The sequence below is a fragment of the Mesoplodon densirostris genome, chromosome 6 (genome assembly GCF_025265405.1).
Source record: "Mesoplodon densirostris isolate mMesDen1 chromosome 6, mMesDen1 primary haplotype, whole genome shotgun sequence".
Taxonomy (NCBI): domain Eukaryota; kingdom Metazoa; phylum Chordata; class Mammalia; order Artiodactyla; family Ziphiidae; genus Mesoplodon; species Mesoplodon densirostris.
This window is the reverse complement of record NC_082666.1, coordinates 64547880-64619968: the sequence shown is the minus strand read 5'-3', so window position 1 is coordinate 64619968 and position 72089 is coordinate 64547880. Positions and strand designations below refer to the sequence as shown.

At 38.0% G+C, this 72089-nt stretch overlaps 1 protein-coding gene across 1 annotated transcript; it reads left to right on the top strand.

Annotated features, from left to right (window-relative positions):
• Nucleotides 1-15975: 15975 nt before the first annotated feature.
• Nucleotides 15976-64269, top strand: LURAP1L (leucine rich adaptor protein 1 like). The gene is made up of 2 exons (XM_060101161.1): nt 15976-17008; nt 63528-64269. Exons 1-2 carry the CDS (start codon nt 16694-16696, stop codon nt 63900-63902), a joined length of 690 nt encoding a protein of 229 aa, XP_059957144.1. The 5' UTR covers nt 15976-16693; the 3' UTR covers nt 63903-64269.
• The last annotated feature ends 7820 nt before the right edge of the window (nt 64270-72089 follow it).

The following is a 72089-nucleotide window of genomic DNA, read 5'->3' as shown; positions in this document are numbered from 1 at the left end:
CTCTTGATTCTCCTACTCAAACTGAATGCATAAAAACTCTTCACAAGCTGTGCGTGGTGATAATGTATAATAATCTGCAATGATTTATAAAATGTTTCCTATTCTTCAGTCATATTAATAGGCTCACAAGTACAGAGAAAAGATCTAGTTCACCCACAAATAGCTATTATAGCTGACTACATATGTGCATTATATATTTCTACTGAAACTTCAGAAAAGTATTCCATGAAGCATTTTATGTAGAACAATTGCCTAACAAATGTTTCTAAGAGAAAGGGAACCCATGTAGCTATAAACTATATCCCCTCTTGGAGATTTAAAATGTATTTGACCATATAAAAGGCTCTAAGTGGCTCTGCAGTAAAGAAATCTAATTTTTTTGGCAAAGCTTTTCCTAAATTGATTAGACTACTAACTCTTCTCTTCACATGACACCCATTAACATCGCGAGCCAGTGTATTGCATAGCACATTGTGGGAAACATTCCAGTAGATACTTATCATTTGGGAGGAATATATTCTGCAGCTTTTATAAATCCCCAAATTCATGAACACCACTGCAGCACATAATTTCTATCATAAATTATATGAATGTTGATATTTATTGAAACAGTTTGTTGAATTGTCTTTCCTGTTCCTGTGAGGAATACATGGTAGATTCAATAATGTCATAAATCCCACTACCTTCCACTGAATTAGGCATTTATCTCTGCACTTATCCAAAAATACTTCGGTTAGAAACACCACTTTCTTAACTTCTTTACTTTTTCTTCATTTCCATCATAAGGATTAGCAGAGGATAATTTGGGGAACAATTTCTGTCTCTGCCTTCGCCCCCCACCCCCCACACACATATACACACACATTTTTCATGCTTTTGTTTTGCTTTGTATTTTGTGGAGTAATAAAAAGTAAATTATGGCCCAAGTTCTCAAGGCACTACATGCACATAATCAGAAAAATATATGTAAGCAAATATGTATAATCAGCCTATCCCTTAACCCATAATGACCTACCCACAAAACAGGAATTTGGGTGGAATGTTGGTATCATATCTGAGACGGTTTTGGAGTCAAACAGAACTGGGTGGATTCTAGGTGACACTGAGTAAGTTACTTTATCTCTCTGGGATGTGCTATCCTCATTTGTTAAATAGGATTATAATAGTTATTTGAAGACTAATTGAGATAAGATGTAAATGCCTGGCACCTAGTAACTCATCCAAAGGCAGTAGTAATCATGTAAGAAACAGCCTCATGGCCGAAACGTCATTAAAATCTAAGTCTTTAAAAATTACATGTGTGCCCATGTGTACAGCAATCAAGGCTAAGAGTGTATTTGATTTTCTCAACACCTTTTGCAAGCTAGTTCAGATTTATGCCACATTACAATTCAATAAACATCTATTGGGACACTCTTTTCCAGCCCTACATAGAAAGAACAATATTCTTTGACCCAAATTCTAGAAGCAGATAACCTTCCTGAACCAGTCTTCTTTTCTGAGTAGAGGCAAATAGGACACTAGTTTTACATACATCTCCATATCTTATATTTCTTCAGGAATTAATAATCTTTTTCTTTGCAAAGATACCTGGACACCAACTTTCTACCTACTTCTATTTAGGTCAACACTCAGCAATTTTTTTTTTTAGTAAAAAAAATAAGTATTAGATGAAATTATGAAGAGCAGGTATTTATAGCAATGACTGACATGGAAAGAAAAATAAAATCACACCCATATACCCATTTTCCTAAATACACGTTTTTTTTTTTTTACTTTTCATATCTTCTATTTGACCTCTCAAATACTCTCTATATGACCTGAAACAAAACAATGTGTGAATAAAACATAATAGTAGAAAACCTTCATGTTGACTCTTCTTTTGTTCAACTTCCCTTCATGGCAGTGAAATGGGACAAAAATCTCTCACATGTAACGTCACAGTGGCAGAAATACAATACACAATGCACTGTCATTTCTCTATGTCATACACACACACACACACACACACAAATGGAAACCCATAGCACAGTAGATGGTGTTTTATGTGAGGAAAATTAAACAAAACACAAACAATGGCTGGATTACTATGACAACAGAGTATATGCCATGGTTTCTGAAAACACTTGACAGCTGTTTTCAATTTTAACTGTTTGCTCTGGTACCTTATATCATGTTAGCAGCTCCATGGGCCTTAAAATGTGCGCCTTGGCCATTTTTTAAAAAGTTTCACTCATTCTGTGTGCTTCTAAGCCTACAGAAATAAGGCCACAACAAGTGAGTCATGCTCAAGGCTGAGCCACTTCACAAGACTCACTCAAAGAGAACCCAGAAGGTCTTCTCATTGTCCTGTAGGCTATGGAGAAACTGCAGTAGTGAGACTGCGCTGGTCAAACTTTTTAAAATTACCACAGAATTCTTAATTTCAGGCCATGTGAGTTTTAAGTGCTATCATCTTTTCTCCCATGGAGAAAAAATTCTGATATGAAATAAGAAGTCACCTTTCTTAAACAAGATTGTTAGGTAAAATTAACTTAACCCTCTGAACAATCCTGTGATGTAAGTATTATCGGCTTTATTTTATGAATGATGAAAGTTGAATTCAGAGAAGTAAAGCAATGTGTACCAAACCCATATTTTGAAAGTAGGAAATCCTGGATTAAAACAGTTACTCTGAAATCCTATTCAATTCTTCCCAATTTGGACCTTCCTATGTCTTTTACTGCATTCATGAGCATGGTTCAGGAAATAATGTTTTGGGAACATCTTTGTCTAAGAAATATTTAATGAGGGCAAACAGCCCAACTAAGAATAGTGCTATTGTTGTTAGTCTCCACTAGGTCTGTGTGTATATATGAGAAGGTTAAAAAAAAAAAAAAAAGAAGAAGAAGAAAAGAAAAGAAATTCAGTGAACACTTTTGAAAGTTGATAGATGCATCTAAAAAGCAAATAATTGTCTTCTCTCACAGATACCTCCAAAGAATCTTAACAGAAAATGCGAAGATGTGAGTGTTTTAATCCCAGATCACATTGAGGATCTTTCTAACTTTACTGAAAGATACTGGATAGATTATTTAATCCCCTTACGTATGGGTTTTACCACCTATAAAATCAAAATTATACAACTTGGGTGAGTTGTAGAAAGAATAAGTAACTTGATGGTGATAAACTTAAATTCACAATATTATTGCCTGTATAGTTTAATGCTTATTTACAATCAACTGACAATCCTTTATTGCCCAGATCAGGTCTAGATGCTCTGGGAGATAAAAATAAACATACGAAAACACATGTCCTCCTGGAGGAGCTCACCAGGAAGTCGGTGAGACAGAATTCACAGACATAAAAGAATTAGAATATGCTAGAAGACAATGTACAATCAAATGGTATAAAGCACTTTGCCCCCATCTAGCAGTTATTGTTAGTCACATTTTTTTTCCGCCCAAACCAACTAAAGACCCATTTACCCTGTAAAGTCTTCCCCGAATTTTCTGGCTCATAGCTTCCTTCCTTGATCACTTTTTATTTGAGCCACATTTTAATCATCTTTTGTCAATTATTATATGTATCTTTGAATTTTAAAATTTGTTAATATACAACCTGCTTTCTCTACTAGATCATAAATCTCTTGATCAAAAGCCACATATGCTTCTTTATTATATCTTCAAAGCCAGATGCTTTGTTTTGCACAATGGATGTACTGCTGATTTTTTTCCTGATTATCATGAAAACGATGACAATTACTAGTGAAGTATGAATTCACAGAATGGAGCCACCACAGGAACAACACTTATATGAATGTGGTTACATTTCAGAGACACTGGATTCACTTTACCTTGAGTTCCTTAAGCACGAGGATTGTCTTTTTCACATGTATCTTTTGTTTTTGTCCTAGCGTGATGCCTGACATAATATCAATAGAAATGGAAGGGTCTGACAAAGGAAGGAAAGTAGGAAGGGAAGAAGAGTTGGAAGGAGAGAAGAAAGAGTCTGTTTACTGAAGAATGGACTTAACTATGAAAAAAAGTAGGAAATCCTAGACAAGAAGGACATTATTGGCAAAGGCAGAGTGGTTGAAATTGGCAGTGTGTGAGCGTGTACACATGTGTGAAACTATGTGGAAGGCATTCCAGCTGGAACAAGCAATTTTCTTTGTGAGGGCATGGGACATTGTGTTGAATAGGTAAGATGTTTTTCATGCGTGGAGGTCATACTGTGAAAGTCAGAATGAATAATTTAGAACCGGGGCCAGAGGCAATGGAGCCATTACAGGTTCTTAAGATGATGAAAAGCATTTTTGGGAAAACTACTTAGAAACAGCAGCATACGAAGTAGACAAGAGAGGAAACATTAAAGGAAGAAAATCCGCTTAGATCCGATTGTGGTAATGTAATCATGGGGTGATGAACCTGAACTATAGCAGAGTCACCAAAATAGAAAATCTTTTTATTGAAAAATATCAGTAGGATTTGATGATTAACTGAATATAAGAGTACCAGAGATAAAGACATAGTAAATATTGCCAAACTCCTAAACGATGAAAGAGGTTGAGCTCACAAATTGTGGTGCCATAAATTAAAATAAGGAAGTACAGAAATAGCTGGTTTAAGGAAGATGACAAATTTAATTTTAGACATGATGATTCTATGTAGCATGAGGTAGTAGGAAGGACATGATATTAGAGATAAATTTGCAAAGCCTCTGGCTCTGTGAAGAGCGTAAAGAAGTTACTTATGATGTTGAATTAGTATTTTCATTAAGTCACTTAACATCTCTGGGTATTTACGTTTCCTAAAATATTAAAAGGGCACATACATTCCTGCTATAATTACCACACTGCGAGGATAAAATAAGATGGTGATGGTTAGATTTCTTGGTTATTGTCAGATCTTATGTAAGTTATAAATCAGAGATCCGAGGCAGAGGTACAAGTTGTTGCCTGATCCATATAGAGGCGGTTTATTTGCTCTTTCTAGGATCTTACAGAGGAATGATACTCTCCCATATCTACTTTCAAAGGGATGGAAGATAAAACTGCAGAGAACACAGGATTTATTTTCTAAGAAAACAAATCCTAGGATTGGCCAGGCTTTCTCCTGTCAACCAAGTACCTCTATTTTCCTTACTATAAAGTAAGAACAAGACATCCCCAACCCATTTAACTGATTTGTTCTACAAGCTTCAGCAAACACAAGCACAGGGACATTGGATGGGTGGAAGATGGAGAAAGTGGTGCTGGGTGACAGGGATATATGGCTCTCTGAGTTACAGCAGATCTACAGAAAGCTAGAACCAAGTAGAAGGAAGGGACCTGATCACAGGGGATTTTGATGAAAAGGGGAGAAAGCATTCAATAATGATTAAGCTAAGTGCATGGACTCTGGAATCAGACAGAAGAGTGTTTATCTTGAGATAAAACACAGCTCCGGGCCTCCCTGGTGGCGCAGTGGTTGAGAGTCCGCCTGCCGATGCAGGGGATACGGGTTCGTGCCCCGGTCTGGGAGGATCCCATATGCTGCGGAGCGGCTGGGCCCGTGAGCCATGGCCGCTGGGCCTGCGCGTCCGGAGCCTGTGCTCCGCAACGGGAGAGGCCACAACAGTGAGAGGCCCGCATACCGCAAAAAAAAAAATTAAAAAAATAAAAAAAATTAAAAAAAAACCCACAGCTCCTAGCTGTGTGACCACAGGAAAATTGCTGAAGTTAACTAAGCCACACATTTTAACATGGGCACAGTAAGAGCACCCACCTCCCAGAGTTGTGAAGATTAGATGAAATACGAGTAAGTACTCCATAAATGCTAACATTATTGAAAGGAAACAGTGTTAGATCAACCTGAATCAGCATGAGGACACCACTAATTATTTCTAGTCTTTAAATATAAGGATAAAAAGAGACAGAGAGAAAATGGAAGAAAGGACAGCAAAAGAGAGAGAGAGGAGATAGCAGTCAGGATAGGTAAAGGAGAAATGGGATAAAAATGAGGGAAAACGGGGAGAGAAATTGACAGGGAAGAGCTGAAAAGAGCACTGGCGAAAGGGGACAGGGGGAAGATTCTTAAAGTTAACACTTAACAGTTTGAAATTTCCACATCTTGTTCCTTGGTCATTGAAATAGAAGAGCACGATAAAATATGATTCTGAATGAAACTGGAAAAAAATGTTAATGAAAGACTCATAGGAAAGCTTAGTGGGAAAGCCAAAGTATAAAGGAGGAAAAAGCCTCCGTGTTGTACTTGTGGGAATTGATTAAAAGACAGAGAAAAACAATTTCATCTAATTATTTTCTGTTCTTCTGTTTTACATATTTCTATAGCTACCTAAAAATGCTTGTTTAAATAACGTGCATTGCAAGCCTTCTGAGTCAAGTATGGTTTGGCCTTTATACACTATTTTAAACAAAGTGCACTTATATAATTAGGAAGGGTACCATAATACAAAGCAAAGATATTATATTAGACGAGGAAACAAGTTCTATAAAACAGAGTGTACATTCCAGCAAACTAGCAAATCTTTTTTATAATCCCTATTCATACACAACTCAGAATGATGTAATGCCAGGTTATATATCAACTAAACCATTCTTTCAATGAATCTCTGACCCAAATGCCTAAGGAGTCTGTCTGGAGTTGATGGCCTGTTGAAAAAATGAATAAACCCTGTGGTATGACTATTATGGATTACTCCAGTTCTCACACAAGAACCAAAAATAATTCAATTTACGACGCTCAAATTATGCTTAGGAAATGAAGATTAATAAGTGATGTAAATTCATCGAGTTAGGACGTTTTGCAATTTTCTTGTGAGTTGAGAAATCCTTCATATAGACTGAGATTTACAGATCTAGTGACCAAGAGACTTTGAATGTGTAAGACATGTACATTCAGGGGTGGCCATGGGAAAACTGTGTAGCACATAGCTTCTATTTGATGACCCATCACCTCTCAACCTTCCTTCCCTCCCACACATCCAGATACACGTACCCAGAGACTCATCTATCTCTCCGGACACAGGACACCCAACCAAGTCCCTACACTCTAGTTATGGCTTTGGCCCCTTCCCATAATGTTATCCCATCTCTCAAACCCCCCTACCTAGTTATTTGCTACCCTACATGGCACAAACAAACCAGGAAAGGGTTACTGAACATTCATAGACTGAACTCCTTTCTAGTTAACATATTTGAATGATAATGTTAAATTAAAAAAAAGTTCAGTGGGAGTGCTGTGGGATGATAATTTCGCTAGATCATTTATTAAAAATATAGAGCACCCCTTATTTTATGTCACATATAGTCTGCTTTTGACTATGATATTCCATGTTGTATCAGTTAATAATCCTACTGAATTTCTAGAGTTATTCTTTGCTCCCTACTTAAAAGTGTTATTCCAAAATCATATGCTATTCCAGAGTAGGCAGCCTCCTTCACTAGGGAAAGGTGTAACACAAGTTTGCCATGAGGTAGCCAGAGAGTGATCGTATTATTGGCATTGTACAGTTAGGGTTTTTTTTTTTTTTTTTTTTTTTTTTTTGCTGTACGCGGGCCTCTCACTGCTGTGGCCTCTCCCGTTACGGAGCACAGGCTCCGGACACACAGGCTCCGCGGCCATGGCTCGCGGGCCCAGCCGCTCCGCGGCATGTGGGATCCTCCGGGATCGGGGCACGAACCCGTGTCCCCTGCATCGGCAGGCGGACTCCCAACCACTGCGCCACCAGGGAAGCCCCAGTTAGGGTTTTAATATTCAGTATTAACAAAGGCTATTTAGAAAATCCCCAAAGATTCCCCTTCAAAAATATTCCACTTAATTTCTTTCTTTAGGGTTAAAAAAAACCCACTTGTTTTAAAATGTATGCATAAATATTTAAGAATAAAAGTCACTAAAAATAAATTTTAAAAACAATGTTCTGAGGGTTTTTTAATAATTAATTATAGTTAATAAAAATAGAAAAGCACAGAGATTAAATTAAAACTCCCATCATCTTACCACACAGTGATACTTTGATAAATTGGATAAATTTGCATACACATTTTATATGACCTTTATATACGTCTAATATGTGAATGTATGTATGTGTATATACATATATGCGTGGCAGCTTTTGCTTGCTTGTTTTTGTGTGTGTGTGTGTTTTTTTTTTTTGTCGTACGCAGGCCTCTCACTGCTGTGGCCTCTCCCGCTGTGGAGCACAGGCTCCGGACGCGCAGGCTCAGCGGCCATGGCTCACGGGCCCAGCTGCTCTGTGGCATGTGGGATCCTCCCAGACCGGGGCACGAACCCATGTCCCCTGCATCGGCAGGTGGACTCCCAACCACTGCGCCACCAGGGAAGCCCGGTTGTTTTTCTTTGGGATTTTGTATTGAACATATTTTTAAATAAATCTCTCCACATATTGCTGATTACCGTTTTAGAAATAAATTCCTAGAAAATGAATTGCTGAGTCCATGGTTTGCCTGATTTAAAACCTGAACACCAGCTCACTCAAAATGTTATCAATTTACATGTACATCAACAGTATATTTAATTCATCCCAGATATAGTCACAACTCAAGTGTTTTGAAATTTGAGATGGTAAGTAAACAAACACTTTGCCTTCTGTTTTTCTTGTAAAGCAGTTTTTCTTGTAAAGCAGTAACAACGTGCTTACGAGAAATCAAAACTTGTCTTTTCAGAATCCCGTTATCCCCCTAAATCATCTCTAGCACAAAACCAAATCTGAGAAGATGAGACTGAGAATGAGAGGTGTTTCTGCTCCCAATTTGTACATGGCTGTCTGATGAAAGCAGCTGCTGTTGCAGCAGAGTGACCTTCACTGTCTGCAGGGAACTGTTAGGTTTGCGCTTGTCAGAAGCGCTCTCTGGCTCCCTCTATCTCTCCCCCACCCCCGACACCCATCCTTTTTTCCTCCTCCTCTCCCTCCCTCTCTTTCTTTCTGAGACCATATCTTGTCCTATGGCACCTCAGATATTTATGATCACATTTTTCCACTGACCCCTAAGGATCAGCATTGACGCAAACTCAATTCAGATATGAAGTGTTTCTGGTACAGCATACTGAAATTTACCTATCGATAGAATTGAGCAATGTTCTTAAATCAAACCTTGACGTGTTTGAACTACCAAAGTATAGCCTAAGGTAACACGTCAAAGGTTATGGAACGGAGGGTCAGCTACTGCAAAACCAGCTACAACACGTGGGCTGGGTATAGGAAGAGCACAAAAAGAAGAGATGGAGCAATGGCTGCCTTTCATCTTCTGGAATGGCAGTGCGCCTTGGGCTTTTTCTTTCCCCTGTGAATTTGCCTTGCCCTTGGCATTTGCCGCATCGGACTGGAAAAGAGCAGTCGCCCTGGTCAAAAGGTCATAAAACCTTCTGCACAGTGCTGATTATTGCCCAAGCTTTCCTACAGCACCCTTTCATGATTGCTCTGCTCGTCCCTTTCCATTATTTCTTGTAGAGCTATCTCCCTTTGAATGAAAGGATTAATTCCCACACCTATTCAGATCTGGGCTCCACCGAGTGCTAGATTCGGTCTCAAATACTGGCCCCTTGCTGGAGGAGAGAGTGATAATTCACATGAAACCAAAGGTGGAGAACAGGAACCTCCTCATGTCCCTTAATGATGCATTGTAAATGAATCTCCCATGAATGCACTTATTATTTTTTCATCTATTTCACTTTTTAACTCTACCTCATTTGGAATTTGAGTTTCCCCAATCACATAGGAAGCAACTCACTGTTGACTTCTTAAAAATATATGTGTAGCAGTGGAACCCCTTAACAGTTGTGAAAGAGGGCTAATGCCCATCTTTCAAAGAAATGGAAACAATGGGAGTTTGGGAGTAAACTATAACTTAGGGCAAATCCCAGCTCTTTCACTTACGTTAATGAAACATTAGGTGAGTAGTTTCACCTCTTGGAGCTTCAAATTAATCTTATGAGAGCAGAGTTAATAAAATTTGCTTCTCTGGGTTGTTATGAGGATTAAATGATACAAAATATGTAAAGAATCTGTCATAAAATAATGTTTAATATATAACACCTACCCCTTTAGCCAGTGCTTTTTCAGAGTTTCCTCCACTTTATCACTGTGATTTGTGCTGCTCTGATTTAAAAGTGCTTTTCTACTTCAAAAAATGTTCTTGCTGATTCATCAGATGGGCATTATAACCAGTAACTATCTGCCTGAATATTCTGAGGACATAATTACAGTATTTATCTTTTATATAAGGTGCATATACTCAGTATGTCTCATTATGGTCACAAAAGTCTTCTCATTGAATCATACATACTGAAAGAAAATCACATTCTCTCTCTGACTCTCCATGCAGCAAGCTTACTTAATAGCTTAAGAAGGCTAACTTTCAACTGTTGAGTAATGCTCTTAAGTCCTAAGACTAAGATCTGCAATTCTGCTATGGGGAGTTCTTGAGTTTTCACTCCCAAATAATACTAACTAATTTATGTGTGTCTTTACATATAATCCTTATGATCTTTTCAAAATTAAAAAATGCATAAAACGTTCATTTCTCTTCCTCCCAAGGCTTTTGAAAGGCACTTCTGCTTTTCCTTCTGTACCTATGATGCTAAGAAAAAGGAGAAAGTAGAAGCCTAAAATACAGACAGGAATTGAGATATTCATAGGACATTACCAGAAGTGGGCATTGATCCTGAAGCCATGACATTCAGGTGGGAATTCTACGTCGTGTGTCAAACTTACAGGTCAAAGCTCTTGCGGAAAATCATAGTTCTCTGTAAACTTCTTGGACACCATCCTCTCTGTGAGCATTCACCATTGCTTTTTTCTACCCTGACTGGGGTTCTAGTTCAATATGCTTAGCTTCTGTGTTCCATAAAATCGATACTTCAAAAAAAATCTGTCAAATAATTTTCAAATCAATTCATAAGTTTGCCTCTAAGCTAGGACATAGAAATAGGGTATTTCTTTAGGCCTTTTATTTTTAATGTTTACACTATATAATGTTAGAGCCAACCTCAAATTCAATTCTAGAAACTGTCAAGGTATTTGGTGAAAGATATCAAAAGTGGATTTATGAATTATGTCCAAGATTATGTAACTGGATTTCAAGATAAGGATGTTTCTGTGATCAACATTTTCTAGTCTATAAAAGCATACTTTAAAAAATAAAGCTAATAGCTGTTATTAACTAACTCAGAGGTGATTATTAATAAAGGAATAAATACATTTTTACTGATTAGAAAAGAGACTGTTAACTATTTCTTTTCTGTGGCTTTAAGCCTTCAAGGTTACCTCCATACATCACTGCCAAATATAAAAAAGTACCAAATAAAATGAAGATTCCAGTTCTTTCGTATTATTCACAGCCTCATGTCTGAAGTGGACCTGCAAGACCTACATTATTCCACAGTGTTATGGGTTGAATTGTGTCCCCCAAAAAGATATGTTGAAATCCTAACCCTATCATACCTCACAATGTGACTTTATTTGGGGATGCAGTTGTTGCAGTTTTAATTTGCTAAGTTAAGATATACCGGAATAGGATGGGTCCCTAACCCAAAATAACTGACATCCTTACAAGAAGAAAGAAATTTAGACACAAACACAGAAGGAAGACAGCCATGTGATGATGGAGGCGGAAACTGGAGTTATGCTACCACAAACCAAGGAATGCCTGGGGCTACCAGAAGCTAGAAGAGGTGAGGAAGGATCATTCCCTAAAGTCTCCAGAGGGAGTATGGCCCTGTCAGCACCTTGATTTTGGACTTCTCATCTCCAGAACTGTAAGACAATAAATTTATTTTGTTATAAGCCACTCCATTTGTGTTACTTTGTTATGGCAGCCCCAGGAAACTAACACAAACAGTTTTATGAGACCTCATCTTTCTACTTTGACTTTGGGACTCACTTCCCCAATTATCACTTTACCCAACCTTAGACTTAAAACTGAACTGCTTTCTCTGGCTTTGAGTTTTTATCTCTTTTCTTAACTAGAATTAATGATCATCCCCCAAGATTTTATGAAACAGAGGTAAACTGGAGCCAGCCCACACCAGTTTACAGCAGCCAGTTGTTAAATTTTTAGGAATTTTGTAAGCCAATTGCTAAACACAGCCATTATTTTAAAAATTACATTGTATAAGTTTTAAATTAGGCAGATTACACTAAGACAAATGTAATAAATATCAAAACTCATCACTTCCTAATTGTTTGACTACGTTTTACTATAATCTGTGCCCTTGAGGCTATTTATGTCAAATTTATCTGTTTGGTGGAAACAGTTGGGGAAAAATGTGCTACTGCTCATTTTTTCCCAACTTACATTGGTAGCTTGAAATCAGCCATGGTGGGGATACTTACACCATGAAAACTGCCAAAAGCCACAAGCCAGTTATTTTTATATTTTCAAAGAATTAACTGTAAATTTACCAGCACTCCACCGAAATAACCTTTAACTTCATTCAATAAGCCAAACTAGGATGACTACAGAGGAAAAGCTCGTGGTTAGCTTTATTAAAGATATCTCTTTTCTGGGCCCTGCTATGCACCTCTCAGTAAAAACTCAGAGCTCAGGACAGCAAGTAAAAGGAAATAAAGGACTCTATTACAAACAATGAAGACAGAGATTTGACAGGGATTATGAAGAGGGGATAAGGCAGACTTAGATGCTGGTGACCTATTTTTAGCATTGTCTAGAAAATCTCTCAGGAAAGTGTTTAGCTCTGATTATAAATATTAATTACACTCCAATCAGAGAACTATTTAAAGGATCTGTGCTCCTTAGGGAAAGATATTTCAGATAGATAGATAGATAGATAGATAGATAGATAGATAGATGGATGATATAGGGATATATATGGCATACACATGTATAAGTTGTTCAAGTTGGTAATAAACCAGATGATTTTTCTTAGTAAAACAGACCCAACCAAGCTACAAAATTATAGTTGAATTAAATGACTCTATAGACAGGCAGGGTAAAATCTGCATAGCTTTAGCAGATATATAATTCCACGATGTATGGATGGGATCAACAGTCTTTAGTTTTGCTATGACACCTCCCTTGTTAAACACATCATCAGCTGAACAAAAGTATTTATAGGAACAGCACCTCTACACATTTAAAACAAAGATTTAAACATCCTGATACCCATTACATAGTTACTTCCCAAAATTCTTAAAGGTAACTTGAGGCTGTTAACTGTTGGATATTACTCTGCAATGTGGGGAGCGGAATCTCAGGTTAGAGACTCTGCCCTAGTCCTTGAACTCTGTGCCAGCGAGAGTCGGAATGCTGCAAACTTTCAATCCGTGCCAGAGAGAAGGTAGAAGGCCTTTTTTTTTTTTTTTTTGCTTTTCACCGTAAGGCCAGCCGCAGATTATGGAGTGGCATTACTCACACCATACAAAGTCTTGCTGAGCCTACTTTTGCTCTAAACACTGTCTCCTACCAGGAAGTGTTCTAAGGGTGGAATGTGTGAAGCTTGCATCACATCACTCTGTTTTTGTGACTGAGGCATTCTTTTAAAACCTGTCATCTGAGTCCAACAATGTTCCCACTTCATTAGCTACCAGATTTTTTTTTTTTTTTTAACGATAAATAAGAGTCTCTCTTTCCTTCTTTGTGAACACAACCCAACTGGGGAAGAAACCCAGTCTCTTAAAGTTCTCCATAGCTTAATACCCATTCTTAGATTCCTTAGGCATTCTAAATGGAAAAAAGGCAAATCCAGCTCATACATAAGGCAGTCAGAAAAGGACACATATAATAAGGTAGTCTGGGTCTAGAAAATTATATCAAACACAAATAATAGAGTAACAACTTTTTTGATTTTACTTTTCAGTATATTAGGCTTGGGGAAACATCCTGAGTTTAGGTTGTTGCTGGAAGATGCTATCAATTAAGGAAACAAGAGGTGGCTGGAGAGGGACAAGAAAAGCAGAAGCAGGAAGGGAGCACTGCCGAGAGAGAGGGACCAGATCAATATAAAGAATTGCTCTGCAGAGTTTTTCCCTCCTATTTCTTCTCTGTTGTCTCCATGGGCCCTCTTTTTTGCTGATGACCTCACTTCCTCCCCAGGCCTGCTACTGCAGTTCTTGTCAACTAAACCCTCAAATCAACGTATAATATAGGGCTAACAGTTAGCAATGAGTTAAACCTCTCACACATTCTTTTTCATCATAGAAAAATCTTGAAGACAAACAAAATATTCTCAAGACCCAAAAGTAAAAAAGATCCTTATTTTTGAACATTTTGGGCAAGGAATTTTCTCACATCAGACAACATAAAGCAGTAAAGACAGGGTTAACACAGTCAATTAGAGGCCTAATAAGATTACTGTGATTCTAATATGTTTTGAAAATTATCATTTTGGCATTCAAAACATCTTTATTTTAAACTGAAATGTCATAAAGCATTAAGTTGAGAAATTTTAAAAGGCTTATCATAACTAAGCTTTTCTTAAAAAGCTCACACAAAATATTAATTTACATACAGATCATGTTTTTACTTTCGGAGATGGTTTCTCTGAAGAAATCTAAAATTTAAAAAAAGTTTTCTATTTTTGAATTATCTTCGGTATCAAATACAATTTTACTGTCTATGACTCACAGCAAAGGAGCTGTTCCTTTTTTGTACAGTTCCACTGATAATTTGACAATAAACTACTTTTATGGACGAAGTTCAAGTTAGATACTATGTTTGCATGCTACTCTTCTCAGCCAGCCCTATGCTGAACTTTGTAAGGGCTTTATGACAAAAAACAAAATAAACAAACAACAAAAGCAAAGCAAAAACCTCTTCTTTACTGAAATTCAGGCTTTCCATAATTACATGTTAGAGTGTAATTCTTATCCAATGAGCTTGTGGTTTTCCAAATTTAGGACAGAGCATGTAGTTTTATCAGTGAGTTGAGATTTAGTTTTGTTCTCCTTTGCTTCCATAAATGGTTGTTCCAACTCTAAAATGAGCCACTTAATTTACAACTATTTTCTTCATTTCTTTTTAAGAGAAGAAATAACATACAATTTCTGACATGTTGACAAGAGAACTTTAGCAACTTTCTCCCTGACATGAAATATTTCACTCAGAAGGCCTGTTTCCTATCTATCCTTAGGCTTCCTGGATGAGGCTCACCTAAAAAAGTACTCTGAGATGTATTTGCCCATGTGCTTATAAGTGTAAAACCTGAGTGATGTCTCTAGGAAGGACCAAGAACACAAATACTTATTTGTCCCAGAAAGAGAGAAGTCCCTATTTTGAAATATCTTAATGGAACCCTAAATAGAGCTTACTAGATTGAAAATAGTACCCTCTACTTGAAGATTCTTAACACGAATTCAATGTTGAACCAAACCTATAATCCATATAGCTCATAATAACTTACTTGGTACAAGTATCTCAGATCAATAGATGGCAGGCTTTGGGTTTCTTTCAAATAGTTGAAAAATATAGATGAATTATCAAAGACAACTTTTCACTAGTTTTACCTTAATTATGGAGAAAGAATATTGAGTATAAGTATCTCAGCAACTTTCTCCTTTTAAAATCCACCACTATCCTCAGTAGTCATAAAGATTATTCTGGCTATTTAATTTTTCACATCTGCTTGCTGAGACAATGTAACATTTGGTAAGACAATTAGCTTTGGTTGCACATTCTCACTGAACTTTTGGTGAAATTATTACACTGTATATTAGTACAAAATTACAAGGAAAGGCTTCTAAAGCTAAATTTTTGTCATTTAGGAAGATGGGGGGTAGGGAATGACACTACATTTAAAGTCATTCTTCTGCCTCTATTGTTACCAGACCTAAAAGTTGTAGCTACCCGGCAATTTCGCTGGGAAAACTGAAAATCTAATCCCCGTATTAGGTACTCCCAACTAAAACAGGATGTTGAAACTACTACTGGCAGCAGGGGTAGGAAATTTTCTGTTGCTCTTCTTGCCTGTGCTTTACGGTACAGGGGTTGGCCCTGGTTTGGTCCACCTGCCAGCGGAGCTTAAAGTTTCCGAGGCTTGGGGGAACACAATGACTTGGATCTAACAGCCTAAATGGGAAGAAGGGAATTTGTGCTGCCTCGAGGAAGCCGTTAAACTCCTGCTAAGTGAACTCTCTTTTTTATGCATCTATGCACACGACCGACCTCCTCTATCACTGACTAGAAATAATTTCTGACAATCCAGGATATTCCGAAAGCTTGGAGACATATGGCTGGAAAATGAAACTACCCTGGAGTGTGGCCACATCATTATTTTGTGTCGCATGGTACCAGATGGGCAGGTGGTGAATGGCGCTGGGATGTGAACGGACAGTTTAACAATGTGAATTTTTTCCCCCGTAGAGCTCAGACAGACTTCATTTCCCTCTTGTCTTTCGGTCTCTAGTACTTGGAATTTCCCCCTCTCTGCAATATCAATTAACTCAACTTTGCAGTGGGGTAGCCAAAAAGGAAGAGGATGAAGAGGGCTCTATAATCTTAACAAGTGTCGAGGGAGTCACTGCGCCCCGGGAACCGCGGCGGCGACCCGCCCATCCTGTGCGGATTTCAGGGCTGATACCGCGCGGGCGGTTATGGAGCGGACCGTGAGTTTGATCCGCCGAGGGTAGAGACCTGGGCTCGGTAGTGGTGTGCTGATCTTCAGGCAGACGTGGAGGCCCCTGCTGCCTCTCATCCGTAGCGTTTTATAACCATTTTCATCGTTCTTCAAAAGTCATGGACGACGGCCCGCTGCCCGACCTCCGAGACATCGAGCTGAAGCTAGGGCGCAAAGTGCCCGAGAGCCTAGTGCGCTCGCTCCGTGGGGAGGAGCCGGTGCCCCAGGAAAGGGACAGAGACCCCGCCGGGGGGAGCAGCGGCGGTGGCGGTGGCGGAGTCTGCAGTAGCAGCAGCAGCAGCAGCTGCAGTTTCCCTCTCTCCCTGTCATCCTCCTCTTCGCCCTCCCCAACCTCTGGCTCCCCACAGCCTAGCCATTCCAGAAGCGCCCTGGAGAGGCTGGAAACCAAGCTTCACCTCCTCAGGCAAGACATGGTGAGTGTGGTTCTCCAGCTGTGGGAGCGAGAGCCCGCGCGGAAACACCGGGAGATCGGAAGATGCGGTCGGGGGCAGAGAGGGCGGCCGGGGCGGCCGAGCTGAGCCATGGGTGCGTGGGAAACACGGGGAGGGGAGCGCGCAGCGGGTGCGCATCTGGAGGCCGCAGCCGGGAAGCTTGTTTACCCGAGACTTTTTGCTCGGTCACGGTTTGCTAAGACAGCAGAGCCTGCCCTGCTCTGTGTACTTTCTGACGTCAACTCCCTGCTCCCGGCTCTGACCACTGAGATGCCAGTCCGCAGCCTCCCAGGCACAAGCCCGCCGAGGGGGTCTGCAGTTACTGCACGCATCTGGGGCCTGCCGAGCGCCGTTCACACTTTCAGTTCAAAAGGTGGCTCCGTCCGTGGCACTTACTGCAAAAATGCTTCCTGGTTTGCCGAAAGGTGGCGCGGCGGGGTCCCTGCAGCCCTTCTTCCTGGCTCACTCCTCTTCCACCACTACCGCCCCGCCCCTTGGTGCAGCAGCCGAGCAGTTCCTAGGCCACTGTGGAGCTGATTCTCCACTGCTGGTTCTGAAAACAATGGCCCACTCGTCCTTGATGTCCTTATGAATAGCTTGTCTCATGGTTGATCCAAAAGAGCAGGTGATCCCCCAGGCCCAGGGATTTGCTAATGACCACTTCCTACCCTCCCCCTCAGTCCTCAATCTGCAATTGTTTTCTGTGCTGTTTGCAAATGTTAGCCTAAGAATAGGACAATGGGACTAGGAAGGGTCCGAGAATACTTGTTATTCCGGATGTACTTAGAGGGAGACACTTATTTACTTACCATGAACTCAGGCAAGTCACTTAACTCTGTGGACCTTGGTTTATTCGTACAATGAACTGCTTGGAGGAAATGATTCCTTCCTTAATCCTTTTAGGAAGATGACCACAAAACAACAGCATTTTCCACCAGCTTGGAAAGGAGGAAAGTTACAACAGGGGCCTCAGCCACTTCTACATAAATGACCCTATCTACTGGGGCTTTGCACGAAAAAGAAGTAACCGGTGGTGTTACTTTAGCTTCTCTCTTTTTGCAGTTGGAACACTGGGAGGGAATAAATTCCAAGCATAAAGTAATCTTGGCAAATATACTAGTGCAAAAAGCCATTCTTCAGAGATCATGTCCTATGCTCAGAATTTTTACCACACTATCAACACAAGGGCTCTAAAAACCTCTCTCAAGATCTTTTAAGCTGGTCTACTTAAGAACTTTAGTTTTTAGGTCTCAAGAATCCATTTTCTTCCCAGTTTGAATGCAAATATATAGAGACATACATATATAGGTCTATGTATGTGTGTGTATATATATGTGTGTGTGTATTCATACACCATGTGTAATGCAAATGATTTTATTACTCTATTCATGTTTCACTAAATATACACACACACCACAGGTTATACATGTTAGTTATTCAACAGGTATTGACTAAGCATTGACTATACCTGGTAATTAACTGGGTGCTCAAAATACAAAACAAAAAGTTCAAGGAGCCTATTTAGGGCTCTTAAATCTCTTGCACTCATTTGCCATTTATTATTTGTAGTATATAAAGCCAAGTGTGCTGAAGAATTTTGTAGAGTAAAACAAATCTGGTTATTTTCAACAAAAGACATTTTCCAGCCTTGTCTATTTTTCTTAACGAAAATGTCACAGAGTTAATAAAAATCTGTTTCCCCAAGCCAGTTCTTGTTAATGATTATGGTATGTATATAAATACATTTAAAAAAAGCAAGCAGAAACAACAACAGGAGAGGCAGATTAGTAAACTGACTATTCATTATATTTTCTACGTGAAGCATAGTTATCTATGAACCTAGGAGAATTTATGCCAGAACAGATGTTTTGTGTTCAACTCTGTACTCTAATAAAGGTCTCCTTTACTGAGCAAATGATAACATTGGCTATGGGAGTTTAGAGGGTAAGGATCGAAAACAGGTATATTCCCCTGCCAATGAGACAGTTTTTCCCCATTTTACATAACTCTTACGGGTACTAAAAACCCCAGCTTCAGCATAATTGCAAAGCAACAGATTTGTTTTTATGCAGACTTGGCAGTTTAGTTATAAACATGGAACAGATGCAGTTGTGCAGTTCTTCCCGTCTCCTGGCATCCCCATGTCGAGAAGTTGGGCGATGCCCCTGTGAGTTTTATGTTCTTTTCTGTTCTCTTCTACGAGCATTGAGTCTGCCTCCTTGGTCTAATGCTTGACCACACATTTCATGCTTCTTACTTTGAGTTGTTCACAGATTTTTCTTCTGGATGGTCTGGAATTATCAGGCTTCGTTCGGTCCTGCCCTCAGAACTCCTTTCTAAGAAACACCTTAGCCATGTACAGGATTTTCTAGAGACTTCCAGGAATTAAGCCTTCCTTCTTTTCCTATTAGGATGGATGTACTTACCACTGACACAAGGCACCATAGACTAGGAGGGACGGAGTCTCAAAACTTAAACTTCTTTACATGCACCTGATCTTCTCATTGTTTCTCTCTCATCTCCTTTTATGGTTTTATGAATCATTTCCTTAACTCTTATCTGTAAATATTACAATCAATGCTCTTGAAGTCTGTGAGATGCAGGTGGAAAGGAAGCAAGATGAAAGAGACTGAAGTTGGGGGTGGGCGGGGGACTGTTTCTGTGGCCAAACTTCTTCACCTTGAAACCCTTATTAACAACATAAATAGCACAATACATAATAAAGGGTGTGGGAAGGAAAATATTGGCAAAGAAAATTTGCAGGCATATATTTGATACAGTAGGCCAATTCAAAGTAACCATTCAGGATGTTCTGGAGAGAGAGCACATTTTCCCAATGTGTAAAATATTTTTTATTTTTAATTTAAAGATAAGGAAATTTGACAATAAGCAAATGCAGGGATACACATAGGAAGTTTATAATGAAATCAGAAACAGATGTCAGACTTCTGGTACAAAGTCTGCCCAATTATATTTGTTCACTACTTTTCAATTCACAGTGTTTTACTATCTGCCATATTGTTTGAGCATAAGGTCATACTGGGAAAGAAGTATTTTCATCCACATTTTGAAAATGAGATCACTGTGGCTTAGAGATGGTTGACAAATCAGGCCAAGGTCACATAGCTTAATTAGTCAACAGAATCACAATTTGAACTCATATCATCTGACTCCATGTACTGTGCTTTTCCCCCATTCTCGTCTGCATCCCAATAATTTCTCTTCAAAATACAAAAGAGTTTTTATAAATCTGTGGTAAGTCAGCAATCCCTAGAGTACTAAGGGACCAACAAAAAGAAGCCATCAGGATGCATGTCAAGGATTGTTTCAGATATGGGTTCATTCAATAATCAGCAAATATTTATCGAGTGCCAACAATGTACCAGGCCAGCCTGGAGACCTTGGGAAGATAGTACAAAATGGCTACTTTAAAAAGTCAGTTTTCGGAAGAGGTCCTGTCCTATGTTTGGACTTTTCATTCCACTGTCTATGCAGACTCCTTTTGCAAAATTTTCTTAAGAATAAGACTTTGGGCCTCCCTGGTGGCGCAGTGGTTAAGAGTCCGCCTGCCGATGCAGGGGATACGGGTTCGTGCCCCGGTCTGGGAGGATCCCATATGCCGCGGAGCGGCTGGGCCCGTGAGCCATGGCCGCTGGGCCTGCGCATCCGGAGCCTGTGCTCCGCAACGGGAGAGGCCACAACAGTGAGAGGCCCGCATACCGCAAAAAGAAAAAAAAAAAAAAAAAAAAAAAAAAAAAAGAATAAGACTTTAAGCATTACTTATCAAATTCTGCTCTAAGATTTAGAATGCCTCATAACATCTGAAATATTTTTCCAGTAAATGTAAATAATCTCTGTCAAAGTCAATGTTTACCACTTAGTAATACATTGTATACTGCACTTTTATAAGATGTTCAAAGGATTTTAGTGCTGCCTCAATAATGTCCATATCATACATCTAGTTTAAGAGTGAAAATTATTTTCATCGATTTACTCTGGAGAAAATTTGAAATGCATAAGATTATAAAGGCAATCACTAGTGAATCAGAGCCTGGAATTAGAAGGGATCTAATGGACCCTCCCAAGTTTGCCTTCCTAGATAATTACTGTTCAGTCATCAAAGTATAGTTTGAAATGAAGTATATACTACCTATTGATGCCGTGTTCCAGATTTTAGTCAATTCTGTGTCACACTGGAATGGTTAATGCAGTGCCGTTATGAATAACTAATTTGAAGATATTGTGTCCTGATCCCATAGTTTTAGCAACTACATATTTGCACAGCAGCTGTGTAATAGTGAGAGATAAACAATTTCAAGCTAGTTACTTGTCTTACTATTAAAGCATTCAAATACCCCACCTGATTCCTCAACTCTTGCTTTAATGAAGTTTTCTAGGCAATACACAGGGCTAGACACAAACATACATAAATGATACCAGAAGAACATGAATCAAAATGTCAAAAATTTTGAGAAGGATACAATTGCACTTGGTTTTTATCAATATTTTCTCTTATTGATCTTTTTCATGTCCCCACACCCCATAATAAACGGCTTGCCTATTTTGTAATAAAAAAAATTAATTTGTATTTCCTCAAAAAGAGATCATAATTTCATTACATTAACTTCACAACTGCTTTGGAAATGATTCAGAGTAGGCTAGGAGCTTTCTATCATTTGTTCCATAATACTTTCAATAGTATTTTTACTATTTTATCATTTAGGTTTTTTTTTAACTGAACAAAACTTTAAGGAAAACCCTTAAGGAAGGCGTCTTCCTTCATGAGTTCACAAGATAGCTGAAAAGATAAAATGAGGATATAGTTTTGCCAGAGAAAGATTACAAACCAGCACGTCAGCACATACACGATGCCACAGTGGAAATCAGACATAAATGTTGAGATTAAAAGATAAAGCTGAGGAGATTTGTCATGGCAAATGTGCCTTGTACAAGGAATTAAAAGTGCTGATAACTATGCAAATTAAGGGCCTAATATTAGTGATAAAGACATCAAGGAGATGAGAAAATCTGATTCTTAAACGGTGGCTTCTTCTGTCATGTTGCACATGGAATGTTATTATACTTACTCAATCTAACAAATCTTGTTGATACATGTTTCCTTACATAGTGGCTAAAAACTGACAGCAATGCAGACAAAGGTAGTAATTTTACTTTGCTTGAAACACATAGATAGAATTCAGAAGATTTATAGATAACTTGAAAACAGTGACATATCCAAAAACGGATGAGCCTTGCCCTGTCCCTAGGAATGTACGTTGAATGGAAAGAATTACCTTCCATTCCATTCAAGTTGTACAACCGTACTGCTCTGATCTGGAGAGACCACAAACTTTATGAGAATTTTTAACTTTTCATCAAAGATTACATTTACTTCCTTGGTAGCATAAAAACATATAGTTTACTTTCCATTTTATAGCGATGAGCCATAATGAAAACACTTTCTCACCTATTAAGACTTTTGTTTTTGAAGATACTACTTCTGAAACTGGGATTCATGGCTGGAGTCTCTGGGGTCCCTGAGAATTTGTTACTTTTTTTTTTTTTTTGGTTTTTCTTTGAAGAGCATTCCTTTTTGGTTGTCTTTAAAGCTTGTTCGTTCACTACTCAAGTGGTAGACCTCTGGTTTGGGGGAAATAGGCTTTGGAATCAGACAAGCTGGGATTCCAGTCAAGCCTAGAGCAAGTCAGGGTACAAAGAAACCACAGGGCCCGCCAGGTTGCCAAGGCTCTGAACCCTACACTTAAAGAGACTTTAGTCCATCTTCCCTGGTGGGAGGGCCTGTCCAGCTCTCAGCGACCTTCATACTAGTCTTGGCTCTTTCACTCACTGGCACACGGCATTGAGCAAGTTATATAACACTCTAGGACTTGGCTTTCTGTTAACATAGTGACAAAAGCATCTCTAATAAGGCAACATAAGAATCCAATGAAATAATACAAGAACATCAGCTATTATCAATGCAGTCAAAAGCAGTAAAGATGATGACAGGAATAGGTATTATGTCAGTTACATGGCTGTTCTGTTGATCTTACGTAAGTAGTCCTAGATGAGACTAATGAACGTGCAGGCATCTTCTCTACCAGACTGACTGTCATAGCACTTCCCGTGTCATCAGATCTTCTGCAGAGACTACCTTTCCATGCAAATGCAAAAAAGAAACATGTGCGGCCTTTCCCCAGCTTCAGTACAAGCAGAGTATAGTAGCACAGATTAAGGAATTATAGAACCTAATCTCTGGTAGTTTAGGAAGTCTGAGGAATTCAGACTGGTATTTGGTTACTTATCGTGAGACTTTTCTATGTACAAGGCACTGTGGTAGTTTAAGACATGTATTATCCCATTGAAACCTTATAATAATCTTAACTAAACATATTTTTCACAACAATTTTTATAGATAAAGCACTGAGGTTTACTGTTAATGCTCAAGACTACTGAGAGAGTAAAGGAATGAGCTAGGCTGAGGTCACAATCTGACCTTTAAGCCATGACTGCTGCTACATTTCATCCTTTAGACTCTAACGTTTAGAGAACACTGCTGCTCATATTGACACCCAGGAGAAAATATATGTATATGATCTTCTTCCAGAATTTAAAAACATTAAATATGGTAACTATGGTTATTTACCAGAAGCCCTTCAAGGAGGAACAAGAACTAAAGATATCTGTCTTAGGAACACGCAACATTTGGATGAATATATTCAAAGGTCACCTGGTTTCCAGCAGCTGTACCCTTTCTTTTTATCTCTGTAACCCACATCTTTATAATACTTCTTCCCACTCCACAAGAGCTGCTGGTGAAGAATTCCCTGCCCTGACCAGTTCAAGGCTCCCAGCTCAGTAGTGGAGCTCAGCGGTGTTCAGGACTTGGAGCTTAAAAAGCTTGCTATTGGTAGCATTTTAGTTCCCTGAGACATTCTGTTCAGAATAAAGCTTGGATCTTAGATAACTCACTAGAAAGTAGTAGAAACGGGGAATCCTGACCCCTGCCAGGACTTCCCAGCTGCGTGCTTGAAACACCTTGATCCAAATTGTGCTTGGTGTAAACTATCCATAGAATTCATAAGGAAAAGATTATATTTTCAAACATATTTCAAAAGTCTCAGTCTTCGACTTTAAAATAAAACCCGGGGCTTCCCTGGTGGCGCAGTGGTTGAGAGTCCGCCTGCCGATACAGGGGACACGAGTTCGTGTCCCGGTCCGGGAAGATCCCACATGCCGCGGAGCGGCTAGGCCCATGAGCCATGGCCGCTAAGCCTGCAAGTCTGGAGCCTGTGCTCCGCAACGGGAGAGGCCGCAACAGTGAGAGGCCTGCGTACCGCAAAAAATAAATAGAAAACAAACAAACAAACAAATAAATAAATAAATAAAAACCTGAATAACTCTCCTTTTTAAGAAGGGGCTAAACACTGTGCTGGATGTTTATATATAGCTATTATGTTCATTTTACAGATAAGGAAACTATGGCTTACAGGGGTTAAATAATTTGAGTAGGTCACCGTAAGTGGTTTCCCAGCCATTCATTCAAACAAGAACCACTGGCAATCTGCTGGATCCAAATCACTCCCAAACCGTACTATATCTCAGCACCATGAAGTGTGCCTATTTATTGTGACTGAATATTTCTACAGTGATTTCATCCCACAACTACCAGTGGATCTTTTGGTATTCTTTTAAAACTGTTATTGTTTCCTTTTTAAAATTAAATATATGCTCTCATTATAAAACTTCCAGAAATATGATTTAAAGAGAAACAAAAGTCCCTTTTTACCTACTCCCAATACATCTTCCCCATATTACTCTTTACCCCAAAAGAAACCAGTGCTGACAGTTTGGTGTGAATCCTCTCAGGTCTTTTTCTACGTCTTTGCCTGCATCTATAGGCACATATATATTTACATAATTTTAAAATGTCTGGATTTCATTTTTCTTATTTTACATAATAATATTTTATTATGTCACCTGACATTTATTGGATGATTACAGTATGTCAGTTGGCACTGTAAACAGTTTTCATGTATTATGTCATTTCATTCTCACTCCTCACCCACTTGTGAGGTAAGCACTGTGGGTTGTTAGGTAATATAAATAGATTTCTAATAGAATTTAAGAAATGTTTAGTTAATATTTATTTATTCTGTCAATTCTCTTATATGAACCTCAGCTAGTTACTAATTAAAATGAAAATGTCATTACTTTGCTTTTTATAATAAATGATTATCCAAATATTCAATACTTCTTTTAGAATCAAATTCCATTCATAGAAATCTGACTTAATCAGAACACTTCGTTCCTCTACTGAAGAATTAACCAAGTCTTCAAATTGGAATGTACTTCTCCTCCCTCACATACCATTTTAACATAATCTTCTTGTTGAGTTTTTTTTCTTTTTTAATAATAACAGTATCAGTAAAACCTCTAAAAGTTGGATCAGAATGCTAACATGGCACAAGATGATCCATACCACATGGAGAAGGCAGAATGGCCACCAAGAAACTATGGCTCAAAACCATCTTAGGTTTGTTCAGACTTTAGAAGGCTCATGATGACAAAACAGATTCTGCTCCTAGAGATCTGGCATAATCAGAACACTGGATTCTTTAGTTGAAGATATAATTAATATCCTTCAAATCGACTCATAACAAAGTGATGTATGAAACTGGAACTAGGGACCTTCCCTGGTGGCACAGTGGTTAAGAATCTGCCTGCCAGTGCAGGGAACACGGGTTTGATCCCTGGTCCGGGAAGATCCCACATGCCACGGAGCAACTAAGCCCGTGCACCACAACTACTGAGGCTGCGCTCTACAGCCCTCGAGCCAGAACTACCGAGCCCAAGTGCCGCAACTACTGAAGGCCGCATGCCTAGAGCCCCATGCTCCGCAACAAGAGAAGGCACCACAAAGAGAAGCCCGCGCACTTCAGCAAAGAGTAGCCCCTGCTCGCCGCAACTAGAGAAAGCCCGCATGTAGCAATGAAGACCCAACATGGCCAAAATAAATAAATAAATAAATTTATTTTAAAAACCCCAAAAACTGGAACTATAATATATGACTAACTTGCCCTCTCCCTGAAGGCCCATTTTATGGACAGTTGGAAGACTGGTGAAGCAGAGGATCAGCACAATAGTGAGACAGGAAGTTGACGGTGTCCTGGTACTACTGGACCCAGCGCTGCATTTGGCATCTCCAGGACAGCCATTTCCCTTAATTGTCTTGGTTGGGTCTGCCAGCATGTCCACTGCTGTTCAGCCTGTATTCTAACTGACACATCTTATTCTTCAAAACGTTAATCCCATCAATCAGGAGTTGGTCGTATTGGACGTCTTTAGGGTGAGTTTTCAATCTTGATCTCTGATGTCTCATTATTGATTTCAGAGTTTCAGAGGATAATCAATTTCCCTCATTTCTAAGTGCTAGGGGGCACATCACATTCCCATGTATGCCCCCTCTACTATCAGCATCACACATTGCTGTTGTAGAATAACTTTTAATTTTTAAAAAACATTCTGGATAATATGGTTATTTTATGTAAAAAATGATCAGATTATCCATTTGTAATTAAAATTATGGAATGTTCTTTTTTTCTCTGTATTTTAAATTAGGATGCCTGAAGTGAGCCAGATGTAAGTCTTCGACTTTCCATATATTTGGGAGCAGAACAAAATTGTTGCTATATTAGTACCCACTTCAGGAAACACACAGAAAGGTTTGAACACCAGCACCCCAAACAGTGAGATATATGTCACACTCAGGGATTGATAGTTTCTCTGATTTTTTATTTATTTTTTGCAAAAGACACTTAACTAAATTTACGTTGATTTTGTTGTTTTGGTGCCGACCAAACAAAGCTTGAGACCAAAACTGAGAAGGAAAGTCCTTCCTCATGGTGATAAAGTCCAACTTTCACGGCTGCTCAATTCACAGAACTACCTGTAGTTCTTTTGCTGAGAATTTAATCATAAAGAGCTACTACTAGCCCTTTATTGGTGTGATGTTAATCTCATAAAATGTTTAAATTATTGTAATTGAAATGATACATGCTGTTATTAAAACATGCAAATAGTACAAAAGGATCTAAAGTAGAAAATGAAGGTTCCCCACATCCCCTTTCCCAATTTCCAATCCCTAGAGACAACTACAATGAATAATATTCTATGTATCCTCCTAGAAATTTTCTAAATATATGTAAGTATACCTATAGTTTCTTATATACCTTTAGCTATAATTATAGACATATATTTGTGGAGGCATATGTGTGTGTATAATTTAAAAATTGAGACTCTCAGAAGCTCATGTTGCAGTTAGTTTTCTAGATTCAGTAAATACTCTGGTATTGAATATATATCTATAGCTTCAAAACACAACTTACAGTGCTCCCACTTTGGATGGATTACTGGCAAAGGACAGCAGTTAGAGTCTATTTGTATAAAAACATACTGCAGTTGGTGAGGCAAAAAGACAGAGTCAATAATCTCTAGAAACAGAAAAGACCACTGTAGAACCCTAGGGTGGGAAAGAACTTTAGAGGTTCCTTGGTGCTTTTAGACTAATTCCCCACTGGCATCCTCACCCATTGATCATCCACCCTTTGATGAATTTCTTCAGTGATGGGGACTTCACTGGCTCCTAAGGCAGACCATGCCATTTTCAGACACTTCTATTCATTATACTTGTTAACTAGCAATTCCAGTTCATCAGAAAGACAAAACTATAACCATTCAACAAGAGGTAAAAAAAAAAAATGCTCCACCCTGTTGCCTACAAGCTGTGAGTTTATAACTTAAGATGGATGCTCTATCAGGTGTAAAATACAATGAAAGCTCAGTGAGTTTCTCCTAGTTTGATATGTACATAACTAAAATAAAAGCCTTTCTTGCAAAATGAAAAAAAGAACGGCAATGCCATGTATTGGCAAGGATGGGGAGAAGTGGGCACTCTCCTGCACTGCTGCTGGAAGTGTATGTTCAAAGCACCTTTTTTAGTGGTAAACTGGACATTGTATTTAAAAGAGGGGGGACCTCCCTGGCGGCCCAGTGGTTAACAATCCATGCTTCCACTGTAGGGGGATGCGGTTCGATCCCTGGTCAGGGAACTAGGATCCTGCATGCCACAGCTCGGCCAAAAATAAATAAATAAAAATTAAAAGGGGAAAAAAAAAGATACTCAACACAGCAATTCTGGTATCAGTAATACTTAAGATAAATACAAAAATTTACCCTAAGAAAATAATAATGAATTTGTACAAAAATATGGTTTGTGTGTACCTTTGGTATTATGTATGATTGAAAAAAAAATGGAATAATCTAAATGACCAATAATGGTAGGTAGGCTATTTATCTGCATATGATAGAAATTTGTGTAGCTATTAAAATTATATTGTAAGATTATTTATGGAAGAGAGAAAATGGTTATAGATATTTACATGCTTAGAACAAAAGGCTGGAATCATTCCATCACATCCAACACAATCATCACAAAGGCTGTTAACATTATAGGGTATCATTGGATGGTGGGGTTATGAATGACATTTTAAATTTTTTCTGTTGTGCTCTGTTGTTCTATTTACTTTATCTGAACTAAGTATACATTGTATTTTGATAAGTATAAATAGGCAGAACTTTAGAAAATAAAAGAGTATGGGCTTTAGAATAGGTAAAGGTGAATTCAAGGAATCACAGCCCTGCCTTTTACCAGCTATGTGTCTTTAAGCACATAATGAGTTTAATATACATAAAGTAGCTGGGAGTCTGCCTACTAAATAGTAAGTACTCATTAAGCATTAGTTTTTTTTTTGCCTTTCTCATTTGATTAATGGCTTAACTATTTCATACTTATAGGAAAAGATGAGATTAGAAGTTGTCCTATTATCTTTCTCTTCTTTCCTTTTATCGTATTTCATAGAAGAAGGGGGAGGGGCATGGCTACCTGTAAAATAACTTCTTGTCCTGCACAAACTACATCTGGGTTGCTAAATTTGGCATTGAGCATCCCAGCACAGAAGCAACACCAGGAATGATTAGTGCCCAAGTAAGAAATGACCACTTCAACTCTGGCAAGTCCTTTCTGTTGAATAAGGTGAATTAAAAACCAACTGACAGGGCTTCCCTGGAGGCGCAGTAGTTGAGAGTCCGCCTGCCGACGCAGCGGACACGGGTTCGTGCCCTGGTCCGGGAGGATCCCACATGCCACGGAGCGGCTGGGCCCGTGAGCCATGGCCGCTGAGCCTGTGCGTCCGGAGCCTGTGCTCCGCAACGGGAGAGGCCACAGCAGTGAGAGGCCCACGTGTACTGCATAACAAACAAACAAACAAACAAACAAAAACCAACTGACCCCTCAGGATCTTAGAGTGGCTGATGCTAATCATGGGCAAGACCACCACCAGAAGGTAATGGAGTGGACGACTACTCTCAGAAACATTTACCAAGCATTCCACAGTCTCCTCCTATGAGCCTTATGCCTCCTGCCAGGTAGAAAATATTAAGACTCTGATAGATGTTCACATAGGTTTTAAGAGAGAAAAGTAGTCACTGCTCAGAATACAGAAAAGGATAAGAAATAATTGATTACAGACAAAGCCCTTTTTTGGATTTCATGGGTAAGAATCTGAAACCATACTCCAGCCTTCTACCATCTTACAAGGTGATGATAACACAGTAGTGCAAAAAATAATACACAGAGCCACCAATTTAATCACTTAGAACAGTAATTTTATAGTCACACTATAAAACTTAATGATTTAATGGTATTTTAAATATCGTTCATTGACACAATCTTTCTGCAGTAAAAGCACATGATTATTTAAGATATAAGTCTCTGGGGCTATGGATTTCCGCAAGGTGAAAGTCTGACAAAATCCTATGTACATGACTTCATTTGTCACTTTATTATTGGGCCAAATTTTCAGCTGTATATTTCAACCTGGTTAATAAAACTGCTGTCTTTTTCTCCCTCCCTATAATCACCCTGGGGGCAGAAGCTATGATTAATCAATGCTTGTGTTTCTCTAACACCCAATCATTTAGGGACTCAGCATTTGTTTAATGTGTAAATTAAAGTACACCTTAGTCCTGGTTCTAATTTTGGGGTTTGGAATGCATTAGCAATATTGCTTCTTTGGACAGGAACATAGAACCCCAATCCCTCCTCTGCTTCCCACTGGCCAATTCCAGTCGCCTGGAATTTAGGTTCCTGGTTAAGAAAGACTAAAACATTCTTCTTCCTATTACCTGTTATTGTGACATTTGACTTAGAAAGAGAGAGGGAGAGAAGAAGAAGAAGCGGGGGGTGGGGGGTGGGGAGGAAGGGATGAAGGAAAAGAGAAAAGAGAGGAGAAGAGAAGAGAAAGGAACCTTTCTTCCGCTGTGAAGTGATACAGCAGAATATCTTCTTAGTTGCAGGACCTACTCTATCCTCAGATATGGTCAGCTGCAGAAACCATTGCTGTCAGGGGTACTGGCAACACATAGAAATGGGAGTTGTTTTGCTTCTCTGTTAGGTGCACAAAGAAAAGGCATATTTTACTGATAGTTTTTGCCATCCTCTTTTCCTACTCAGGAATGAGGTTTTGAAGTTCCAGAGTGAAAAGAAAGAACTTACGAGAAAAAGAGACATCATTTATAATTGTGTATGTATTGATATACAATACGGTCTATGTGGTTTGGGTTGAAAATAAATAATAGTCTATTTTGGCAGCCTACATTAGTACCCAGATAGCATTGATTGATTGGGCATTACTTCTCTGACTATCCTTAGCACATCCTCAGTATAGACTTGGGAACTTAGGACTACAATGTCACTTGGGCACATGGTATCTGACGTGTTTGAGACAGTTAGCAAACTTGCAGTGAACCTCATCAGCGATGACCAGATGGGTAAGTTAGATTGACAGAATGAGAAAAGCTAGGTTTCTTGAGTATTCATGGTAAGATTCTAGAACTGGAGACAGTTTCAAGGAATCAACCTATTTTTCTGTTTTTAATTAGTAACTAGATTTGAAAGATGAAAAATGTCTATCAAATATTCTAGTATTGCTACTAAAGCAGCAACTGCATGGGTTTCCTTCTGAATTTTTTTGTCCTTACATGAACTTTTACATACTAGTCACTTTCCCAAAGGCATTGGTTTTACCACCTTGCAAGAAGCTATACTACATGGACTTTTGCTGCTTAAAATCTTCATATTTCTTATTTATATTATCTGCAGGAAAAATTTACAAATATGTGGAGAAATATTTTTTTAAACTGTATTTTAAAATAATTTTGGACTTTACATAAAAGCTACAAAAACAGTACCAAACATCACTATATACCCCACCCAGACTCTCCCACACGTTACCTTTACCTTCTCATTCTCTTCCCTCCCCCTCCTCTCTCTCTTTCTTCCCCCCAAACACACACACTTTTCCTTAAACATTCTTCAATTTAAAAGTTGCAGACATGATATTACTTTACCTCTAGATATAATACTGCAGTGAGCATTTGTCAAAAACAAAAAAAGTTATAAATGTCCTTCCTCTCTCCTATATACAGCACAGTCATAATTAATGACTTACATCATTTTTTCCTGCTGAGTTTAGACCTGTCCTAAGAATATTTTTCAACAGAGCCCTACAGGTGGCCACGTTGCATCAATCAAAAGCCTACCTCAGGCCAGCATTCAGTTAAATAATACAAGTGGGCCTACCTGAAGCATAGTAGGGGCAATTAGAAGAACATGCCTTCAATTTCCCACCTTCCTATTGACTTAATGTCAGCAATCCTGTTCTCACAAAATCATCTTTTGAGCCAGAGCTTGTGATCCATATGAAAAAATGAAAGAGTAACTGGAAGATTTTGGACCGTGGGTGGTTTTCAGTAAATGCACTTTGAACGTTGGCTACACTAACAACACTCTCACCTTCTACCATTGAAGCTGTATGGGGGCAAGGATGCTGGGAGCCAGCTTTGTAAAGTGAGGAAGAAGAGAGAAGAGGACACAGGAAAAGGAAATATCTTTTAGCATTTTTGTCTAAGAAAAGATTTCTCCTAGGAGTCATTATTTTGCACTGTACACAATGGTTTACAAAGCATTTTCTCATATGCTACTTTCTTTCCTCAGTCCTGGGGTTATGAGGTTACAACAATTAGCCAATGAATATAACATTTGCAGCATATGCTGTTATACCATGTTTACAGCATGTATTTGCTAGAATATAGTATTTGCCCAGTAAATGTGACCAATAATAATAGGCTTCTGCCTGATATTATACTTGCTTGGCCAAGGAAGTAATAAATCAAGCTATGCTATGACTGTCACTATGTGCTACATTAAGTTTAGTTCTTAAAATTCAGACAAACTCCTTTTGGGGATTATATTGAATAGTAAAATCCATTTGTTGAATTAACTCTTGAAAATTATGCACTTGTTTTTCCTTTAATCTGGCTATGTTCAGAGTTTGCCAGGAACTATGGCCCTGACAAGCCTGATGAAATGAAACAGAATTTTAACTTTTATATTGTGCTTCTTAATTTTGACTTTATTAGTTCAATTTCTAAATTTGTTTTGTGCTTGCTTTATAAAGTAATACTTGTTCCAATTATTCCTTATTTGAAAGTTTTTAAAAGTTAGTTTGGGAACGCCAAAATAAATATGCGAGAAGAAAGTCAGGATAACGAAGAGATGAGCTTTAGGGTCTTCTCTCTATGTGTGTTTCTGTCAGTGGGGAAAAATGAACTAGAATATGACAAGGATTATTTTGGTAGACATTGGACTCATGATGATGAGCCCACATGTTTTTTATGGGGACCAAACTTACATAAGGACTTAGAAATGGATCTTGAAATTTCTCCCACTCAGTCCAGTTCCCCTCCCTCCAACCACCATCCTTCAGTAGCCTGGGAAATTATACAAATATCTGCCATGTCTACCAACATGCATCCTACTTCAAGATAATCTGGTACCATAGGGAAATGCAATCTGGATTCTCCATATCAGTATGCTAATGTAAAATGAAACTATTTTCTTAGATGTCCATATTGGTATGATTTCTTTGGGTTATCATTTGAGTTGATTTTTATCAGCATAGGATTGTCCATGACCTTGATCTGTACTTTGGAGTGGAGTCTGATGAACATCCTGTGTGTCCTGCTAAGCATTTTCTGGACTTGTTCAGTTACTCACTGGCAGTAATTTTTAACTGCCCTCCTTTCCAACCATGTTACGATTTACATTTATAAGTGGGATTAAAAGAGACCAATTTCATAGAGGATGGGAACCTTGTTAAGTGAAGCAACTGACTACTTCTACAGTGTTGCAGTTGAAGTCTCATATGGATTCATACATGATAAGATCAGGAGTTTTGAGATCTTAATGGTTGTCATGTATTATATTAACGTGTACTATAACTTTAAAGGGAAGTTAAGAAGACACAGTGAAAGCATTTCTTTCAACAGTATTCCTCCCAGGCACAAACAAAGCAATCTTTTTAGTGAACCATAACTTTACTTGGCACTAGATGTGGAAAATCAACATGATTTGAAGGGTGGTGCCAGCACAAAATGGAATTCCCCAAACATTTTGATTTAATTAATAAACGAAATGAGTTCAGAATATTGTCATTAGCAGTCAATAAATAAAAAACAAGGCTAAAGTCACAAAGGCATACTACTTTTTGTGTTGGAGACTTTTAAATAATCACAGCACAACCATATTATCTTATTGGCATTAATAAGCAAGTGGGTTAAAATGATTATTGTTAGAGTCTGCAATACTTTTATTTAAAACCACTAACCATTAATTAAGTCTCCTAGGAGCACTATCAAATGATCACATTGCTGAGTTGGACGTGGAGATACGGAGACAGAGTGATTTACAGTAGATTAAGACAAGCCCAGATATCCCACTTTCCAAACTGATTCTTCAGGATGCCGTGGAACAGCCAATACAAATAGAGGAGATGCATTTCCATTTACACTTTAATTCCAAAAGTCCAGACATCATTACTGGGACTGCTCAGTAATTTCCTAACATTAAGTGCTGTGTTATTTTTGTTTGCTTTCAGTCTTAAGACAAACTGATTCTACTTGGATTTCACCCAATATTCTTTAAGGAGAAATGCACTGTTCCTTTTTACGTTTTTACATCTTTGATTTGACTTTGTGTCAATAGGATCAAATAACTTGAAAATTTTATCTACATGAAACCCAGTGCCTTTTTGTAAGCAAAATTTGGTGCTACTCAAAGGCACTAACACTTCTGAGAACAAATAAAATAAGTTAAGTACATACTAAGAATGTCAAATTGATTCACGTACTTGGAAATGAGTCTAACAAGAATCTATTTTCCATCTCTTGACCTTACACATGAAATTAATTCTGCCCCAGCCAAAAATCTTAGTTGTTCCAATTAAACACTGATGATGCATATCTACAGTAAATATACATATTTCCAAATCCTCACTCCTTGTTGGGCCTTAAAGACAGATGGAAACTCTCAGTTGCACACCATTTAACTATGTAAATGTCCACCCTGGACACTGTTCCCCATCTCTGCTTATAGAAATGTTTCTATAATAGAAATCAAGTAAATACAACACATTTCAAAGCATCAACTATATCCCACTCTCGTATAAACCCCAGAAGAAATACAAATGAATTTCAAAGCATCAGCTATATCCCACTCTCGTATAAACCCCAGAAGAAATACAAATGAATTTGAAGACATGAATTTCACAGAACTTGCAAATCAATCAGGCAAGTAAGGCATGAGGTTCCTACTAAAACAATAGCAATATTTAACTTCCATAGTATTGAAAATTCTGATCTAATACCAAAGGTTCATGATCCATAATAAAATGCAATTTTTATTTGAAACAAATTATATCCTAACCATTTAATACTGCGCCTAGGCGCTTGTCTTTTACATCATAATGTATAACCCCACCTCAGCTCCTGAAATGTGCTATGTATATACTCTTGTCTCTGGACATTTGTACGTGCCATTCCTTTTGCCTGGCTCTTTCTTCCTCTCCCACCCTTATCCCTCACACCTCATCCAGTTAACTCTGACTTTTTATCCTTCAAGTCATACCACTGATAATATTGTATTGTGTTTTGTTTTTTATGTCCCTCATGAGACTATAAGTTCTCTCATAGCTAGAACCTTGTTCAATTATTTCATTTCTAGAATTTAGCAGACTGTAAGAGCTCAGTATTGGAGGAATAAATAAATAAAGCTCTCTAAAAAGTTATTACAGAGGAGGGTAACAGTAAGTAGAAGTAACAGCTTGAGCAAGTTTGGGGTTATAAGCATTGACTGCCTAGGCAACAGTAATGATTGTGAGAGTGATTGAGGTAGATGGGAAGGTTATGTTGGAGCTAATGAAAAGAAGATTGGAATGGTAAAATATTCCCAATGAATAGAAAATACTATTCTAAGAAGTTGGAATACAATTTGATAAGCAATAAGGACCAACAGTAGTTGTTATTTTAGAGAATTTATATAATGAAAGCTGTGTTATATTTTTTACTACTTACTCTATTTTTTCTTATAGTTGTCTTCTTGAGAACTAAATGGTTTCCATGTGTTTTATATTATGGGATCCTTAAAGTATGTTGTCCTTTTGAAATACTCATTAACAAGAAAGCATACTGTTTATTACTGAGGAATGAAAGTACGCAACAGAATAAAAAATGACAAAAATATTTTTGGAACAAGGAAAGGGAAAAGATGATATTCATTCAAGATACAAATATGTCAAAATTGTTTGTTTTCTTCCTACTAGACATAATTTCATAAGTACACAGACTTTATGATTATAATATATGTCCTCAATAAATTTAAGTTGCCTTTATTAGTATGTTGACGTTTTCTAAACAACAACAAAAAAATAAGTGTGTTTTAATCATCCAAATGACATTTACCTATGAACAGCTATTTATACAATTCTCTATGTTTAGGACTGTTTGATTTATTTTGAAATTAAGGGTTTTTCTGATTAAAATGTAATATACTTTCCTGATATATATTTCAGAGAGTACATAAAATATAAGGAAAGGAGGGAGGGACCAAGAAAACATGATTACATTACCCTGAAGCCACTGTTGTAACATTTTTATCTTATTAAAGTATTTTTCTTCTGTAATTTTTCCTTTGCGTTGTAGAAGTTATAATATATACCTTATATCTTACTTTTTGTAGATCCTGGTTTTTTGCTCAACATCATATCATAAACCTTTTCCTATATGATTTTTCTAAACTTAATTTGTATTGCCTGAAAAATATTCAATTTTCTGCACATTTCTCTAATATTGGATAGTTAACTTGCTTCTTGTATTTTTGTTGATGACTTAACATTTCAGATAATTTCCCTAATAATTCCTAGGCAGGGAGAATAAATGTCATTCCTTTTGTAACATGATTTTCCAACTCTTGATTCCTTTTTCTTTTGTCAGACTGAATATTGAGTAGTTTGTTTTTTTAAAGGGTGCATGAATCCTGTTTTCTTATCTCTTGCAAAGGAGAAAAGAAGCAGGTAAGCACAAGGGCTTCAGGGCCTGACAGATCTCAGTCTGAATCCCAACTCCATCACTTATTAATTGTGTGAAGCTGACAAGTTACAGATCCTTTTTGAGGTACAGTTTGAAGACAGTAATATCTATCATTTAAAGTTTTGTGAAGATTAGGTGAAATATATATATATATATATATATCGTCATAGTGCTTGGAACTAGTGCTTTATTAAAGACTAGCCATTATTTTGTATTCTATTAGTATTGTTGGAATTCTTTGTTGTCACTATGGAAGTTACCTTGAGTGAATTAAACATTTCTGTGTGGGATTACAAACACAATAAGACAAAAATCAAAACAGCGAATACTTTATCAAAACAAAAACCTCCACTACCTTTAAAATGCATTGCTACCAGGATTCCTCCTATTTCTGACATCAATCACAGGGCTTTATTTAAGGTACCTATGCTTATTTCCCAGAATTCAATATACAACCTCCAGCTGCTCTTTATCTGAGCAGTAAATTCTCAGATTATTATCTCAAATTATCTGATCATTGCAAAACTAGCCTAGAAAGATGCTATTACTATTATTCAAGAGTGGCAATGGGAATCACTCTGATTAGTTTATAAAAGCCGTACATACAGACTGTTAGGAGGGAGAAATGTCAAGTTTTAGTTGATTGCAAGAATTACATTTCTGAATCAGGAGATAGACAGTGGGAAAAGAAAATAGGCTTTTTTCTACTTTTAGAGGAACCTAGGCACATCACTGATTATGTTTTAAATTGCATCCACCATGATTTTAATTAGCAGACAATAATCTCAAACTCTAGTGATATTTGAGTGAAAATTTGAGCTGTTATTATGGTAGTTTTGTCTTTTATTCTGTATTATAAGATAAGCTTTCAAGTTTTAAATTCAGAAAATTCTTCAAGGATTTTATTTCAGTTGGAATTATATATTTTCTTTAATAGAGAGAGATGAAATCAACCCAAATAGAGCCTTACTTAGAAAATTCACACCCAAGGAAAAATATATGATTTGGCATCATCTTTGCCAATGATATGGCAAACACTTGTATAAAATCCAGCTATTATTTACTATAACATGTGTGAAGATAAATACTTTGGTTTTTTTTATCATCTGAGTCGACGAATGGTATTTATGGAGCCAACTCCATAGATGATGGACTATCTCTTAAAAATGAACAGTAGTTTAGAAGCAAGCATCCCATCTTGGGGTATCTCTGTATTGTTTTATAGGTATTAAGTCAAAGTTTTATCATAAGCATCATTCTTTTTTCAAATTTATAAAAGACGGCACATATAATTATAAAACTATAAATGCTTCATAGATGAAACTTTCAGTATAATGTTAGGATAAGGCATCATCTGAGTAAAAATAGTACAATTTGGTATTATTACGAAGCCGGGTGTCTGGACATGTCCTGATGAATTCATCATGTGCCATCTGTTCCAATATTTCTTGCCACCAGCAACCATTTTTTTTTTTTTTTGCCAGTAGCTATTGTAGGTTTCTACCTATATTTGTTTGACTCTTTCTATTATGGATTTTCCTACATGGTTATGGAGAAAAATATACTCCATACTATGACATACATTTATACTATGACATAAAACATACTGGAAAACTCTAAGTCCTATATGTTAATAGGACATTTTAAAACTATAGGAAAATTAGGACCCAATTAAGACTGCATTGCCTTGAATGTTTTTTGTTTTTTCCATCCTTATCACCTTATGTGATAAGAATTAAGAAAAGTGATCCATCCTATTCCCAGTAGCTCTTTTTAAATGTGGTGACCCATCTGTTGCCATATGCTAGGCATCTGTTTTTATCACCCTCATTTGTGGTCCTTCAAAGCTAAAAGTGACAAATTAACATTGAATTTATGCTAATTTTTACTGCAAGAGAACAGCTATTTGCAAACTATTTAAGCTGGCAGCAGTGATTTTCAGGTGTAAGAGAATATAAGAGGATAAGAAGAAATCAGCAATGTATTTTTATTCCCAGCTACCTTTTTGAATAGGTGTACAACTTTTAGGTAATTGTAATACCTGCACGGCTCCATTCTTCAAGAGCAAAATGTGAGAAGTGATTCTTGCTTGTAAAATATCTGTTGAATTTAGATCAAAGTAAATATGACACTAAATATAATAGGGTCGAACTGTTCATGAATGCTTATTCAGGTCAGTGCCTGTTTAATCCAAGTAGTAGAATTGTTTCTTTTTTGAAAAGATGATTCATTTTTATACAATCCTAAACTATCATCAGAAAGTGTTGATGGACTATTAAAGGCTAGTACTACTCTAATCAGAACATAATGTAATATTTCTCAAATTTTCAGTATTGTGGAAATATCAATGAATTGGAACCAGAAGATAGAGGTGTCAGTACTATTTCTGCCACTAAGTGGTGATACAATTTGGGGCGAGTCATCCATCTTGAGTCCACGTATAAGTCTCATAGTATATGGTAACCTGACTTGATTATTAACTGTGGTTTCTTTTACCACTAGCAATCTGAGATTCTTATGCCTGTCTTTAAGGTACATACTTTTTGGTTGCATGGAATTAATCATGTATGCATTCATCAATTCATCTAATTTTTCAATGTATACATGTAATTCTGAAGTACAATAGATATCAATGATATTAGATATTTAGATTGAAATAGCACTGACTTTAAAAATGAAAATAAAAATGTCTTAAATAATGTGTATTATGCAGATTTTCTATCCTGAAGCCAATTTATAAATAATCTTTTTGAGCAAGGGAACAACCAGACTTTTATTGGAAACACATTCAGTCAGCTTCATTGACCTGCTTAATTACCTTGAATTTCAGCATCCTCAAATGTGGCAGACATTATTTTAAAAATTCAGGTCATTTTAAAAGTAAAGGAGGTAACTGAAATTTTTTATTGTGGTAAAAACCACGTAACATAAAATCTGCCATCTTAAGTGTAAAGTACAGAGGTGTTAAGTTCATGTACCTTGTTGTACTACAGATCTCCAGAACATTTTCATCTTGAAAAAAAGAAACTCTACACTCATTGAACAACTCCCCTCTTCCCCCTTCCCCCAGCCCCTAGCGACTACAATTTTACTTTTTGCTTCTAAGTGTTTGACTACTTTAAATACCTCATGTAAGTTAAAATTATGCAGTACGGTTGACCCTTGATCAACAGGGGTTTGAACTGCATAGGTCCACTTATACATGTTTTTTTTTTTCAATAAATACAAGAGTACTATGCCATCTGCAGTTGGTTGAATCTGAAGATACAGAACCATGAATAAAGAGGGTCAACTATGGGACTTGAGCACCCTCTGATTTTGGTATCCTTAGTGGGTCGTGGAACCAATCCCCAGTGGATATAGAGGGACAACTGTATTTGTGTTTTTCTGCCTTGCTTGTTTCACTTAGCATAATGTCCTCAAGATTTATCCATGTTGTAGCCAATGAGAGAATTTCCTTTTTTTTAAATGGCTGAATAATATTACACTGTATGTGTATCACATATACACATTTCACACATCACATTTTTTTAATCCATTCATCTCTTGTTGGATGTTTAGGTTGATTCCACCTCTTGGCTATTGTGAATACAGGTATCCCACATTTTTCAAACGTATGCTTTATGCCACTTCGCTTTTACAAAAGACCTACACTAGTACTGTACCTGTTTTTGCTAACCAAAGACATATGGAAAGGGTTTTTCCTTTTACAAAAAAAGGTAATTGCTTCTACCATTTATGACATTTCAGCTTAGGAAAGGTTTCATAGGAATGTTCTACTTTTGGATAGCTGAGGAAAGCTGTAATGCTATAATGAACATAAGTCATTCTTTGAGATTCTATTTTCAATTCTGTTGGATATATACCCAGAAGTGGGATTGCTGGATCACGTGGTAATCCTGTTTTTAATTTTTTTGAGGACCCGCCGTACTGTTTTCCATAATAACCACCATTTTATTTGTTTTTTTTTTTTTTTTTTTTTTTTTTTTTTTTTTTTTGCTGTACGCGGGCCTCTCACTGCTGTGGCCTCTCCCGTTGCGGAACACAGGCTCCGGACACACAGGCTCCGCGGCCATGGCTCGCGGGCCCAGCCGCTCCGCGGCATGTGGGATCTTCCGGGATCGGGGCACAAACCCTAGTCCCCTGCATCGGCAGGCGGACTCTCAACCACTGCGCCACCAGGGAAGCCCAACCACCATTTTACATTCCTACCAATAGTGCCAAGGGTTCCAGTTCTCCACATCCTCACCCACACTTCTTACTGAGTGATTTTTTTGGATAGTGGCCATCCTAACAAGTCTGAAATGATACTTCATTGTGGTTTTGATTAACATTTCCCTGAGGATTAGTGGTATTGGGCATCTTTTCATATGATTATTTGTCATTTGTATATCTTCTTTGGAGAAATGTCTGTTCAAGTCCCTTACCTATTTTAAATCCCATTATTTGTTTTGTTTTTATGCTGCAGGAGTTCTTTGCGTGCTCTGGATATTAACCCCTTTTCAGATATGTGGTTTACAGATATACTCCCATTCCACAGGTTTCCTTTTCATTCTGTTGATTGTTTCCTTTGCTCCACAGAAGTTTTAAAGTTCGATTTAGTCCCATTTGTCTATTTTTTGCTTTTGTTGTCTGATCTTTTGCTGTCATATCCAAAAGACAAAACAAAACAAAACATTGCCAATCCAATGCCATGAAGCCTTTCCCTTAGGTTTTCTTCTAGGAGTTTTATACTTTCGAGTCTCATGTTTAAGTGTTTAATCAGTTTTGAGTTAATTTTTGTAAATAGTTTAAGGTAAGAATTCAACTTCATTCTTTTGTATGCACATATCCAGTTTTTCCAACACCATTTGTTGAAGAGACTATCCTTCCTGCATTGTGTAGCTTTGGCACCCTTGTTAAAGATAATGTGACCACATACAGAAGGTTTTATTTCTGGCTCTCTATTCTGTTCCGTTTGCCTTTATGCCTGTCTTTATGCCAGTACCATACTATTTTGATTACTGTAGCTTTGTAACATGTTTTCACTTCAGGAAAAGTGAGGTTTCCAGTTTTTTTTTTCTTTCTGAAGATTGTTTTGGCTGTTTAGGGTCCTTTGAGATTCCATATGAGTCTTAGGATTTTTTTTCTATTTCTGAAAACAATGCCACTGGGATTTTTATAGGGATTGCACTGAATCTCCAGATCACTTAGGGTAGTATGAACATTTTAACACTATTAAACCTTCCAATTCATAAATACAGAATGTCTTTCCATTTATTTGTTTCCTCTTTATTTCAGCAACATTTTGTAGTTTTCAGCATACAAGTCTTTCACTCTCTTGGTTAAGTTTATTCCAGTGTATTTTATTCTTTTTGATGCTTTTATAATGGAATTATTTTCTTAATTTCCTTTTCAGATTGTTCATTGTTACTGTATAGAAATGCAACTGATTTTTGTATGCTCATTTTATATCCTGCAACTTTGCTGAATTTGTTTGTTCTAACAGTTTTGTCTGTGTGTGTGTGTGTGTGTATGATTTAGGGTTTTCTAGATATAAGATTAATTCATCTATGACCAGAGATATTTTACTTCTTCATTTCTGATTTGAATGCCTTTTATTTATTTCTCTTACCTAACTGTTCTGTCTAGTACTTCCAGTACTGTTGAATAGAAGTGGTGAGAGAGGGCATTCTTGCCTTGTCCTTGACCTGAAAGGTAAAGCTTTCAGCTTTTTACCATTGGGTATGATGTTAGATGTGGGCTTTTAATACATATCTTTTACTTTGTTGAGGTAATTTCCTTCTATTCCTAGTTTGTTGGGTGTTCTTATCAGGAAAGGATGCCAAATTTTGTCAAATGCTTTTTCTGCATCAATTGAGATGATCAAGTGTTTTTTGTCCTTCAGTCTGTTAGTGTGGTATATTTGATTGATTTTCCTATGTTGAATCATCTTTGCATTCCAGGAATAAATCCTACTTAGTCATAGCATATAATCCTTTTAATTTATTTTTGAATTCTATCTGCTAGTATTTTGTTGAGGATTTTTGTATCAGTGTTAATCACGGCTATCTGTTTACAGTTTTCTTATTGTATGGCATCTTTGATTTTGGTATCAGGGTAATGCTGCCTCATAAAATGACTTAGGAAGTACTCCCTCCTCTTCAAGTCTCTGGAAGACTTTGAGAAGGATTGTTCTTAATTCATCTTTAAATGTTTGGTAGAATTCTCCAGTGAAGCTGTCTGTTTCTGGTCTTTTCCTTGTAGGGAGGTTTTTGACTGATGATTCAACCTTCCTACTAATTATAGGTATAGGGGAGAAAAAAGTTTTCCTTGACCCTCTTAGGCCTGCAGCTGGGTCTGAAAATTAAACTGACAAAGGCATAGTAACAGGAGAAAAGCATACAAATTTGTTTATTTAATATAAAGTTTATGTGACATGGGAGCCTGCATAAGGAAATGAAGACATGAAGAAATGATTAAAACTGAGTATTTTTATGTTAGGTTTGCTGAAAAGTGGACTATCATGGAGAAATATCATAGGTCAAAGAGTATGAGCTCAGTATAATAAACTGGAGGAAACTTAGCAAGGCCTGTTGGTTCAGATTCTTTTCAGCGTACCCTTGCCTTTGGAGATAAGGATGCTTCTTTCCTCTGAAGATAGGGAAGGGACCTCTCACCTGAGAGTTTTAGGACCTGTTTCAGGAGAAGACTGGGGAAAGGTGGTCAGAGTGGCCTTCCTGCTTCTGCTGTCTTCTCAAGCTCCTTCAGCTTAAGATATTCAGTATACCAAGGTTCCTTTTTTGGAGGTAGCCTGTCATGGATGTCATCATAGGCCTGTTTAGGTTTTATTTATATATGATTCAGTCTTGGTAGGTTTTATGTTTCTAGAAATGTATCCATTTCAACTAGCTTATCCAATTTGTTGGTGTATAATTGTTCACAGTAGTCTCTTATAACCCTTTTTATTTCTTCTGTAGCATCAGTTTTAATGTTTCCTATTTTATTTCTGATTTTTGTTATTTAAGCCTGCTCTCTTTTTTCCTTAGTTAGTTTAGCTAAGGGTTTGTTAATCTTTTAAAAAAGCAACTCAGTTTCATTGATTTACTTTTTATCACTTTTCTATTTTCTATTCTGTTTACTTCTGTTCTAATTTTTTTTAATTTCCTTTTTGCTAATTTTGAGTTTAGTTTGTTCTCCTTTTTATAGTTCCTTTAAGTGTAAAGTCAGATTGTTGATTTGTGATTTTTTTTTTTCTTTTCCCAATGTAGGCATTTACTGCTACAAAGTCCAGGAGTTAACTAAGTTTTATTGAACACCATTGGGCCAGGCTCTATGCTATGTGTATACATTATTCCATGCAGTTCTTCCAACCATACTAATATAGTAATCCAGTAGGTAACATGTGCCATCTTCTGGATGAAAACATTGGTATAGAGAAAATACTAAGTAACATGTCTCATTGACCAAAATCTAAGAGCTAATTAGTGGAATAATTGTATTTTGTCCCTGATCTTTCAAGATTCAAACCCAAGTTCTTTCTAGGATACCAGTCTGCCTGGGACACCACTTTCCTACACTGTTTAAGTTTGGAACTTCATAAAGATGTAGCAAAGAAATGCCCAAATATACTGAATCAAAAAGGAAAAAACAAAATAAAACAAAAAAATCTATTGTTCCTTAGTTTATTTAGAGAAAACGGTTAGGTAAAGTGTTTCTGTAAAGTGATATTACCAATGTATGAGCAAGAATCTGTTAAGATTATTTGAATGTCGACTAACTTTGTAGTTTTCACAGTGAAAAATAAATAGTGTCTGGATGGTAGTCTTTTCTTGACAAGCTTAAACAGAAACTGATACCTCTTAATTTTGACTAAGCATAAACTTAAGGTGTAAAAGCAACTGAAAATATTTAGGGCTTTTACATAATGATACAGATCAAATTCTTAGCCTTGGTACAAAAATATTTTCCCATGAGTTGCAAAAGCTGAGAATGAGATCTCCTAATTATGATAATCATACTGCAATTCCACATAGTACCTTTTATCCGAGAACATCTAACCACTCCACAAGCTATAATGAATTGAGTCTAGCTGCATCTCTCTGAAGTAGCATGAGATATTATTTTGAAAGTGGTTAAGCATATTAAAGATGGCTAAAGCTGTCAAGAAAGTTGCTCAGAGTGAAATGAATCAGGAATCACCATATATCTTAGTAATCTATATCCTTGTTCCACAGAATGGAGCATCAGGCTATTTGTTTTTCTTCTTAGAGATTCTCAAATCATCATTCATTTAAAGAAATTATTACTACATTTACTTCTTTAACTGCTATAAGGATACAATTTAAAAAGGAAATCTTGCCTTAAGAACTTTTAAAAATGCACTCATTTAAAACATAAAGTGTGTTTAGCAATTAAGTTGAAAGGCATGTAACAAACTTCTTTTGTGTTCATTAAAAAAAAAAAAAAAAGGCAGCATAAACATAGACTTCAGAGAAATTTAAGTATGTCCCTAAATAGGAAGTAAAAACTCAAGAGGAAGAACATATTTGTCATGAGAATTTTAAGAACAGTAAGACTGCGTTTATGGGGAGGAAATGGGAGATCAGAATAAGAATTTGGAGTCAAGACCTCTGGGCCTTTCTGTGTCACATGCTTGAAAAGCATTTCACCCGCATCTTTGCTCCTGATTTAAAAATGGAAAGCAGCCTTGCTTCACATGTACAAATAGACTTTTCTTGAATTCTCAGCCTGCTTCCTCCTAAGACAGAATCTATCACTTTGGATTCAGGAGCATGAAGTAGTAGGTTATTTACAGTTTGGCAAAACTCTAGAAAAAGATGCATAAGATATAGGTGGCCTGGTGTCAGTCTAAGCTCTAGTCCTTAGCTAACTTCCCTACACAGCCAAATTGTTTTCTTTAATATCTTTTGTTGTTGCAATTAGCAAAATTTTGTCCACACTGAAAATAGGCCTGAGATACTAATGAAGCCCCGTGAAGCTCTTCTGAGGGCAGCTTAGAGTCAGTAACCCACAGCATAGCAGTGTGGTGATATCCTGATCAAGAGCTTCTGTTTAAGACAATATGGTGAGCTTTTCTACAGCATGGACTCTCACAGCATTTCTTACCCTTGCTCAGCACTCCAGACTCTCCATAACATGCCTCCAAATTACATGCTCACCTTCACCTCCAAAAACATTCTTGATCCTCGGCACCTCTGGTTGGCTTGCCACTTCCCTGATCAGGAAGTGAACTTTTACATCTCTAGTCTTTGCCTATTTTCTTCATTACAGGCTCAAATGATAATGTCCTTCTTGACACAAGCCACCCATATTCAACTCTCTCTATCCAAATCCACCTTGTTCGTCATTATGCAACTGACATAGGTCTTCTTTTCCCAAAGAAAATTAATCCATACTTATTCTCTGCTACATTACCATATACATATGGACCAGTTTTTTCTCCCTCACCCATTTCTTCATTCAACATACCTTTGTTGATTTGCCATGTATTGAAAACTAATAATCCCAGTCAGAAACTAGGATTAATGGATGGGATAGACCCACTGCACTGGAGGAGTCCCTGCTTACCACTTCTTTGTCATTTGTCTTTGCATTTGAGTATTATCACTATATCTGTTTCTGCCATGTCTTGAAAAATTTTCTGCCTTAAAAGATCCCTTAATCATGTGTAAACTCTTTCTACCAATGCAGTCATCTCCCAGAATCAAACTCTGGAATCATTCCAACAGTGTTCTATTGGACACATGGGGGAAATTTCACTTTTCTTTGCAAACTATATACTGATCATATACTACTATTAATGTGATATTTTGGAGAATGAAGACATTTTAGGGCTGGAAGGAATCTTACAGATAATCTCCAATATTCTTACCTAACAACAGGAAAATGTAGGCATGGGAAGATTAGGTGACTTATTACAAGTCATAGGTTAAGTTACTAATGGAACCAAAACTAGAATCAAAGTTTTAGGTTTCCTTTTTATTCTCAACAAACTACCCCATCAGTGGGTAATTGAGTCACAGGACATCACTGATATAAATAAATAATAAGTCAGCCATCACCTCTGTTTTAAAAGCATTGTATGTTATTTCTTCCAGAAATAGATCAGTGTAGATATAAACATGACAAACTACATGACATTCAAAGAAGAGCAAACTCTTACACATCAGGTGAAATCATCTAATTAGAGTAAAATTCTAGGAGAATACTAAATTGGAAAAATAAATATAGTTTTTGAAGCAATGTCATTTAAAGGGCTAAATAATTTCATTTAAAATAAATCAAACACAGTAATTTTTCAAAATGGTATCATGCAAAGGGACAGTTTAAACACTTTAATTTCTAAAAGACTAAAGATAGAAGCATGTAAGTTTAGTTATTGACAATCTTCAGTGCCAGAGGCATCATTAAGCTATCTGCAGAAAATGGAAAGGGCTCAGTAAGATTATGAGCACTGTATCATCACAGTACTAGGTATATGCTGAATCACAGATAATCAGAGAGAGAAAGCCATTGGAAATAAAGAACACAGGCATGTCCAGTCATTTGCTGTGGCTGCTGTGTAGCAAATGGGTGCCTTTGCAGAGACCCTAAAGACTAGCCTGGGTGTAAAAGATGTATAAAAAATTTACCCCTGAATTTGGGGTCTTATCTTGGAAAGGTAAAATTAAAAGGGTTAAAGTATTATTAGAATAGATTTAGTTGTTTGATTAAAACACAAGCATATGTGCCTGGAAATAATGAATGGTCATAGTTTGGAGTTAAGAATACAACACAATTTTTAAGTCACTCAATAACTCTTTAAGTAACTTTTTTTTTTTTTTTTTAATCAAGGACATGCCAAAGTCAACACAAAGAATGGAAACTTTTCAGGTTAGATAAGGAATCTATGCTATCTGGGCAGATTACACAGAAGAATAACCTTTTACTACCTCTTGTTAAGAGCAAACTAAATTCTTCTACACCAATTTTTCATTCCAACAGAGGGGAAAAAAAAACAACAAGTTCTAGCTTTGCATTAATAATAGTAGTAATTTATCCACAAACTCCTTTATAAAATTGTCTCCTAACATATTGTCTAAATATCTGATAACAAAACTGTTTAATATTTAATGAAATTTGTTGTTATTCATTGTTTTAAACCTATTTGTTTTCTTCTAATAAAGATTTAGATTTTAAAAAATTTATCTCCTAGTTAATCCATCAAAACCGAGCAAATTTTGCCAACATTTTTACACATTTTATTGCTTTTTTTCCAGAATCATTCTTTGTAGATATGATAATTCAAGGCAAATATAGTTTGGATTTGTTGGCATATTTACTCAGTTTCTATTTCAATTCAAGCTCTGTTCTTTACTATCTCCTTTCACATTCTGGAACAAACCGTATTAACTGAGAACAAAAATACTCTCCTCTTTGATAAGCAAAAACATTTAGTTATAGTTCTTTGCCTTGTTTATTTCTAGTTTAATCTCAACAACCCATATAAGCCATAATTTTTAATCAAACTTACTATTCGTTCAGAGAAAAACTGGAAAGTAATCACTGTCTGTCATACATAAGCATTTTAGGAGACCAGCAAATCTTACACAACTACATTGTAAGATCTCCACAGCCAAAGACATACCTTTAACACTTTTGTAGATGGAAAAATATGCTCATTAAAATGACCCAAAGATATAGTCACTTTATTACTGTTAAAATTAAAAGCAAAGATATACGTAACAATTGGTGTCCCATGTTTCAATATTCTATTTTCCTTAGAAATTAGATATCCATAGATTTTTAGTTATTAACTTGATTTATATTAAAGTTCTAAAATTAATATCTTGCAAATTATGTTTAAACTGACACAGTACAGAACATAATTACAGTTGAATCAAAAAAGATTAAGAGTTATAACGCAATATAGTTGAATACGAAACTACATGTTTTCTTAATCTCAGTATATGGAAGAAACATTAGCTTATCTCACAGTAAACCAGTATAAGAAATTTAGGAATTTAGTATTAACTGGTCTCTTCATTAGAAAATAAATCCAAATCTTAAAAAACAAAATAAAATTGTATGTTTAGTCTCCATACTGAAAAAAGCAAGGAAAAGGTATTCTGTGATTATAACCTAAAATTACCAAACCAATTCATGTCTAAAGATTCACTTTGAGGGCTTCCCTGGTGGCGCAGTGGTTGAGAGTCCGCCTGCCGATGCAGGGGATACGGGTTCGTGCCCCGGTCTGGGAAGATCCCACATGCCGCGGAGCGGCTGGGCCCGTGAGCCATGGCCGCTGGGCCTGTGCGTCCGGAGCCTGTGCTCCGCAATGGGGGAGGCCACAACAGTGAGAGGCCTGCGTACAGCAAAAAAAAAAAAAAAAAAAAAAAAACAAATAAAGATTCACTTTGATGCTTCTGCGATAACATTGTGAGGATTTTTTTTTTCCTTAAAATGTCAGTACATTCAATATACTAGAGTTCAATTTTTTTATTTTCTTGAAATTCTGGGGATATTAAAATTTTGCAAGTATTTATTGTGTCTCTAATTAGAAAATTCTCTTTTTTCCTAAGAGACTTTATAATTTATTAGTATACTCTAGAAGTAGGGAAATATTTCATTTTCTTATCAGTGAGCAGTAAAAGGTTTTTCTCAATTAAATAGCCACCAACAGGACTTGAAACTTTAGTTCTACCACCCCAGGCACAGGGCACTAGAAAATTCAAAGCACACATTCTCAGAGTTACTCTACTAATCAATGGAAATAATATTTTGTACATGGATTTGAGCACACCAAAAGACAAGCAAACAGTATAGAACAACTAACCATATTCCTTGTCATCTCTCACCCAAAAGAGAATAGATTCCCATCATCCTAACAGAGATCCCCAAGTGAACACATCATGAAACCAGACTGCCCATTAGAGCTACCCCAAATGGGGAATAATTTATAGATTATATCACCTTGAGTGGCCTAGGGGTTCAGTACACAAGTCCCTGGAATTGGCTATTTCACACATATTTTTGATACAGGAGAGTTCAGTACCCAGTTGTGGAAGTGGATATTACCTAAACAGTAAGTTAAGCAAAACTACTAGCAAAAATCCAAAACAATAACAACAAAGCAAACAAACCAGAATAAAAAGCACCAAGTCAGAAGAAAACTGAGAGTCAGAGAAGATAAAGTTCAATTGCTATTTGTGATTTCACTCCAGAGGCCACTTCCTGGGCAACTCTGTTTAACTAGTTCCAGCAGGTGAGCACACTACGCATCTTGATGGCAACCTCCAACCCTATCAAAGTGTAATTATTAAGTAGTTGGAAATATGGCTCTCGTACAAACAGAGGGAGCACGTGTTGAAGATTTATTTAGCTCATTTAATGAGAGAAGCATCAAGATGATATAGCTGGTCCAAAAGAGAGGAATAGTTTATATATTTTCTCAGGAAAGACATGAAATAATTTGGTTAGAGATAAAACTGTTTAATGTCGAGCAGGACAATAAAACCATAACTTTTGAGATTTATTTGTTTTCACTGGACAGAAATCATTTTCATGTCTTCCACACACAAATCTACAAGTCAACTTACAATTTCATAAATCTGGGCCAAATTAGTAGTAAATTATGGGTCACACAAAGGTATCTCCCCATAGATAGATAAATTATGCTTTGGTATACCTCTTAGGTTATGCCCCAGCACATCACTGAAGAGACATTTAAACTTGAGATCACTGATCCTTTCCTTGGTTGTGTCCAGTCTACTGATACATTCATCAAAAGCATTCTTCATTTTTATTTTAGTATTTTTGACTTATAGCATTTCCTTTTGATCCTTTCTGCAAATTATCTCTCTGCTCACATTACTCACCTGTCCTTGCATGTTGCCTACTTTCTTCATTAGATCCCTTAGCATATTAATCATAGTTACTTTAAATTCCCAGTCTAAGAATTTCAAAATGTGTGCCATATCTGAGTCTGGTTCTGATGCTTACTCTGTCTCTTCAGACTTTTTTGCTTTTTAGCATGTCTTATAATTCCTGGCTGAAAGCTGTATATGATATAAAAGGAACTGGGATAAATAAGTCTTTGATGTAAGGTTTTATATTTATCTAAGAGTTAGATTGTGTTTACTGTACACTGTAGCTGTAGGTATCAGAGAATACTATTTCCTCTAGGATCTTTTTTATGTCTATTCTGTTGTCTTTGGGTTTTCCTAGTGACTCCTCAAATAGAGCCTGAGGCCTGTGGTACGTTTAGCTGTAATCCCTTTTCTTATGCAGGAGCCCTATCGATGTGATGCTAGGTGTAGGGAAGGAGAGGCATTCTGTAGTCCATGATTAGGTCTCAGTCTTTTCGCGAGCCTGAGTTGGGCATTTTCCTTCCCCCAGGTTAGTTATTAGACTTTGGTAAAACCCCAGTCAGTGAGGCTCTGGTAAAACAGTTTCCCTGGACAGCAGGCCTTGTGAAGGAGAACGGAGAGCTCTGGGCATATTTGAGAGTGCTCACTTCCCCCCCCCCCCCCCCCGTCTGTGCCAGCAGCGTCGGGGATAGTGAGAGCCTGGTGGGGTTGCAGGAAGAAAAACTCATGAAAGTGTGGGGCTCCCCCTGAAGTTTTTAACTCTCAAGCTAGTCCACACTGAATCTCCAGCACTCATCAATTAACAACTTTAAGTCTTCCTACTGATAATTGGCTCCAGATGGGCCTTCTGCTTCTGGGCATCTGTTTTCCGTAAGCTATGATCCTCTGTATCCACCTCTTTGTCTCCTGGGGGCAGCAGTTTACCCTGTGACATCAAGTCTCTGAGGGATCTGAGAGAAGTTGTTGATTTTCAGTTTAAGTTTCTTTCTTGTTGGGAAGATAGGAGTGATAACTTCCAAGCTCTTTATATATCAGATTGGAACCACAATAAGGATAATAATCAGCTTCACAGATTTGTTGTGATAATGACATTAAATGTACTAGATAAGTTAATATTTAAGGCATGGCATATAAGCAGCAGTTAATCAATGACAGATATGTTTATTAATATCCCTAAAGCTGTTTTTTTTTTTAATGAGACAAAATCACTAGATAAAAAAAGTCAGTGTATGATCAGTAAATGTTGGAATACGGCAGGTGTTTCTCACTGGCCGCTCTTGAGCGTGTGAGATCACTGTTCCAACTTGCGTCATCTGGAGAGCCCCACCTACATTTTCCCAAATGAAAATATTTAGTCAGTGTTTAGGCATCATATGAAAAAGAAAAGAAAACTAATCTTCATCATAAAGTGAAATATTCCAAATATTACCAAATTATCAACATTCGGTAAAAAATGAATGGTTCTAAAAAAATGCCAGTGCCTCAGTTACATTTCCTATGCCAAAGGACCATTCTACAGAAGGCCCTTTCTAAAGAAAATGGGTTAATATATGAAATACAAAGTCTGGCTCATAGGAGGCACTCAATAAATAAAGGTTTTATCCTTAACCTAATCTCCTCCTTCCTTTCCCCTAGTGAGGCCAAATTAAAGTGAGTTCTTCAAATGAAATGAAGAATTTTGAAAAGCAAGAGTGTAATTTAGTGAATTTGTCAATACTGGAAATTCAAAGATATTAGTATAGTTAATCTTAGTGTATTCTAATTTCTTTAACTATCTCTGAATGTTATTATTTACATTTATTATCTTATACCCTCCATTTTATGACCATCAAATTATAGGGAGTATTATTTATAAGTGATATCTATTGAAAACATCATCTGTGTCACTAAATACCAGAGATATCACTTGTCAGTTCTCCTTGAGGGTAATAAGCCATCTTTTCTTAGGGAGAAGAAAGGTGGTCCTATGGGAGATGCCAATGGCGCCTCAATGAAGACCTTGAGTCCCTTGAACATTTCTTGTCTCCATCAATAAACATTTAACTACTTACTCAATTTTTTACCTTTTTCAAACTATAAAACAATGTCTCAATAGTGTAGCATTCCACAGACATGGCGGTGCAGCATCTATCATCCAAAATCATCCACAAGTAGAAAGATATCTGGATCCTTGCTACTCAGAGTGTAGCCCATATACCAACAGCATTGGTGTATTAGTTATCCCCACTGCATAACAAATACTCCAAAACTTAACAAGGTAAACAACAAACGTGTTATCTCACAGCTTCTATGAGTCAGAAGCCTGGGCACAGACCTGAGTGACTCTGGATTGGGGTCTCTTCCAAGTCTGCAATCAGCATGTCAGTTGGGGCTGCTGTCACATCAAGGCCCTATTCAGGGAGCATCTGCTTCCAAGCTCACTCACATAGCCAGTAGCGCTTGGAAGCCCTAGCACCTTGCTAGCTGTTGTCCTGAGATATCAGTTCCTTACCATGGAGATCTCACAATAGGACAGTTCACAGCCTGGCAGATGGCTCTCCTCAGAGCAAGTGGGAGAGTATACCCAAGACAGAAAGCACAGACTTTTTGTAATCTTTTCTCAGAAGTGATATCCCATCATCTTTGCCATATTCTATTCCTGAGAAACTAGTCAATAGGTCCAGTCTGCACTCAAGGGCAGGGAACTGCACAAGGATGTAGATCCCAGGAGAGAGGGGGTTTATTGGGAGATATCTTAGAGGCTGCCCACCTATATTGGCATCCACTGGGAACTTGTTAGAAATGCAGGATCACAGAACTAGTGAAGAGAATCTGAATTTTTTTTCTTTTTTTTCTTTTTTTTTTCTGCGGTACGCGGGCCTCTCACTGTTGTGGCCTCTCCTGTTGCAGAGCACAGGCTCCGGACGCGCAGGCTCAGCGGCCATGGCTCACGGGCCCAGCTGCTCTGCGGCATGTGGGATCTTCCCGGACCGGGACACGAACCCATGTCCCCTGCATCGGCAGGCGGACTCTCAACCACTGTGCCACCGGGGAAGCCCGAGAATCTGAGTTTTAACAGGATTCCAAGGTGATCCACATGTCAGGAAGCACTGCTCTAAGGAGCAAGGGCCACGTGCTTTATTCTGTTGCAGAGGCTGCTTCCTCACTTAATTTTACTCACTGGTTAATGTTACTTTCTAACAATTGCAAAGATTAATTTTCCTTGCAACTCAGTTCTCTCATACTCAACAAATAGGAAAAAACGTAGGGCTCCTGAAGGACTACTGGGCTGCAGATAGCAGATTAGAAAGAGTTGAGGGACTGAGGAAGAAAAAGGGAGCAAAAGGACTGTGACAAACAGATCTAACATCAATATCCAGTAATTACTGAAAGAGAAGATTGAGCATTTGTACAAGGAGGGATGTTCAGGACCATGGGGAAAAAGGACGAATGTCCTATTCCCTCAACAGCCCCTAAGTGCATTGCTGAATAATCCTGAATTAGAAATACTCTGTTTATGGTGGTGGCCTCTTACTACTTGATTCTGCTTGGGTTTACTTCCTTCTGTTTACCAAGATAGAGAAGTTCACAGCATATTTTAGAAATAAACTATCAAAAATTATAATACAGAAATGCAAATACTTAAGTGAGTTTTAGACATCTTGATTATTCCCTTTCCAAATACATTTTATATCTCAATGATGCTTAAAGAATAATCTACATTCAATATTTGAAACCTTTCTATTAAAAAAACACTAATAACTTTGGTATAAATATTTTATATCTCCCTCAAATTCTTCTTAGGGGAAAAGATAAAATTCTACTGAGCTTTTAATCCTCTATTAAAAAATGGCCTAAGGGGAAAAATGAAAATCTCTAATCTACTTATTATAAACGTAGTAGATTAGGGAAAGCCTCTATTCTATACCTTCAGTGGTGAACTGGAGCCGACTCCTACTTGGGTGTGGGAGATGTTTGTTAAATTTTTAGGAGTTTTACATACTAGTTTTTAACCACAGTCACAACTAAAACTTAAAGTATGTATATAAACCTACAAATTAATAATTTATATGAAAAAACAAAGGTAACAAATACTCAAAATCATCACTTTGTGATTATTTTCTACATTTTACGATTAATTTTTTTTTTAGGTTATTTAAAATATTTGTTGTATCTACAGGGTTTTCACACTAGGTAATGCTGTACTACTGAGCATCTCTTACCAACCCTGTTTAGTGACATCACATTGGTGGCTTGAAACTGGCCATGGTAGGAGTATTTACAGCACAGAAATTGGAAAATGCTATAAATCAGAACTTGACTTAATTTTGTTGATTGTCCTCAAGACAGGGGAATGTTAATACTACAGATTCAGCTTAAAAGTGTGTCATGTCCTTAGCTATTACATTATCAATAGCACAAAAAAAATTGGTAAATACTCTTCACACAGTCAAAAACTATTATCCAGTTCAGCAAAATTGCTCCCATAACTGACAAACCAGTAAAGTTCAGACGTAACTCGTGCTAAGGCTGAAACAGGCTTCAATTTAATGAAAATAATTTGTACTAGGGTGAAAAACACTTTAACAACAGATCACGTATCAGATTTAAGGATGAAAAATTATTTAGAAAAGAGTAAGTGGATTAGGATCAATTCTATTTGTTAAGTTATGGTTGAAACTGAAACCACAAGTTGCTGTACATACAAGAATTCAACAAAAATGAACAAAAGCAGTCTCTGAGAATCAATTAGTTACAGTATATGGAATTTATAATAAAAGGTACTGTATATTTTAGTGTTATTTGTGAAGAGTGTGCTACACATCTTTTGTATCAGAACAGTTTCTACTACATGCATGTATGCATGTTTGTGTATGTGTACGTTGTGTGCATAGTTTTGCCAGGGAGCCAATTATTCAACATCTACCAGCACACTACCCTGCCTCCTTCCCTCCCAAGGGAAACATGGCCACTGCAAATCACAGAGGGGTACATTACCATATCCTAGTCTTCCATGTAAAAATATCATTTTAAGTTCTAAATTTTAAAAATGCACATGCAGAGAGAACATTTATTATAAGTTAGTGGAAACACTTCTTGGCTGATCTGTGTTCTGCTACAAATGTGGGGAGTCCATGTTTTAGTGACATCATTCCAAATGAATTTCAGCTCAGGTGATTTACAGTCTCTTACATTAGCCAAAACTACACTTTGCATATACATATTAAAAGCTCTCAGGAAAACAATTTTCACTGTACTAGGATATGGAAAAGGAATTGACGTCATAGGCATCTAAGTATCAACTGGACCTAAAACCTGACCGAATAAGGCTGAAAAGCTCTCTGTCTTACTTTGGTAATCAGAGGACTCACCAGCAGACACTATACAGATCTCATGAGCAGGCCTGGTGGCAGGAATTTATGTGTAAGATTCAGGGGAGTCACATGTGCCCCTTTCAAATAAACCAGATGCAGCTTTCTAATTTATCAAAACAACATCAATCGGTCAGCTGTGCTGATGATAGTGTTTTTATGTAGTAGTTTAGTCTTTGGGGAAATTACTCTTCTGTGAGGCTTTAAGAAAAAAGTGAACTGTTTTAGTTAATGTTCAATTCCACATAAAAACAACTCAAATGGAGGAAGACAAAGCTGACTGATATAAAAATGGAATCCTTTGTTGCCCAATTCAAAACGAATTCTGTTGTAAATTTTGAACTGGCTAAGAAAGCAGAGGAAAGCTTTGGCAGAATAACACTGACTTGTAAATGCTACAGGCTCTTCTCCTAAAGCATTCTAAACCAAAAATAGTGGGTGCAAATATTGTAGAGTGTCTTCTCAGACTGTAAAGAGACAGTGATATCCTTATGGGTCCTCTGAGAGAACAGTTAGAGGAGTGCTTTAGAATTACAGCTATTAATAAAACTGCTGGAAATTTTAAGGATGAGTAGGCAGAAAATCTTCTGTATTCATCAAACTGACGATGAGGATTTGGCAAATTTGAAGAGGGAGCAAATTTAGACACGAGGAGGTTATACAAAGGGAACATCCAGATAATCTACTGGGATAAACTACTGGAAAAACAATATTCTAAGCACCCTTACAACAGCTCTTTAAATGAGTACACATAGATGCTTTTTTTTTTTTTTTTTTTTGCGGTACGCGGGCCTCTTACCGCTGTGGCCTCTCCCGTTGCAGAGCACAGGCTCCTGACGCGCAGGCTCAGCGGCCGTGGCTCATGGGCCCAGCCGCTCCGCGGCATGTGGGATCCTCCCGGACCGGGGCACGAACCCGCATCCCCTGCATCGGCAGGTGGACCCCCAACCACCGCACCACCAGGGAAGCCCCACATAGATGCTTCTGATTTTTTTTTTTGTATATTTAGAAATAAATATGGCTAGAAAAGAGGCCTCCCATTAACTACAAATTTGAAAAAATGCTGATTGGTTTCTCCTACTTACACACTAGGATTAGAGCATCACATTAAAAGGTAAATCTTATTTATTTTCCTTTCTTCATGTGCATGATTATGAACTTGCTTGCAAAGTAGTCTTTCTTCTAATTCATATAACAGCTTTCTGGACATTTGGGATTTGGGTCACGGATACTGTGGATTTTATAGTAGGGATTTATAACTGGGAGATGGCTTGCTTTCATCTGATTAGTCAATTCCCATAAATAAAAGGATAAAAATGGTGCAGGAGAGCTTTGTGAGAAAGATGAACACACGGCGCTGTGCAAGCCTGCATGATGACAAGGTGGAGTGAGCAATGTTCCTATTTGGCAGATACATCCAGCAACTCATGTGCACATTTCAGTTAATATATAGACCTATTAAAGATGATATGTATGTTTATCTTGGAGCAGACACAAATACGATTTTTAGTGAAACTCAAATGGCAGAAGCTAAAATTACTATTACCACACAATTTCTGATAAGGTGATTAAAATTCACAGAGAGCTCAAACTTTAGCCATGAGTTTTTTACTAGCTAAGTAATTTGCCGGAGATGGAGCAGCAAATTGATTGGTCTGTCTCCTGTAGAGCTTGCATGGTTCTCTAGTCATGGAAACAATTTTGTAATCAAATGGCCAAAGGAATGACAAACAATCAGAGACTATGTTAGAATGAAGAGTAATCCTGAGACAATCTGATCTACAGAATCTTCTTAGCAAATAACATTTTCAATGAAACCTCAATATAAAAAGCAGACAAAAGTGCTAGGTGGATTCCTCAGTTGAATTAAATCTTCATTATTGGGCAGAAATTAGTCTTTGTTCACAGACTGCTTTCCTACATTCACTGGATCCTGTGGTTCACTGGAGCTCAGAATAAACCCCCAGGATTCTTCTTCATGTATATGGAAGTTGTACATGCCAAGCCACCTTGCCCAAAGGTCAACAGGTAGATGGTGGCAGTGGCAGGCCAGAGCCCTGTCCTGTGTTCCTCACACCATCACCAAAGAAGTCAACTTAGTTGGTAACTCCCTAATTAAATGAAAATGTGACCACCTTCTCTCTTTCTTGGATTCTATTGACCCAATTCATAACCTTTGTATTCTTGCAGTATTAAAATGATAGTCTGGACAAAAACATAGATCTGGAAAAGTTTATTATTAAGAATATTTGCAAGATCTTTTCTGACCCACCTCCTAGAGTAATGAAAATAAAAACAAAAATAAACAAATGGTTCCTAATGAAACTTAAAAGCTTTTGCACAGCAAAGGAAACCATAAACAAGACAAAAAGACAACCCTCAGAATGGGAGAAAATATTTGCAAACAAAGCAGCAAAGGATTAATCTCCAAAATATACAAACAGCTCATGGAGCTCAATATCAAAAAAACAAACAACCCAATTAAAAATTGGGCAGAAGACCTAAATAGACATTTCACCAAAGAAGACATACAGATGGCCAAGAGGCACATGAAAAGATGCTCAACATCACTAATCATTAGAGAAATGCAAATCAAAACTACAATGAGATATCACCTCACACCAGTCAGAATTGCCATCATCAAAAAATCTACAAACAATAAATGCTGGAGAGGGTGTGGAGAAAAGGGAACCCACTTGCACTGTTGGTGGGAATGTAAATTGGTACAGCCACTCTGGAGAACAGTATGGAGGTTCCTTAAAAAACTACAAATAGAACTACCATATGACCCAGCAATCCCAAAGTACTGGGCATATACCCTGAGAAAACCATAACTCAAAAGGACACATGTACCCCAATGTTCATTGCAGCACTATTTACAACAGCCAGGACATGGAAACAACCTAAATGTCCAATGATAGATGAATGGATAAAGAAGATGTGGTACATATATACAATGGAATATTACTCAGCCATAAAAAGGAATGAGGCTGGGTCATTTGTAGAGATGTGGATGGACCTCGAGTTTGTCATACACAGGGAAGTAAGCCAGAAAGAGAAAAACAAGTATCGTATACTAACACATATATGTGGAATCTAGAAAAATGGTACAGATGAACCTATTTGTAGGGCAGGAATAGAGATGAAGATGTAGAGAACGGACATGTGGACACAGAGGGGTAAGGGGAGGGTGGGACGAATTGGGAGATTAGGTTTGACATAAGTACACTACCATGTGTAAAATAGATAGCAGTGGGAGCCTGCTGTATAGCACAGGGAGCTCAGCTCGGTGCTCTGTGATGACCTAGATAGGTGGGATGGGGTGGGGGGTGGGAGGGAGGTCCAAGAGGACGGGGATATAGGTGTACATATAGCTGATTCATTTCACTGTACAGCAGAGACTAACACAACGTTGTAAAGTGATTTTACTCCAATTAAAAAGAAAAAAAGAATATTTGCTCTTTCAAGACCCCCCATTTCAATTTCTACCCTAGACCCGGTTCACTGCTTGTTCAAAAATGACATGAAATTTCAGGCTTCATTCAGTCTAGAGTTGAGAGACCTGTTAGGCTACAATCCTAAAGCATGAGAGACTTATGAAGTACAAAGATGGATTGCATTGCAATAACTGTAATGGCCAGAGTGGACAAGTGAAGAGGAAAAGAGGAAAGGACACTGACCTCTCTTTGGATCAATGAATGAAAACCTTACAAAACAATTTTTTTTTGGTAATGTCCTATTTGTTTGTTCCCTTTAACTTTTTTCACCAAGCATTCACAGAACAACTGTGCTGTGCTAGTATCAGTTATTACCTCGGAACAAACAGAGTAATGTTTGGAGTGTGATTCACCCCATGAAGTCCACTTCCTTTCAGAGATACTATCTTGTGATCTGTACATTTAAGCTAGGAATAACCTTGCTCCAGTTATTCAGTGTTTGAATTCTGTGAATGAATGGGAATGGGATTTCAGGCTGGATTTGCTTCAATACTGCAAAGCTCTTTCCTGAAGTTACCTTATTCTTTCCCTTCAAGTATCATATCACAGCAAAACCCAAGGGAGGGGCGTTCCTGACAGATGGTTCAGCCCGAAGCAATCATTCAGCCCTTGGACAAATACTAATTGTATACCTACTACGTGCCAAGCACTCTTGTAAGGTCTTGGGCACAGAGTGGTGAACAGGACAGACCAAGTCCCCTTCACTGGGATGCTTACAAGCTCATGTGGGACACAGAAAATAATAAGTAAACAATAATCAGCAGGATGATTTCCACGAGTCCTAAGTATTATGAGGGAACATAAAAACATAGAAATGTTGTGTACAACTAAGCATGGGGATCGGATACCATGATTGATCAGGAAGCGGCTCTCCAAGGAGGGGTCACTTAACCTCAGACAATGAGGAGGGCCTCCCAACTCCCCATATCCTCAGAGTAAAGCCCTGGGATCTTATATGACCTCAAGTGAGAAAACCACACATATTTCTGCCCAAGGGGCAAGTCTACTGTCTTTTTAATGGATGGCCAGACTTCCTAAGGACTGACATAGCAACAGTGAGGAAAGGCAGGGCAGCTACTGGAGACAGAAGCCACGCTGTGATTTAGTCCTGTGGTGAATTGTTCCTACTTTGAAGGTTCATCAGCAGTAGCATAATCGCACCTTAGTTCCAAGAGAAAGCAGTGTGAAGTGGCCTGGAGCGCCAGGTAATGGGCAGGAAGCCGTGGGCTCCCACGGTGGGAAGCTGTTTACTCTCTCCCCAGGAGGACACAGGGTTAGACACAGTTAAGTCTGTAATCATTATCAGCCAGATCAACACATTCTAAGTGACTTGCTTCCGTCATTTTTCCTCTAACAGTGGTTCAATGGCCTGTGAATGTTTGCTTTCAGAAGAAAAGAATTTTTTTTTAATTTCAATAAATCATCCATGGTCAAAGGAAGCTTTTGTTACTTCAGCGTCTACTCCCCTCTCATTCATATTGCTCAACAAAACTGAACAATTTTTATGTGATGCAGCCGCTGTGTAGCTCAGACAAAAACTGCTGGAAAAAAACTATCCTAAGTATGTTTTAACCCCCAGTTGACATAGTTGCCGGGAATGTGTATTATTGTTCTCTCAAGAGCTGAACTTTCTCAGATCCTAAAATTAGGATTATTTCAAAAAAAAAAAAAAAGCAATCCATACTTAAGACAGACCTTAAGAGATGTACGAAATGTAAGACACGGCTTCTTTAAGGAACTGAAAGCTTACCTGAAGAACCAGTGGGAAGACACAATAATAGGTAGCAACATAAGCGTACAAAATTAAGGTATACTGTTAGATACAAACTAAAAGGAGGGAGAGGTTAAGCGGGCCAACAGAAGAGGCTAGAATCAGCAAGTGGTGCATGATGGGAGAAGTAGGACTTCAAGAATGAGGAGGATCTGGAGAGCAAGAGAGTCAAGTATTTCAAGTGAGGACAGTAACAGGGACCACGCCCAGAGCTGGGCACGCGCGGGAACATTTTCACAGTACAGGGTGGGGATGTGAATAAATGCAGCTGTGGTTCATTTGCGGAGCTGTCGGGAAATGGTCACACCTATATTGCACCATGCCTACAATGGGCACAGCAAGTTTTATCAGCTACAGATGCCTAACTGAAGAATTTTGTAAGACTTTGGTTCCTATTTATTTTCTAGGCTCCTTAGTGGATGTAAGCAAATTGTGGATGATTTGTAAATATTTGTTGTATTGCTTGTAATTTGAACAGTATCTTGATGACTCATGGAGTATGGGGAGTATTTGAATATGAAGATGGCCAAAAAAATATCTTTCCCCCACACAACATGACTGCAAGGTCACTGCGACAACACCACAAATAGAAAAGCATCTCAAGACTTACTAAGTTCTGCTCACGAATACCTCAGAGAGAAATGATTTTCATTCCTGACCCCCCTATGCATTTTTGGTGCATTTCTCAGAGAAGATAAGGTAGTCACCCAAGGTACTTTATTTAATACCCTAGCAAAACTAAGGGTTTTTAAACTGTACTTCATGCTTTTTAGATTTATACATACATACATATGTGTGTGCATATACATGCACACACACACATTTCAACCTATAATCTTACATCTTTGAAGTCACTGTAGAAATTCCATCTGTCCCAATATCTGTTTATCATATTCACTCAATCCAAAGTTCCCCTTCAGTTATAGATTAACTCCTACCCAGGAAATATTTTTACAATATGAATGCACACATTTGAAGACAATAGGCTTCTTTCTCCCTTATGGCTTGAGTCACTCACGACTGAGTGCCTTTGAGAATTCTAGAAACCCACAAATCTGAATTAGTCCTGGGTCTTAAAGAGAGAATTAGCAAACTCCAGCCTCTTGGGTTAAAGACCCCAACAGAAGAAACTGGAATCCCTATCAAACCATAATGAGTGTGCCTAGGACCTCTGGTGGCCAAATTTGTCTCTGCCTCCCTGTCCAGGCCCTGGCGTTTTTGTAGGAGCCTTATTTCTTCAGTTCCAATAAGAGCAAGGGCTATCATGAGACTTCTTGCAGCCTCCCTTTCCCCACCTTCCCCAGAACAACCACACCCTTGATGTTAACATATATTCCCATTGAACTGTAGGGCCTACAAAGAAATTCTGCTTTGTGGCTGAGAAGACAGATTTCTCTGAAGTAACTTAAAACCATCAAAAAGACTATACACCTAGAAAGCACTTTGGGGAGTTCTAGAACCTTCCCAGAGTCTCATATCCAATTTTGATTGGGACTGCCCTAGACAAATTTGAAGGAAATAATCAGATCTACAGAAAACATCTGTACATTCATTGTGTAGAGTGGATTGGCCTTGTATATCAGCACACTTTTGGATTCAGGGAATATTAAAACACTTTGGTTCTTCTTAAAAATAAAAGCATTATTCAGCATTATATATTTGTCAATACAGTCATAAAAAGTGCAGACCTTTTCTGTACTCTGAACTTTTTTTTGTAGATTTCAGTTTCTTCATCTATAAAATGGGGATAAAAATAATAATACCTATGGCACAGGGTTACTGTTATAATGTAATGAGTGTTGAGGTTTTGTAATGGTGCTTGCCACATCATCACTCAAAAAATAGGAGCTGCTGCAATGACGATGATGATTCCTTAATTTATACATGCCTCTTCTCCCCACCTCTCAATATCCACACACATATTCTCAATTAACATGGATAAACTATTAACCTGGCCAAAGAGAGAATAAGTTTCTTGACAGAATCTGACATTCAATAGGTTATTTCCAGGCAGCTCGGTTAGGGTCAGGGATGCAGGTAGAGTTTTATCGTGCTTTTGGAGCCTGAGGGGGCTGACAGGAAGTGAGTTCTTTGATCAAGACTTCTACCATTTGTCAGCAGTTTTCAAAAAGATCCTGCACTCAAGTGAATTTGTATTTTATTCTATGAATTTAAAATCATGGACTGAAGAAGACAGAATTTAAATGCCTTTTGGGTCTTTCAAGAACACAGAATAGGGTTTCCCTGGTGGCGCAGTGGTTGAGAGTCCGCCTGCGATGCAGGGGACACGGGTTCGTGCCCCGGTCTGGGAGGATCCCACATGCCACGGAGCAGCTGGGCCCGTGAGCCATGGCTGCTGAGCCTGCACGTCCGGAGCCTGTGCTCCGCAACGGGAGAGGCCACAACAGTGAGAGGCCCGCGTACCGCAAAAAAAAAAAAAAACACAGAATAACGGGCAGGTCTCTCCTTTCTCCCTGTCCTCCGCAGGTTAACCTCAGAGCCACAGACGGCAGGCTCATGCGCCAGTTGCTCCTGATCAATGAGAGCATTGAGTCCATCAAGTGGATGATTGAAGAGAAAGCCACCATCACCAGCCGAGGCAGCAGTCTCAGTGGCAGCCTGTGCAGCTTACTGGAGAGTCAGAGCACCTCCTTATATGGCAGCTACAACAGCCTCCACGATGGCAGCGACGGGCTGGATGGCATCTCCGTGGGGAGCTACCTGGACACTTTGGCAGATGATGTCCCAGGCCATCAGACCCCGTCAGACTTGGACCAGTTCAGTGACAACTCAGTCATCGGGGACTCACACGCACTGCATAAGCGTCCCAAATTGGATGCTGAATACTACTGCTTTGGCTAACGACCCAGTTTTTTGCATGGGATTGGTGTGCAATTAACTTGTGTTTATCCTTCTTCTCCGCTGCTATATTTTTGGTGTGATTTTTTTTAATATGACAACCTTTTAAAAAGAAGCTTATTTTGGACGGCTTGATGGTATTTCTGTTGCTCCTAGTATTTCTCACCTGGATTGATTTATCTTTGTCTCTCTTACGTCTCTATTTTTATTTATTACAGTGATTTTTCTCCCTTCTTTCACAGTGGCACAAATAAGGTAGGGGGAAAAGAATAAGCAATAATTATGTTTTTGCTTCTGTTTTCAGGGCAAGGGGTCAGGGATTACAAGATAAACTTTGCTAAATTTTACAATAAACCAAAGTCTGATAGTAGCTAATTTTGTTGCTTGTATTCTTAAATGTTTCAAAGATTCATTTTCCAGAAGACACTGAGGTTTATTACTGTTTGTATGTTAGGTTGAACAAAATGCTTGGGACAAAGCTAGGCATTATTTCTAGGCCACAATGCCCTAGCATGAAGTCAACAATACAGTAGTCACACAATTCTCATGGCAATCATTTGGAAGCCCCAACTCTAAGCAATCTGTTCAGTTAAATTTGCTGTTCATAGATCAGCATTTTGTCGTCAGTGATTCTAACTCAAGCTGTAGACTAAGTTGTGTAATTATATATATGATTCTCCCAAATTTCAAAGAATAATTGAGATTAGGTATGGAGGTGATTAGAGGTTAAGGTGTCCTAAATTTAATTGTATTTTGAGATTTTGTTGATGCTTACTGCATGCATTTTACAATTCTAGGATATATAAAGACATAGATGCACACGACGGATGGATGGATGGATGGATGGATGGATGGATGGATGGATGGATGGATGGATGGATGGATGGATGGGTGGATAAAGTGGGAAGTAGAATCACTATTCCCTTAAGAAGTCTCATAGTCTAATAGATCCTTTCATCCTGGGATGGGTAAATAATCTCTTAATTTTCTGAAATGACATCTGAAAATATCACTCGTACTGAACATTTAGTTTTGATGTAATATTATTAACCCTCTACATTTCTTTTACCTTGATGATTCCTAGTGAGTGAATCTTACTGAGATTTTAAACTGTTCTTGGTAATGATATAGGTTTCTGCACTAAACGCTGGACAATATGAATCAAAAAGTCTTTCTACTTGTAACTTTAAAATGCCTATACTCAAGAAATGATTTCCCCCAGATTTCCTTGTTATTATACGTATCGCATATTTGTCAAATTTGTTCTTTCCAAGTTATATATTATTCAATTTCCAATTAATATAGACCCTGTAGGTTTTTTACAGTAGTCCTTTTTCATAAATTGCCGATAAAATCCTCATCAACAACAATCTCATGATGTCAGGATTGTCTCCGTTCTGTGTTTGAGGAAAATGAAACACATAGAAAGTAGGTAACTGGGTCAAATCTCCCAGTAAGTGTCAAAGCTGGGACTTAAACATGAGCCTGTCTTAATCTAACAGTAAAACTTGGTACCTATAGTAGTTAAATAATAACGTTTGGATGAGAAAGCAAACTTAACCCCTGACAAAAATAAAGTGACCAATCACTTTTCTTCCAAATCAGTAGGACCTACATTTTTGAATATGAGCTTTTTGAGCCCTTTCTTGAAATCACATGTCCAGTCAGTGATGTGCTTATAGGTAAATCAGGGAGTTGGCCACATGCCAGCTATTCCTCATATATTTCCCCCTTTCTACTTACTTTCATTTTAAACTTAGTAAAGGCTGGTGGGTTGGCTATTTTATTTGTTTGGTTTTAATCTGGAATTAAGCCAAGCAATTTGTAGCACAGGTTTTTTTTTTACCATATTGAAATCCAAGAGCATGCATTAGGATCTAGTAGATAAAACATCCTTAGAACCAAGACTGAAGAATTTCAAACAGAGGGTAATGACATATGTAACTGTATGTCTATAGCATTGTGAGGAGAATATTTCCAACAAGAGAGAAGTGAGCAGACAGCAGGACTACAGGAGGCATCGAGGCTAAATTCTAACTCTTCAAACCCTGAGATTTGTCTAGAATAAGCCAGGCACGGGAAACATGATTTCTGTCCTCAGATCACTGTTTCAGATTGTAAATTCAATCTGGCCAATTTCTTTCACACCCTCCTTTTACCAATCAGCTTCCCCTGCTATCTGTCCATCCTACGCCCTCTATAAATTTCTTCCCTATAGTAAGGAAATGAACAAGCATGAGTGAAATGTGTAGAACAGTTTTCATTCATGCATCTTATTTTAAGGGACCTATAATGAACACTGGAAGAACACTTGAGAACTTTTTTTTGGCTCTATAAATTTCACTGTTGTATGCGCTTTACAGTTACTCCTATTTTTTTTGGTAAAAGATTCCAAATATAGAGTCTATAATTTAGACATATGGAGTAACATATAAGCCAACAATGTTTTGATAGTTGATTTTACTAAGAGGAGGGGAATATGCAACTCAACAACACTAACTATTGACATATTCATTGGTCTCAAGAGAATGAATGCATTTTCAACTAAAAAATCCCCATAACAAATCTATGACCTGGAGCATGTGATATTTGATCTCTGTCAGTACCACGAGGAAATGGGGTAAAAAGTTGAATAACCTCTCTGTTTTATGGACTTGTCTGTTTTATACTGGGAAGAAGATAAAATAATTGGAGGTAAGGAATTTAGACAATTTAAAGCTATTACATTTTTGGAGTTTTGAAAATAAAGGAACTCAAGATAACCAACTTACAAGTCTTAACTTCAAAGAAACTTCAGTATTTATACTATGTCAGCCCCAAATTGCATAGCATCAAGTTCTAGGTATTTGCCAACCTTTAGAAATGCAATATGATCCTTTGCTGCCGGGTGAATTGTAAAGACACTTGGAGCTCCACGAATAATGTCAATCAGGCATTTTGATACCCAATCCCATCAAAATACAATCACCACCTTGATGCCCAAATAAATGATTATTTTGAGGTCCTCATCTCATTCATATCTCAGCAGCAGTTAACACATTTGATCACTGCTTTCTTTTTTTTTAAATTTATTTTATTTCTTTATTTTTTGGCTGTGTTGGGTCTTCGTTGCTGCGCGTGGGCTTTCTCTAGTTGTGGCGAGAGGGGGCTACTCTTCATTGCAGTGTGCGGGCTTCTCACTGTGGTGGCTTCTCTTATTGCGGAGCACGGGCTCTAGAGCACGGGCTTCAGTAGTTGTGGCTCGCAGGCTCTAGAGCGCAGCCTCAGTAGTTGTGGTGCACGGGCTTGGTTGCTCCACGGCATGTGGGATCCTCCCGGACCAGGGCTCGAACCCGTGTCCCCTGCATTGGCAGACAGATTCTTAACCACTGTGCCAACAGGGAAGCCCCGATCACTGCTTTCTTGAAAGACTGTCTCATTTGGCTTCCAGGACATCCCTCTCTCTTGGATTCCCGCATTCCCCACTGCCTGCTTGTTAGCATAACTCTGTTGCGGCTTCTCTTCGTACTCCTGACATCCACACACAAGAGTGTCTCTTGGTTCAATTCTGGCACCACTTCTTTTCTGAAATTATTCCCCTGGGGATTTCATCCAGTTCCACAGCTTTAAATGTCATCTACATGTTGAGATTCCTCAAAGTATATCTCTAGGCTCAGTCTCTCCCCTGCACTCTAGCCTCCTGAATCTATCTGACCCCACGGCATCTCTACTTGATGTCTGATAAGCATCTCAGTCTAAACATAACCAAAACTGAAATTTTGCTCTTGTTCTGTAATCTTCCCCAGTTCAGTGAAGGATGGCTCTAATTATCAAATCCTCAGCCCCAATCCTTGAAGTCATTTCTTAAGTGCTCACTCTCACACCACATCCACCATATCCAATCTGTCATGTAAATCATATGTGTTCTACCTTAGAAATATATCCAGAATGAGCTATAGATTTTCACAGTACCCCTGTTACCACTCTAATCAAGTCAGTGTCACTTCTTCCTGGGACTATTTCAATAGCCCTGTCTTGTTTCCTGGCTTCCACCCCTTACGTTCCCACAGTTAATATTCAACATAGCAAACAGTAATCTTTTAAGAAACAAGTCAGATTTTTGGTCAGCCTCTGTACCAACCCTTTAATGTACTTCCATCTCTAAGCATAACCCAACTCTTTAGCACAGACTACAAAATCCTATGCAATCTGCCATCTTTCTACCTGTCTGACTTCATCTCATACCATTCTCCACCCTCTCTCATTGTGAGCCTCATTTACATCCTTACTATTCTTTAAAAATCTCAAAGTCTATGCAAGTCCTTACCTCAGAATCTTTGCACTTCTCACTCATTTCCTCTTTCTGAAATGTTCATCTCCTGAATGTTCATAAGTTTTGATTCCCCAGTTCTTTTTGGTCTCCAACCAAATGGCAAGAGGATTCCTTACATAGCACACCTGGAACATGCTGCCCTTACCCTGGTTTATTTCTCCTCATATCATCACTTGATACATATTTTTTGCATGTACTCTCTCCTTCCCCACACTAGAATGTAAGGTCTTTGAGAACAAGAACTGTGTTTTGTCCACCACCATATACTTCCAGACTCCTAGTACTCCCCAAGACACGCGCACACGCACGCACACGCACGCACACACACACACACACACACACACACACCAGTCAGCTCTGGGGCTGCAGTATGTACGACCAGTCCTATGAAACACACACGCGTGCGCGTGCACACACACACACACACACACAAACACACACATCAGTCAGCTCTGGGGCTGCAGTATGTATGACCAGTCCTATGAATCACCTGGATAAAGTGAGGACTCAACAAGTATTTATCAAATGAATGAATGAGGGAATGGGTGACTGAGTGGCTGCATGAACAGGCAGACATCCTTAGAGACTGCTTCCTAATCCAGGATGCTGAGTGCTCCCAAAGAAAGTCATTTGGGACTTTCCTACTGAGTGCTCCATGACAGAGCCACACCCTCTAATTTTCATCTAAAGTGTCTTACAGTAGACACAAAATAAATTTTTTTTTGACTAAAGCAATTATTAGTTTTCTGAGTGCCTTCTAGGTACAGGCAATAACTGTGCTAGGATCAGGTGATGAAAAATGGAGGAAGGTACCAACCATGCTCTCCAGGAACTCATTTGTGCAGCACGTTCTTTGGTAGGAAAAAAATAATGGCCCACGCCCTCCATCTCCCAAAGATGTCATATCCTAATTCCTGGAACCTGTGAATGCCTTACATGGCAAAAGGGACTTTACAGATGTGATTAAGGTAAGGATCTTGAGATGGGAAGATGTCCCTAGATTATCTGGGTGGGTACAATGTATTTATGAGGGTCCTTATAAGGGAGAGGCAGTACTGTCAGAGACAGGTGTGATATGTTATACTGCGAGCTGTGAAAGAGGAGAAAGAGCAGTGAGAAAAGAAATGCAAGAAGCTCCTAGAAGCTGAAAAAGGCAAAGGAATAAATATCCCCTAGAACCCTGCTGACACCTTGACTTTAGCCAAGTAAGACCTGTTTTGGACTTCTGACCTCCAGAATTGTAAGACAATAAATCAGTGTTGCTTTAAGCCACTAAGTCTGTAGTAATTTGTTAAAGCAACAATAGGAAACTGATACAGATTTTGGTAACTGGAAGTGGGATGCTGCTGTAACAAATACCTAAAAATGTGGAAGTGGCTTGGAATTGAATAAAGGATAGATTCTGGATGAATTTTGAGAAGCATGATAGAAAAAGCCAAGATCGCTTTGAACAGACTGCTAGGAGAAATACGGATTCTAATGACTCTGCTAATAAAGACTCGGAAGTAAGAACAGTAGAGAAAAGCTATATTATCTTAGTGAAAAATTAAATCATCATAATCTGACTCTTGCAAGAAAGGACAGTAAAAGCATTGCTAGTAAGGGCTCAGAAGGAAATGAGAAACATTACAGGAAACTAGCAGAAAGAGAATTCTCATTATGTAGTGGCAGAAAGTTTAGCAGACTGTGTCCTACAGTTACATGGAAAGCATAACTTGTAAGTGATGAACTTGGATATTTTTTCGGAAGAGATTCCCAAGAAAAGTGTTGAAGATGTGGCTTGGTTTCTTCTTGCTTCTTATGGTAAAATGCAAGAGGAAAGAGATAAGGAAGGGGGGAAGAGCTTAATTAAAAGGGAACTGGGGGGCTTCCCTGGTGGTGCAGTGGTTGAGAGTCCACCTGCCGATGCAGGGGACGCGGGTTCGTGCCCAGGTCCGGGAAGATCCCATATGCCGCAGAGTGGCTGGGCCCGTGAGCCATGGCTGCTGAGCCTGTGCTCTGCAATGGGAGAGGCCACAACAGTGAGAGGCCTGTGTACCACAAAAAAAAAAAAAAAAAAAAAAAAAAAAAGGGAACTGGGACTTGATGAAATAGGAAATTCTTAGCTATCTAGATTGCAAAGGACACTACAATTAGGAGATTCACTGTTGAGAAAGAGTGTTCTGGTGGGAAAACCAAGAGTGTGTCTGACAACCTTTTTCTAATGCCTCAGAAGAATCCAAAGGTCAGAGTATTCAGTCACAGTGAGGACTCTTTGAAGAGATCAGGCATGTGACTCATGGATCCCCTCAACCATGCCAGCAGAAGCCAAAAACAGAGATGGAATTCTCTAAGAAAGGCCTGTGGAGGGGCTTCTTACCTAAGGTATTGAATTCCTGTGACATACACAGGAGACTCATAACGTCCTTGATAATTTTATACCAGCAAAACCATTGCCATCTTGGACTGAAAGGGATAGAGAAGTCAAAATGAAAGAGCTGTAGGAACCCCAAAGTTCCATAGGGAGGAGACAGGCTGATAAAGCTATTCAGCTGCAAATACATGCTACCCTTGGTGGAAAAGGGAGGACGGCTCCAAGGGCAGAACCTCAACCTCAGAGGGAGGAGTCATAAGCCCAGAGGACAGAGCTGACGACCACAGAGGATATTCTCAGGACTTGAAACCTAACGGTCATGTCTCAGCTGCATTTTAAAATTGCTTGAGAATGGTGACCCTTATTTTTCTTTCCCTTCTTTTTCCCCCTTTTTGAATTGAAATGTCTCTGACTGTTATTCTATACCTGCCCCACCACTGTATTTTGGGAGCAAATAATTTGTTTCTTGAGTTTCACAGGTTTGCACATGGAGAATTGTGCCTTGGGAATGGATTATACCCAAGCCACACCCATATCTGATTTAGATGATTTAGCTGAAGAAATGTGGGACTTTTGAGATGAGGAGATGCTGTGTTGAGTTAAGGGATTTGGGAATGTTGAGATGGAGTGAATAATTTACATATGAGATGGGCACACACTGCAGGGGGCCAGAGAGCAAACTTTGTTATGTACTGTAATGACCCCCGACAAAGCTGTCTACCTCCTCATCTTCAAAACCTGTGAATATGTTACTTAACTAATACAATGCCTCTATCTAAGTCTTTCTCTGCTGTAGTTCTGTGCTTTTTTTTTAATACCCAAGAAGAAAGTAGATATCTCAACAAGAAAGTTCTGGGCTAAATTATAAGCTAGGGTACAATAGGATTTGGGCAGCTACCCAGAATTTTCACAAATCATGTTTCAAGACAATTCATGTGGGACTAAACTCCCATTCCTTTTAACTTCATGAATAAATATGATGAGTTCTATAAATATGCTTGGGCTCCTAACAGCTAAAGTGACACCACTTGAAACCTCCACTCTGGGAAGAAGCCCTAAAAGTCAGATCTTCCTAAGAAGCACTTAGGACACTTTGTGGGGGTGACTTGAACCATATTACATGAACCGGTCAGCATGTGCTCTGTAATCTCCCTACCACACTGGTTAAACGGGAGATCAGCCATCTTTTAAAACTGGGTTTTTAATTTCAACAAGATAAGTTTCATTTGCTTATTTCCTCAGTGATTCTTATGACTCATTCAGAGTTACCCTTCATCTTGAAGTGTTTGTCATTTGATGGCCATTTGTTTGAAGAGCGGTTGAGCTTCAAATACATTTTCTGTACTGTCAAAATGGACATTATAACAGTACTTATAATTATTAGTTTCAATAAAATTCATTTGTAGCCAATAATACTGCCTTCGTTTCTCCATATTTTAAATACCACCTGAACCACAGCCAAAAATTTTTTTAAATCTCTAAAATATTTTTAGTTTTTTGTCTTGCTTATATAAGAGCTTATAAT

Bases quoted from the DNA above. Each gene is read 5' to 3' on its own strand.
- LURAP1L (XM_060101161.1), top strand. From the start codon at position 16,694: ATGGACGACGGCCCGCTGCCCGACCTCCGAGACATCGAGCTGAAGCTA. The intron at 17,009-63,527 runs GTGAGTGTGGTT...TGTCCTCCGCAG, and splicing joins ACCTCCTCAGGCAAGACATG to GTTAACCTCAGAGCCACAGA.